The sequence below is a fragment of the Cupressus sempervirens genome, chromosome 8 (assembly GCF_028749045.1).
Source record: "Cupressus sempervirens isolate cs-2001-9-10 chromosome 8, ASM2874904v1, whole genome shotgun sequence".
NCBI classification, from domain to species: Eukaryota; Viridiplantae; Streptophyta; class Pinopsida; order Cupressales; family Cupressaceae; genus Cupressus; species Cupressus sempervirens.
In genome coordinates, this window is record NC_143125.1 from 638,217,797 (window position 1) to 638,289,885 (window position 72,089).

Here is a 72,089-nt window from a genome sequence, read left to right on the forward strand (position 1 = left end):
GATTATCTATGAATCCTAATCATGGTGGTCAGGTGCAGACCTTAAGCCTTACATACCCCATGATAGGGATCCCCTCAATCTCCATGGTGTCAGTCCGATGAATTCACACAAATAATTCATAATCAAGCAATCTTCACATAAAGAATTATGTTGATTATCTCAAAAACTAAATTATCATTATTCATTATAAATACAATTTCCCTCATTTAAATATATATAAGAATAACATAACATGTGATACCTTTACATATAATATAAGACTTGGAATATTAATTATCATTTCCTATAAATGACATTCAATAATATTTCCATATATTAATGAATACTTAAATAATCACATTATAATTATAATATTTATCCATCATTTATAGTATCATATATTACACAATTACAACATCTATTATTCATATTATGTTTACCAAAATCAATATATCATATTAGGAAGGAATATTGAAAATAAGTATACCTTATATTCCTATAATTATTTATCTACCATCATATTTATTTTATATTCATTATATATTAAAGTAATTATATATAATGTGTGTAATGAAAAAATGATAATTTAAATTAATTATAAAGCATACCTTTTCTTTTCCTTACCTCTTATGCCAACTCATGTGACTCCCTCTTAGTACTTTTCTAGAAGGTACTTTTCTTTCTCATATTCCAAACATAATATTGTGTCTTCCTTTTTTAATTTCTAATGCTTACATGAAAGCTTGGTCCATGTCACCATTAAGAATGTCTTTTTGTTCTTTCCCTTTTACTCCTAATTACTATACATTCCATGGTAGATTTTTTTATTACTATTTATGCCCTTTATTGCAACTTGTTCGATTGGTGGGTAGTATTCGTAATAATTGTTGGATTTAGTCTTCCACCTATTGTGTTGATGAGTTGTATTAGAAAGGGTCGAGCCCATTGAAAAGGTGGAAATAAACTAGCACTTGCACTTCAAACAAGTGCAATGGTTATGTCGATAATAGGATATTCTCTCAAGATTCAAGGGGAAAAAATTAATATATTTTCCTTCTCCTTTTCCCTTCTTTCTTTGTCCCCCTCCTCCTTTCTCCTTTTTCCTTCTTTTCTTTATCCCCCTTATCCTTTTCCTTATTTATGTTCTTCTATTATTGCTCCTCCTTCTGTTACTTCATTTTCTTCTCTTTCTTCCTCTCCTCCTCCTCCTCCTTCAAGTTTCCCTTCTTCCATCTTCTCCTTCTCTTTATCCTCCCTACTACTCTCTCTTTCCCTTTATTCAATTTCTTCTTTTTCTCCCTCTCTTTTTTCCTCCTCCTCCAACTATTCCTTCTCCTCCACCTAATCATTCTCCTTGTTTAGTCTCCTCTTCCTCCTTATTTTTTAAGGATTCATATGTTCTTCTCTTGTTGCTCCTTCTCCTTCTTCTACTTCATTTTCTTCACTTTCTTCCTCTCTTCCTCCTCCTCCTTTCTCTTCTTCCATCTTCTCCTTCTCTTTCTCCTACCTACTACTCTATCTTTCCCTTTATTCCGTTTCTACTTTTTCTTTCTCTCCTTTTTCCTCCTCAAACTTTTCCTTCTCCTCCTCATCATTTTCCTTGTTTAGTCTCCTCGCCCTCATCCTTGTTCACTTACTTTTAATATTGTTTGTGTAAGAGGTTTAATTTTCTTTAGCTTGTCCCAAACATTTAAGAATGTGGAAGTAATTCACTAACCACTAAATTTGTGTTACTTATACTCACTTGCCTAAAAATGAACATCTCCAAAATTCTTTTGCACTTTTGTTTCTAAGAACATTTATTTGACTTTGTCTCCATTTATTCAATTTTATCTTTTCCCTTGAAAGTGAATCTCTCTTTTACATTATTTTTATTCAAGTGTACTCTACCCTAAGGCCGCCATCGAGGTTGCAGTTCTTCTACTGACATGTGTCGCACTCACAGGCTCCTTGCCACTGCTTTCCTAGTGGTAGTGATGATGGTTGGTGGCATCGCTCGGCTTCTCCACCTCGTTGCAGCTCTAGTTGGTCCTTGGTTCCTGTGGTTGCCCCTCATGTTGCTCCTCCTGGTATTATTAGCTACAAATAACCTTTCTTCTTGAATCTAACTATTTCTTTGCTACAGGCAGAGGAAAAGAAAAAGAACAAGCTAGCGATGAAGTTGTTGATGGCTGGAGTATTCCTAGTATGCCTACCAATCCCAAGGATGCTTGTAGTTTCAATGATTATGATGAACCACCTCTCTCGGTTGGCACCGCTCTGGCGGCCTGAAGGAGTTGCTTAATTGTTTTTTTTTGGATGAATAATTGTTGATTTTGGCTTTGGTCGTGTGAACTCTCACGAGGTGATCTTGTATCCCCTGACCCCTTTTTTGTGAATTTGTAACTAGTATATTAATTTATTAATAGAAAGGGACTATTCATCAAAAAAAAACTTGCAATATTTAATCTCCATCATTTTCTACTTCGTAATCTTTTATTTTCAGATTCTCTATGTGATGTGTATTTGCTTTCATATGTATATTTATCTATATGAACATAAATAAATGTAAAAAATAAATATTATTTTAAGAAAATTATTTGACTTCTATTATAATGAATTAATATTTTAATTTTTAAATAAATTAAACATTAAAATTGAATCCAATTCCCAATGTCTTAAAGATATATCATATATACCTAGAAAATTTTCCTAGAATATAGGGCATGTATATGGTTGACAGTAAACATGGCATGAGCATCCTAGAGTAAAGTTCTAATCCAAGTCTGGAATTCGATGGTCACCCCTGCCTGTAATATGATTTTTTTTTATGACAGTTGGGTCATTTTAGTGCCTTTAATTTTACGTCTTAAGAAAAATATTGATTGCCAACTTTTTTTATATAAATATTTTTAACAAAAAAATTAAATTTAAATAATTTGTCAATATAATTTGTAATATATATATATATATATATATATATATATATATATATATATATATATATATATATATATATATATATATAAGCAATTGTCTGATAAGAATTTTTTTAGTGACATAATTGTTTTACATAGATAGAAATTGAAATAAGTATAAATTAGTGACAAATGAAAAAAATCATATTTACAACAAGTTTCTAATTTTAAAATATTTTATTTGAAAGTAATTCTAAATATAATAATTAATAATAGGTACAAATTTGTCATATATTAAAAAATCATAGATGTTTCTAAATTAATACTAATATACATAAACATATATTAATATTAATAAAATAGAAACATATATGTTAAAATATGTTATATTTTTTATGGGTATTAAAATATCATATATTTTATCATATATATATCACATACATTTTATATAATGATACAAATAGTACTAAGTAAAGTATTATATTATCTCTGTAAGAAACTTTGATGGTTTATTAAAAAAATATTGTCAAACTTATGATTTAAAGAAAAATAGCCTCTACAAGTGAAATTCAAGCTTATCCATGTAGATCGGTAGATAGTTGATCTTCTAGTTTCTGTGGTGCCTCCCAATTTGTTACACAAGCTTGGTATTTACTCATCTTGCCCATGGTGGAAAGATTGGAAGTGGTATCCTACCACTCCTATGATTAGTGACAAGCCCAAGCTAGGGTATTGGTGGATGGTGCCCCATCTTCTGATGGTTGATAATCTAAATTAGTGTTGGCATTTGCATTCTTCATATAAGACTTGGAGTCTTAGATTTGCTACTGTCTGGCATACCATTACGGAGCCAAAGATTACTCACTCTACATGATGCCTCATCTTCTAGGGCTTGCTTTTGGGCAAATCAAATCTAGCATCTAGGAGTCTCGAATCCTAAATGCCCTTTTTATGGTCAGCCTGAAAGCTTCTTGCACATTTTTTGGTTCTACAGGAAAGCCTAGAACTAGTGGCTCTGGATCCATGACTTTTTCAAGCTTTTCCATCCAAAAGATTTCACTTGGCATATGGTTGTGCTGGGAGATCCGCCTAGGCTTTTTTTTAGATATGCCCAGATTTGGCATGCTTTCAAAATGGAGATTTTGTTTGCTATTTGGAAAGACCGCAATGTTGTTTTATTCTCTCACAACTTTCTTGATATACACGTTGCTATGTACTCTAAAGCACGTATTTGTAATAATATCATGATGTAGGTACAAACTAACAAAGTCATGTTGGAGGTGACTCACCTGTAGGAGTTATTAGCTCATTGGGAAAATGCACCTTGTACAGTTGCCCGCATGCCTCTGGATGCTTTACTTGGTGGCTACATTCCTCCTCGTGGTTGCCAACGAGGTTGGAGAAAATCTACATGTCACTCGCACACTCCTCGATCACAGACTCATCGTCACTCTCCCAATGGTGGTTTTGGTGGTCAACATCACTGAACCTCACCTCCACAAAGATTGGGCTTGAGCTAGTCCCCAATGGCTCCTCCTACTACCCCTAATGCAGGTTACTCATCTACGCAACAAGACCCCAAATGGGTTTTCCCTCAGTTGGACTTAGCCATTTCTGCCCAAGCTAGAGGGAGATAAAGATGTTGATGTTGTTGCTAATGATGGTTGGGCTCCCCTGAGCCAACCACCAACCCCAAGGACTTCTGGGGTTCTGATGATAAAGACCCATCTTCGGCCAACACTACTTTGGAAAACCTAAGGGTTTTCTACTTTTTGCTTATATATATATATATATATATATATATATGTATATATATATATATATATATATATATATATATATATATATATATATATATATTGATGAATAGTTGTTAATCTGGGCTTGTGCCATTTGAACTCACAGGGTGATCTTGTATCCCCGGCCCCTTTTTTTGTGAATCTGTATATTTAAATTATAATTAATGAAAAAGGTCTATTCATCTAAATAAAAATAAAAATAAATTAGCCTGTTATATAAAGTTAAAAAATAGGAAAATAGAAAAACAACCAATACGGCCATCAATTTGCAGGCTTATTTTAACCTAAAAGTAAGTTTTCTATCAGTTAAGAAGATAAAATTTAATCAGTCATCAATATTTGTGCAAAAAACTAATGTTCGAGACAAATGAATTTGACAGTGGGATAATCCATGTTGTGAAGAAAACTGCTAGGTCAACAATAAAATCAAATCATTTATTAACTTGCTTACTTCTGTGAAAACTGCCAACACAAAGATAGTAATTGCACTCAATAGTGACACTCACAAGTGGAGGGGCCAAATGACATTAATGCTTTTTCATTTGTCTTTTCGGGAGACAATTCTAACTTACAAAATCGTAGATATTTTGGTTTTTCTATCACCGTTTTCTTTTACTTGCATCCAACACTGAAATTCGGCAGGCATTCACGTACAAGATAGCCTATTGGCTAATTATTTTGTTTAAGTGAATATTATTAATTCGAGTATATTATTATTTTAATAATATTTTTTTTTTTTAAGTGAATAGTATTAATGTGAATAATTTTTTTAATTAATATATTTAGTAGTATGTAGTTAGTTATTTATAAAAAAATTATTATAAATTAGTTATCTAATTAAATTATCTAATTATTTGACATTAGTTATTTACTTCAATTTATATCCAATATAATCATTGATTTATTGATATCAATTTGGTAAAGTCTAATTTTTCTTAGAAAATAACTCTCTCTCTCTCTCTCTCTCTCTCTCTCTCTCTCTCTCTCTCTCTCTCTCTCTCTCTCTCTCTCTCTCTCTCTCCCCCCTTTTAAATGGTTTCTGATTAGGTGACACCTAATCAACATTTGTAGTAGTAGAATGTTGTTTAGTTCTTTTTATACAATCTCAAACATAATGGCAATTCTTGTCACATCTAAAACATTGAATGAAAGGGAGGTCATTTTTCTTTGGTTCAAGAACCAAATCAGAATTTATATCACCTCCTGAATGTTTGAGGAGCGAGAACATGATTTTATTCATTTTGAAAGCTTCATATATTTTCTCTTGCTTTCGATCTAGATTCCTCTTGAATTCAATCATCTCTAAGATGACCAAACTTGGGAATTTTACATCTTCCACCAATGCTTCGGATAAAGTGCTTTAAAGATTGAGGAAGACCATTCATTGCCATCATCATTAGGTCTCTATCTTCAATTGAATCTCCAATGAAATATAGCTAATCTTTTAACTCAATGATATTCATGAAGAAGGATATGGCTAACTGTCTTTCAGCCATTTTTATATGATGGAGTTGATATCTTAAGGAAAGAGATTTGTAGGTAGTATTGATCTCAAACAAATCTTGAAGAGTCTTCAACATGACTCTGGCTAACTTCATCTTGGATGTGACTGGCACAAGATGGTCCTTTATAGAATCTATTGAAAACTTCCTAGCCTTAATATTGTTTTTCTTCCATTGAATTTTCTCACTCTCATTGGATGGCTAGATTATTTTCTTCCAACGTGATAAGAACTCTAAATTTCTAAGAGGTGAAACTTGATGCATCGTAAAGGTTATCATCAACCTTTAGTCTAGTCATCATCTTTGATGTTAAGATGGGCTTACTCAAGTGAAAAAAAATGAAAAAGACTTGTTCCTTGAATGCATCAATCCCTAGATTTGCTTAAACTTGGCTCTAATACTATATTAGTTTTATAAAAATAGAGTACAAAACACCGAGTAATTACCTTAGAAAACCCTCCCACTTGAAGGAGAAAAACTCACCGACAAAAAAATATCACTTTTATGATGAATAAGAAGAAGTCTAATTTTTACAATGCCCACAAAACTTAATCAAGTGATGTAATGTGATAGCAACACCTCTCTTTATGCTTATTCGCAAACCATAACAATCTTGGGGCAATAAACATAGAATTTTAAGAGATCCAACACTTAAATAAAAGAAATATGAAGAACATAACCTCCAAGAATTTGAGTGTCATCTACAATTAAGGGCATATCTAAGCAGGACTCGTCATTGTCTTGAAAATTGAGAGACTACTGACCACTGAAGCAATGTCTTTACAAAGCGTTTGTTCGAATAAAGACAATCACTGATATTAAAAAAGAGAGACGAAATTACTATTACTAAGTCTGAGATTATTTCTACAATTTTGTAAACAATAAAAGAGAACTCCTACAACTATATAACCAACATAAAAATTATACAAAATGCAGAAAAAGTTTGAAGTAAATGAAGTAAAAAATAAAAACAACAATTTGTCAAAATATTGTGGATGGACAATTTAATGCAGCGACTGATTGTTAAAGCAATGAAAGAGATTGATAAAAATAAAGTTTGTTGAATACAACACTTTAACGAAAGAAAAATTCAATTGATAAAGACAAGTGACAATAATGATTTTATCAATAGTGAGGGAATGAGTCGAGGAGGACTTGTGTAGGACCCACAAAATTTTACTTTTCAAGTGCCAAGACAAAATTAGTATAGAATGCAAATTGGTGAAGAATGTTATGTGTTGCAATATTGGATTGTTTCTAATATTGGATTGATTCTTTCCTAAACTAATTCTTTCCTAAACTATTCTTTCCTTAATTGATTCTTTCCTTTCCTGTAGTTGTTTCCTTTCCTATAGCTTTATGCATATGGCACACAACTATATATGTACCTGTACAGTTTTATGTGAATACAAGAATGGAAAATATTCTTCTTGATTTCTGATTTTCAAGTTGGTATCAAAGCTTTGAGTCTTGAATCATTTGTATCCCTTCATTGAACCATGGACAATTTAGATTCGAAAGTATTTGAGAGCAAATCTGCTCCCATTATTATTCAATCTGAAGGTTCATCGTTTAGGGCAGGGATTACACTCGATGAAAAAAATTATGATTTGTGGTCTCAAATCATGGAGATGCATATTGCTAAGAAGGAGAAACTCTCTTTCATTCGTGGTAACTCATAGCCACCTATCGAGAAGGATGATGGATATGAGAAGTGGTATGCAAACAATCAAAAGGTCAAAAGATGGTTGTTTATATCTATGTCCCCAAAAATTATAAAGCGATACATTCGCTTACCCACCACTCGAGATATTTGGAAAGCACTTTCTAAGGCTTTTTATGATGGAGCAGATGAATTGCAGGTGTTTGTCTTGAATCAAAGGGCTTTCTTTGCCAAACACAATGGTAGAACACTCTTTGTGTATAATGGAGAATTAACCGAGATTTTTGGTGAGTTGGATCATCATGATCAAGTGATCATGGAAAGTTCGAACGATGTTGAATCTTACCAAAAATCAATTCAGCGACAAAGGGTGCATATTTTTCTAGTTGGATTAGATGGTGACTTTGAACAAGTTTGTGGTGAAATTTTGAGAAAGGATCATGTTCCCAAATTAGAAGCATGTTATGCATTGGTTCGTTGTGAATATATTCAACGCACAACAATGATTGGTGAACCAAAAAAGTCTAAACCTTCAGCCATGGTCATTCGAAACCAATCTAATCAAAATGGGCCTCCTCAAAACCTGCCTAAGATCACTAATGGTGCTGATAAATCCACCTACAAATGCACCCATCGGAATCAAACTGGTCATACCAAAAGTCACGCTTTGAAGTTGTTGGGTATCTAGAATGGTGGGATCATAGCTACGATTCATAGAAGAAGAATTCCAAGAAGACCTCCAATGCAACATTTGTTCAAACAAAGACAAAGGATAATGTTGCTGGACAAATCTAGGCATTAGCAAAAGTGGTAGGTAATGGTGGTAAGTCTTTAAATATGTCTATACTTGTTTTTAATAGTGCATGGATAATTGATTCTAGTGCTATGGATCATATGATGTTTGATTCTAGATAGGTCTCATCCCTTAAACTATCCTCACAAAAATTTGTTTCCACTGCCAATGGCTCTCTGGCCTTAGTTATTGGAGAAGGATCCTTACCTCTCACTGATACTTTGAATCTAGATTATGTTTTAGTGGTCTCATCTTTGGATTACAATTTGTTGTTAGTTTCCCATATCACCACTACTTTACTTTGTGTTGTAATTTTTTGGCTTGATTTATGTGTGTTTAAGGATATCCAAACAAGGCGAACGATTGGTTGTGGTGTTAGGTGGGGGAAGCGGTATTACTTGGACTTGGTGTCAAAGAGTTTGGACAAGCTGCATCAAGCTCTAGCGATGGATGGCTCTGAGGGGGACAAGTAGAAATCTAAAATCTGGTTATGGCATTGACGTTTGGGACATGCTTCCTTTGGTTACCTGAAGAAATTATTTCCTAGTTTATTTGCAAAATTTGATGTTTCTAGCTTCTGGTGTGAAGTTTGTGAACTTGCAAAAAGCCATCGTGCTTCTTTTCCATTAACTTTGTATAAAAGTCCAGTTCCATTTATGATCATACATTCTGATGTTTGGGGTTCGTCCAAAGTCACTACCTTAGGTGGATCACGTTGGTTTGTTACTTTTATTGATGATTGTACTAGGATGACTTGGGTATGCTTAATGAAGTCTAAAAGTGATGTGAACTTGTTATTTCAAAAAATTTATAACATGATTCGTACATAGTACAATGCACAAGTTCAAGTTCTTCATAGTGACAATGGAGGTGAATATTTGAGTTCTGAACTTTAGCAGTATCTAGAAGCACACAGAACTATTCATCAAACTACTTGTTCCAATACACCTCAATAGAATGGGCTAGCCGAGAGAAAAAATCATCACTTGTTGGAGGTTGTCTATGCTTCTCTGATAGAAGCTCATATGCCATTATCCTATTGGGGCGAAGCACTTACCTCTATAGCATATTTGATCAACCGGGTACCCTCCAGCACTATTGATTTCTAGACACCATCTGAGGCTCTCACTGAGGCGGTTGTTGCTCCAACTATCCCAAATTTACCTCCTCAAATCGTTGGTTGTGTAAATTTCATACACCTCCATAAGCATCAGCACAACAAGTTATCTCCTCGAGCACTGCGATGTGTCTTTCTAGGATATGTTGCTTATCAAAAGGGGTACCAATGCTATCATCCTCCAACCCAACAAATGTTTATTACATTGGATGTAGCTTTTCATGAAGACTCGATGTATTTTTCCTCTGAGCTAGAACTTTAGGGGGAGTACCAGAAGGAAATTCAAACTCTAGACTATGATGATCACATCTCTAAAGAGGTGGATGTTCACATCTTTGAAGATGTAGGTAGTTTGGACATCTCTAAAGATGTGGATAACACCTTTGAAGATGTGGATGTTCACATCCCTGAAGATGTGGGTAGCTTGGACATCTCTAAAGAAAGGGAGCTCTCTGAAACTGTTAATCAAGAAGTATGTGAAACTTTGGATCAAAGTAGTGATGAACACCCAGAAACTGAAGTTGTGGGTCCACCTCCATCCGAGTCCCTACACCATACCAATCGCTTACCAAGGATGTTCCTCAACCATCTAGAAAATAGCTACCTCGGTTCCTCACCAGAGGTATCCCTAAATCCACATATGAACCTAAACTTTCTAGTAAAGTTAAATATTCTATGAGTCATTATGTGTCTAACTATTGTTTGTTGAAATCAAATCAGTCATTTGTAAATCAATTATCTACTGTATCTATTCCTAACAATGTGTAGAAAGCCTTAGCTAATCCAAGGTGGAAAGCCGCCATGAATGAAGAGATGAAATCATTACAAGAAAATAATACTTGGGAACTTGTTGACCATCCACCAGGAAAGAAACCAGTTGGATGTCAGTGGGTTTATACTATTAAGTAAAAAGCAGATGGTACAATTGCACACTTTAAGGTGAGACTAGAGGAAAAAGGGTACACCCAAACCTATGGGATCAATTATACAGAGAAATTTGCACTTGTAGCTAAAGTCGATATAGTGCGAGTCTTGTTGTCTCTAGCTACGAACTTGGGTTGGCCATTACAACAGTTTGATGTGAAGAATGCCTTTGTACATGGAGAGTTGTTCAAAGAAGTCTACATGGAACTCCCACCTGGCTGCATGATACTAGAAATACATAGTCTAAAGGTATGCAGATTCAAGAAGTCACTATATGGGTTGAAACAATCTTGCAGGGCATGGTTTGGAAGATTCACAAAGTCAATGAAAGCCTTTGGTTATCGTCCAAGCAATCCAGACCATACTTTATTCATAAAGAATCAGCAAGGTAAGATCACTGCACTTATTGTGCATGTGGATGACATGATAGTTACAGGAAATAATCCTGAAGAAAGGAGGGCTCTACAGGATTACTTGTTCAGAGAATTCGAAATGAAAGTCCTTGGTCCCTTGAAATATTTCATTGGGATCAAAGTGTTTCGACCTAATAAAGGGATCTTTTTGTCTCAAAGAAAGTATGCCTTAGACTTGTTATGGGAAACTGGCATGTCAGCATGTCAACCCACTGATACACTAGTGGAAGAAGGATTGAAGTTAATCAGGTACCAGTTGATAAAGGGAGATACCAGAGACTCGTAGGAAGATTGATGTACTTAGCACACACAAGGCCAGACCTTGCCTATGTATTAAGTATTGTTAGCCAATTTATGCATAATCCTCGAGAGCAACATATGAATGCAGTTATGCGCATTTTGAGGTATCTAAAGTCTGCTCCTAGAAAAGGAATTTTACTCACTAAAAATGAGGATTATCAAAGTGTGGATGCATATACTAATGTTGACTAGGTTGGAGTAGTAGATGGCAAGCATTCTACTTCAGGTTATTCCACCTTCGTAGGAGGTAATCTCATTACATTGAGAAGCCAGAAACATAATGTTGTTGCACGATCAAGTGCAGAGGCAGAATTTAGAGGTATGGCACTTGGAGTATATGAAGCATTGTGGTTAAGACTTCTCCTGAGAGATTTGGCTTGTTCGCCTAGGTGGCCAATTCAACTACATTGTGACAATAAAGTAGCATGTGATATTGCTCATAATCCAATTCAACATAATCATACAAAGCATGTGGAGGTAGACAGATTCTTTATTAAGGAGAAGTTGGATGAGAAGATTGTGGAGCTGCCTAAGATTTAATCAGAAGATCAACTAGCCGATATTCTTACCAAAGCAATTTCAAGTCGAGTGTTCTCGAAGATTTTGGGCAAATTGGGCATGTGGGATATCTATGCACCAACTTGAGGGGGAGTGTTACAATATTGGATTGATTCTTTCCTAAACTATTCTTTCCTAAATTGATTCTTTCCTTTTCTGTAGTTGTTTACTTTCCTGTAGCTTTATGTATATGACACACAACTATATATGTACCTATACAGTTTTATGTGAATACAAGAATGGAAAATATTCTTCTTGATTTTTTATTTTCAAGTTTATGGACCATTTTGAATCAGGGGTTTGAGAATTAATTTACTATTGTCGACTCATTATGTTGGGAAGACAGTGATAAGGTTTATCATTTTATTAAGACAAGTCAAAAAAATACTAAGCCACTACACAGTGATGGCTAGTACATGGTAAAGTGGAAGTCTTTCGGTTTATATTCTGAAGGTGTGATTTATGAAGGGAGAGATATGATCCTTTTCAAAAGGATGCATGTCTAAATAAAAATGTAAAGAAATAAAAGATGATTGTGAGTTGAGGATAGAGTGTAGTAGACGGAGTAAGTGTGAGGAATAAAAAGAAGGATACTCTTCTATGTAGAAATAGGTGTGACATGAATAAGAGATAAAGTATAATTTGTTAGTAAAGGATATAACCATTCTAATGGTTGCATTTATTTTGAAGAGTTATGTTCTTTTATAAAGATATCAACATAAAAAGGAGATAAAGATTTTAAAAGGACAATGTGGTGAATAAGGAAAAGAATCAAGCGCACACAACGTTTGATGATGCTCTATTAGCAAAGGTAAAATGTGGATTTATAAAGGCTTGTACGGATGGATTTACGAATGGAGATTTATGAAGGCTTGTATGGATGGATTTATGAGGGGTATATAGAATACCATTATAGATTTAAGAAGTAACTAATTTGAAAATAGTATTAAGAGAATGTTGTATGACAGCTTTGGAAAGAGACTTGTATTAATTTTGTGGTAAATCTATCATCACCATAATAGCAGTTCGAGAAAGAGGGTTTATGAAGGAAATATTATCCATCATCAATTGAAGAAGTAACATTGAAGTTGGAACCATAATTTGGAAGTTCGTGTACTTCCTAAAGCAGAGAATGGTGCCTCTCGTTAATTTCGTGCTTAGTAGTGTGAGTTGGTGGTTCTAATAGGTTGAATTCAGAAGTGGGAGTTGGTGCTTCTAGAGTTCGGTGCTCACAAACTTAGAGGTTGGTGCCAAACAAGTTGTAGTTTTATCTTATTAGGGTTTCCAAGGAAACTTTTTAGTTATGATATTTTTATGTGCATGATTGTTCGAATTTAGTGAATAATGCTATTATGGTTAATAAAGTTCAAATTGGTTGAATTTATTGTTATACAGATTCTCTTCCCCCTCGCCTCCTCTCGGTACAACAATTTGCTCTTCATTGCACTTATTTTTTATTGCATATGCACATGGTAATTATTTATCTCGATAGATGTGGTGATTTCTAGAGCTTGGGCATTTTCTTTGGTTTCCTATAACATTCAACTTCTATGTTACCCTAGAGTTTTAAACATTGTTGCTTTTCCTCATTCTTCCTATACTAGGAGTGGGGTAGACACTAGGTCGTGCATCCATTACATGACAGATTGACACCTGAAGGAAATATTGTCACTATTAAGGGGATACTCCTCCAACAAAGACTTTTCTTGGTCAATGTTGGCGTATAATCTAGTAGGGTTAGGGATCCTGGGATACCCAATGAACTTGGAACTACTAAATATTCAACTATTGCATTTTCTATCTTTTCAATGGAAACTCTTATTCACTATGAAAGTGTTACCCTAAACCAATTTGTAGTTGTGTTTGGAATAGTTTTCATTGGCTTGACCACAAGAGTGACCATTTTATGGAATATTTTACTCCATAAAAAGCAAGGGTTCCTACCTTCACTAGGCATGATCTTGTTTGTATATGGCATATCTAAAAAGTTGTGAATGTTAGATTTTCTCCTAGTAAGGTTTTGGATTTCCATGTATAAGATTATGGAGGGTGGTGTAGCTGATGATAAATTCATGAAAGGTTAGGTAGTCTAGCACTCGAAACTAGATATATCTATTTCCTCTGAGCACTGTTAAATACAGTGATAAAATCAAAAGAAACAACTCATTCCATGCAATAATTGATTAATATATGAATAGCTCCATTCCTCCATTCAAGACATTGATGTGTATGCACTAAAACACATCTTTGAGTGTGACTGCATAGTTTCCTGCAATGTTTCCAAGGAAAATCTTTGAAGGAGCATGAAGCTTGCTGAATTTTATAAAGCACACAACAACATGAATGATTCCAATAGAATGTTTATTTCAGAACCAACGGTAATGGTCAATATATACTGATAACTTTTAATGGTTCAACAAAGTAGAGAATCCACATGGTGAACAAGATTTCAAATGTATCAAAATCTTCATAAGAACATATAATATGTCAAATAGAAAACTCGTACCAAGATTGTGATGATAAATTAGAAATTTCGTCAACAGTATGGATTGAAATTGTATGCAGTTCTCATGTCTCATTAATTTTATTGTAGTTGAAATGTGAATGGTATTATTAAAAGAAGCCAATGTTTTGAGGCATCATTACATTCTAAGTTGAAAGTTCTTCTATTGCTTAATCACTAAGAACTTTCAAGGCGCATTGAACGAGTTGCTCAACAAAACATCAAAATGATCCATGATAAGATCGGAATAAGAAATCTCCATGAGCATTTCATCTGTTACAACCTTGAATGTACATTGAGTGTCTTTGAAAAGAAAAAGAATGTCTCTAAAAGTTTACCCTTCACAAGCACAGTTAATGGCATGAGACCAAATCTCATAGAAATAATTTTTGGGATGATAAAGCCTCTATAATTCGAATGCTTCTTGTTCTGCATAGATCCTGCCTACTAGATTTAGCAGGGGCTCTCTTGTTAGTGGCTTTGACAAATGGAAGTCCATTCCTGCTTGAATACATCTCCTCACCTCCTCGACCATTGCATGAGCAGTCAGGGCAATAATTGGTACATGAAAGCCATGCCGCTTCTCTTCTTCACGAATCCTACGAGTTGCTTCATACCCATCCATTATGGGCATCTGCAATTGCATCAGACAATCAAACAAATGCAGAAAAATCTCTAAAACATGGAAAGGAACAAGAAAAAGAATAAGGGATATGGCAGAGCTGTAAAACAAACTATTTTAGAGACATGGGTACTTTTAGAAGACTTAATCTTTTCACTCTTCTGCATGCAATCATCAAAGCATTAGCCATGTCAAAAGTGCATTGCAATGAGTGATCAACTAGTTGGGATGTAGTATTATGACAGAGAAAGTAGTGCACGTGAATGTAGAAAACTTCGCTTAACAGTTCCCATCATGGTGCAGCAAATTTGACTTGCAAAGGAAAGAAAGACAGGCCTCTACCATGATTATGCCTGTAAGAAATTAAATATGACAGTACTGCTTAATGTTGATCGGAGCATATGGATGAAAATCTCAAATAAGAATGGTATATCGAAGTTTCATGTACCAGATAATGACGATTGACATTGAAGATTAAGGATTCAAGTTGCAATCTCATCCCATTGTATTAGAAACATATTATTCAATCTGGATAAATAATGACCTTTACGACATAGGCCAAAAGAGCATCTGTATGAATCTGCTGCTAAATTGTCTCTTGACGAGCTTTTTCAAATTAGGAAGAACCCTAAAGAAAATAAATTATCATTCAATTGTTTCTTTAGATGCAGCATCCTACAATACTGTCAACTTGTCAAGTAAAGATTTAGGACACTTTCAATTGAAAGAGGACAAAATGAGTACTTAGTGGTAATGAAAGTTATTTCTGGCTCCAGGTATTTTCACATCCAAAATCAAGGGCTTTTCCATATTCAAATATTTCCTTACAGTATATTAATTTAGAGAATCGTATCTGGTTTTTATATTCTAAGTTACCGATTCGGATGTGGATTCCAAAGCGGATGTGGGAAGTGGATACGAGGTGCAGGATTTTTCTTTTTTGGGGGATACAGATGCGTATGGATGTGTGTGTGTGTGTGTGTGTGTGTATAAATGAGATAAGTAATTTCAGTCTTGTATTCTTACCTTCAAGATCGAAAGATGATCTATATTGTTTCTTTCAAGTATTTTGTTTAAATACAAAACCCCTAGAAAGTTATCTGTACAAGGTACATAATCTACAATCTGTTTACTTGTTTCAGATTTTAGGCATAGATTAATTTTAAAAAATTCATGGCCTATAATTTGAAGAGAGAATTTCCTCTCGCTATTTATCACAAAAATGGCAACTTAAAATGCTCTCAAAATTGAAAAGGTTTGCAAAATGCATTTCCATATAAGCTCAACTAGACAGCAGCCCAAAAGAAAACCTTGCAAAGAAACCTATTGCAATTCAAAAGGAGCTGTGGAATCAGTTTTGTAAGCCATGTTTAAGCACTCACCATGTAGTATTATTTGGTTGAAGTTTTCACCCACAACGAGTTTCTCTGAGGCATCAATGTCTCATTATTGTTCAAATCTATTGTATCACTCTCATCTTTCATTACATCTGTCTAATTATTTCACTCATTTCACTCATGATTTAAGCCTAGAAAAACTATGCCACATGTTAAAAAATATTAAAAAATGTCTGCCTTTCTTTTCTGACCAAGGAAGCCTGTGGATTATCCTGGGTGCCCTGTGGGTGCCATCCGGATGCCATTCACAGGCACCCGGATGCATTTGGATTCCTGAAACGAGCATCTGTCCGCATACAGGTGCCTGTGAGTGGCATCCGAGTGGCACCCACAGCACACCCATCCGTATCCGCTTCCGCATCCAGCCTCCAGGAGGCCAAATCAGTAACTTAGTTTATATTGCTTGTTCATGATGAAATTCTGTCTGATTATATGTCTTTCTTTATAGTTCCTATAATTTTTGGCCTGCAAGGCTCCTAGGATTTTCAGCTGCAAATATATGATCACAAGTATATGATAAATGGATTTCAGCTTAGATAACCACTTCATCTTTTGCAACACCGTGACAACCAATTGCATCACTTCTGTAAAATTGGTCTTATATTGTACATAATTCTGATGGCTTCAGGATGTGCAATCTTCCTCCAGGTGACTACTAATTCATTTTGTTCTATCCAATCCTTTATCAGATCTACTTAGCAGTTGGCAGAATTAGGAATTTTTTTATAAAATTGATAATGAGATAAAGGATTCCCTCTACAAAGAACCATATCCTTAATCAGATAAGAAAAAAAACAGTTGGCATGAAGCATCAGCATAGAAATCTGTTACAAAACTATATCAAACTCATTATGCAGTGAGATAAAGAACAAATGCATATATGCAAAGTTGGAAATAGAGAGAACATTCCAGATAGCAAAGTTTTTTCTTTAAACTAGTTATCAAAGTTAGAAAAGGAAATAGAATCTTCAGCTTAATGCTCGAGCAGTGGGTTTGTTCAGAGTGTCAGAATCCATTATGTGATTGCCCTCATTGTCGGTGATTTCTTACCACACAAAGTTGGTGGTTCTATGATATGTTTTGAAGATGTTTTCAGAACAGTTGCTCTTAAATAATTGCTATTCCAATGCTGAGATTTAAAGGATCACACTTGCTATTTCCTTTTATAAATACAGGTGCAATATGATTTTCTTTGAGACACAAATTTGAAAAGAATGTAAGAAAATTTTTAAAAAAGAAGCTTGCAAAGGAGTTAAAAAGCACCTCACAATCCATTAGAAGAAAATCAAAGACACAAGGTTGTCCAGGATGATCAGATGAATTGAGCTGACACCATTTTGATGACAAAAAATCTTTGCTATTCTTGATTCTGTTAAGAAACATTTCAGAAACTATTTGGACTGCCTGTTCTCCATTATCAACACATTTAACAATGGCGCCCAACTGGGTAAGTGTGGCTCGTGCAAGTCGTTGTAAAACAGCATTATCTTCTGCAACAAGTATATGCATGCCTTCCAATAAATTCTGAGGTCCCAATTTGTTATTCGTTTGTGTCAGCTCAGACCACATTTGTTTTTTATCCTTAAAATTTACCAAACTAGATGTAGGCTGATCAAAAGATTTCCTTTCAAAATGTTCATCAGTAGATTCCATCTGTGGCAAAATATTTGATGCCTCAATTTCCAAAGCTCGCTGTGTTCCTTTTCCAGTAAGATCCTGCACAAGGTCCCAAATTGCATGCAAACGAGAGCCATGAACGGGCTTATGTAAAATCAAGTCACAAGGAACCAATCCTCTCTTCAAGTACTCCAATTCTACACTGGGAGTGTTTGCATTGGCTAGCCATACAACCTTACAGATAGGCATCTGTCCAACTCCAGAAAAATCACTTATAATCAGTGATATTTGTTCAGGAGGTCCTACAATCATGTTGATATCTAGAACAACCAGTACACGCAAACTTACTCTATTTACCTTTCTCTGTTTAGATTCCTCAGTATCTGGACCATAATGATCTAGAGAGAGTTGCTTTACACCATAATCAAGGAATGTGTCACCTTGATGTCCTCCTAAGTCCGTATCATCCATGCAAGGATCACTCAACAGGCTCTTTGGAAAAACGAAGTCAGAAGTATCAGAAGCCCTCAAACTCTGGACAAGAACCTCTTGTTTGAGGTTTTCAAGTGTTGGGATGAAATCCCACCATTCGTTTACCATCAAAACCTGTACACATCTGCGCTCCAGCCAATTCTTTATAATCAATTTGCTTGCCTCTCCATTCAATGCAAGAACTGCATAGACAGTTTCCTCAAGAGCAGGCCTTTGCAAATGGACGTCAGAAGTGCTATAACTCATTGGAGATTTCCATCCTAGTTGCCAATCTTGAATTTCAGGTTTTTCACTTAAATCACTTCTAGCACAACAAAGAAACTCCACCAAGAACATGTGTACCTGATGACCGGTTTGCTCCATTCTTGCTCTGATCTATAGTAACCTTGGCATTTCTGAAAAAGAGATTAAACCTAAAGCAAGTTCCTTTTTCCCCAGGTTCACCTTTGTCAACAATCTTGATATTTCCACCCATCAGATGCACCTACCACACACAACAACATTAGAAATCAGCACTTTTCAGAACCACTGAAATTGTCATAAAATATTTGAGGTTTGCTTGCCTACAAAATGAAATTGTAAAGAGTTCAACAAAACATGAAATTCAACTACATCAAAAACTTATCCTGTACATCTATGAAATTTCTTTTGAAAATAAAAGAAAATGATCCAATCACACAGGATAGAAAATTTCAATTAAGTGACGAAATAATAGCATGCATTACTTACCAAAGATTGAACAATGCCAAGACCCAGACCAATGCCACCGTGATTTGCATAAGTTAATCCATCAATTTGGACAAAGTTCTCAAAAATAGACTTGTGTTTGTCCTTTGGGATACCCTTTCCTGTATCCTCTACCTCAAACTCAAACTCCATATAATTTGAGTCAGTTTGAACCTCAGAAGAGGCATGTAATTGTTTGTAAGCATTACTGGCCTGAATGACCCATTTGGGCATGCAACTCCAACATGCCCTGCAATATTCAGCACTATGGCCCCCATTAACTGAGGGATTCCTATGGGTACCTTGCTTAACCCAAGCACGTAATATCACATGGCCTTCAGATGTAAACTTTACACTGTTGCTTAGTAAATTACATAGTATGTGCTTCAGTCGACATGCATCACCTTTGACCCATGATACTTTCTCTGCAGACTCATCACACAAATCCAATACAACTTCTACACCTTTATCTAATGCCACAACAGAGAACATATCTACAACTTCTTCAAGGACCTGAACTATATTGAAGTCTGTCTCGTCAAGTTGCAATTTCTCAGCCTCAATTTTAGTCACATCCAAGATAGTGTTTAATAAACCTGAAAAATAAGTATATACACAAAAAATAGTTTATTATATATGAAGCATAAATCAATTCTAGTTTTTAAAAAAGGCTACTTCCACAGCTTAAAACTTTCCAGCAAAATCCACAGAACTCTCAATAACTTTGCAAATAAAATATATGGAAACTAAGTTGAAACAATTTCAATTTAGACCCTTCCAAGATTCTTGCGATAACTCCACATAAAACATATGGAACACCCAAAGCAAAGGAACTGTAAAAATCATGCCTTAAGACATTACTCACACATATTTGACTTGTATTTATAATCTTTTAACTGATAGTTCTAGTGCAGTCACTGAGACAGACTTACTCTAATGCCCCCTTCTCACTAGCACTCGGATTTAATGGAGTTTGGACTCGTGTGGGCAAGTTCTTACTATTGTCACAGGCTTCCTGCAGCCATAGACTTCCTATAGCCTATGATATTATTTGCACTTTATATTAATTATATTTTATTATTACTTTAAAGTGCAATTAAAAATTATTGGGAGAAAAGGTGAATTTTCTAGAAAGTGATATTAAATATTATTTTTATTTCTTCTAGGAGGCCTACTTTGAAATATCCCGAATGGATATTTGCTCTGCTGCTACTATTTGTTTAATTATATAAATTATATTTTCTTGTAGATTTTTCTTTGATCTTATAGAGCTAGACAGAAGTTGCAAAAGAAGATTGATTCTTTTTGTATTTTTCAGAATATATGTATTACAATAAATAAATAACAGTAACTGATAAAATAGAAGTGATAGAAATCATATGCAGCAATACATACTATTCTGGAAATGATTCTAAAACCGTACCAGTAGAGTCTAATTTATTTCATAATAGTACCAATACAGATGTACTTCAAACAAGGTTGACACCAGCTGAAGATGGGAACTAGCTACAGCCAAAAAAGTTCAAATGATAGAGCCTAAGCTGCTGCAATAAAACAACTCCATTCTACTGCAAAACAAACACTCAAGAATTCCTCCTGCGAGCTGCTATAAGGAAAAGCCAAGCTGAACCAAAGCAGCCGCCTTCCCAATAAATCCACTGCCTGCAAAGTGTGACTGCAATACTAGAAATTGATCCTCTGTCGTGATCAAACTGTATGTATAAGAACCTTCAAATCTGATCTTGTTGAGGGCCACGTCCCAACAAATATGCTCTCAGCACTAGGGTTTGCATTCTAAGTGAGGAATGCTCTTCCAGAGCAATGGTGTCCAAAATAGGTTGACAAAATGATAACGATACTCATCTTTAGGTTGCCTTCTCCTTATATCCCCTCTCCAAGGCAATTTGAACCCTAAAAGAACCCTAAAGTGGATTTCATTTGAACTTTATAATATAACATTATTTTCCCAATAAAGGCATCCAAATAGAAGGAAATCATTACTTTATTAATGACAAATAGCTCCAAGCATCAAATAAGTCTCGACAAGTGATAATCAAATATTAGAAACTAAGCTCTTTCCAACGAGCTATCACACATAGGAAAATAGATCCAAATGGAGCTAGAAAACTCCTTATTACACCAAAATGGCTAAACATAGCCTTATTTAAATTATCAAAATACTAACGTAGGAGAATATTTAAATATATTAAAATATTTTCCAAGTGGCCAAGGAACAACCCAAACACCTCTAAAACATGAAACTGAGTTTGTCACCTACCTGTGACTGATGTCAAACAACCTGGGCCAACTGGTAGTCACACCCTCAAATCTAGGGATACTCCTAAAATATAGGGAACACACCCAAATCTCCTGAAATTGAGACAAGGGGGTGATCTCATAGAACCTCAACTCTAGAAACGTCACCACCTCCTAAAAGGTAAGAATCTCCTCCTACAATTAAGGAACTGCCCCCCAAAATCAAGGAACTCCTCTCAACTGATCTACTATTGCTTGTAATACCAAATCCAGACACTGAAAACCCTGATTGAGTCCTTGATCACCATTTCCAGCCTACAAGACTCCATAATAGGCTAACTCTCATGTCACTGCTAGACAGAGCTAAAAGGGGGACATGATAAATCCTCCCCTCTCAGAGATACTTGCTCCCAAGCGACTGCAAAGCTGGATGCTGTAAAATAGTCTCACCCTCTCAAGTGGCGTCCTCTATATAAAGACCTCTCTAGTGAATCAAATACTCTCGAATCACCCTGCTTCTCAGTTGGTGTTCCCTCTCTTCCAACATCTGGAGATGGTATAATATGTTGTCCCAGTGCCTTTTTGAAACATGACACGTGGAACAAATTATAAATCCTACTGCTAGATGGTAACTCAATCTCATACACAACCTCTCCAACACACCTGATAATCCTGTATGGTCCATAAAAACAAAGTTTGAGCTTCTCAGCTCCACCCCTTTTAAGGGTGCTCTGTTGGTAAGGCTGCAATTATAGGTACACCATATCCCCACCTCAAATATCCTCTCAATCCTGTGTCAATCAGCGTAGACCTTCTCCAATTCTGTGCCTGCTGAAGATTCTCTTTAAGAAACCTCATGATGTCCTGATTCTCTCGTACCCAATCCTGAGCCAAAGGAACCCTGTTGTCACTAATCACCAAATCAACAAAAGATAGAGCATCATAATCGTAGAGGGTTCTAAATGGAGTCATAGCAATCGACATATGATACATAGTCCTGAAAACCCTAAGTCCTTGATCACCACTGCCAGCCTACAAGACTCCATAATAGGCTAACTCTCATGTCACTGCTAGACAGAGCTAAAAGGGGGACATGATAAATCCTCCCCTCTCGGAGATACTTGCCCACAAGCGACTGCAAAGCTAGATGCTGTAAAATAGTCTCACCCTCCCAAGTGGTGTCCTCTATATAAAGACCTCTCTAGTGAATTAGATGCTCTCGAATCACCTTGCTTCTCAGTTGGTATTCCCTCTCTTCCAAGATCTGGAGATGGTATAATATGTTGTCCCAGTGCCTTTCTGAAACATGACACGTGGAACAAATTATAAATCCTAATACCAGATAGTAACTCAATCTCATACACAACCTCTCCAACACACCTAATAATCTTGTATGGTCCATAAAAACAAGGTTTGAGCTTCTCAGCTCCACCCCTTTTAAGGGTGCTTTGTTGGTAAGGCTGCAATTATAGGTACACCATATCCCCACCTCAAATATCCTCTCAATCCTGTGTCAATCAGCGTAGACCTTCTCCAATTCTGTGCCTGCTGAAGATTCTCTCTAAGAAACCTCATGATGTCCTGATTCTCCCGTACCCAATCCTGAGCCAAAGGAACCCTGTTGTCACTAATCACCAAATCAACAAAAGATAGAGCATCATAATCGTAGAGGGTTCTAAATGGAGTCATAGCAATCGACATATGATACATAGTATTATAACAATACTCACCCAAGTGCAATTAACACACCCATGTCCTCCATTGCGCTACTCTAATATAAACATCAAGATCTTCAAAGTGTAGCATCAATCCACTGGAGGAATGTACTATACATGTCTATTCCTGGATTCCAAACCAGTTTCAAAAAAAAATGCAACATATTCATATTGCACCTATTTGAATAGATGTGCAAACCCATATTGCCAATGCCTCTCTGTGAGGTCCCTACTAACAATCCTTGAACCTGATGCAATCCGGGGAAACTAACAAAATAACATGCTCAACTACAACATGCAACCCTCCATATCTCTCAAACATACAGCTAGCTGTTCCATTTTAACAAAAATGCCCAAACACTCTAAACCATGAAGCAATATATGGAAGTCTATGTAAAGTGATGTATCTAGCGAATCAATACCTGGGTCCCATAAAAAAACACATGTCGTACTATGTGTGATTCAGAAGAACTTCAAGTAACCCTCTGTGTATGCAGGACACCATAACTATGGGTGAGTAATATCTTGCATACTCAAAAACTATAAAAAATGGCCACCCTATCTCACTGTCATAACTCTGACCAGCAACACAAGTGATATCAAACATACTATCAAACCAATTCTAATCAACAACAAACACTCCCCACTCCATCGCTAACCTATAAGGGCACCTCCCAACACTCCTATACTGTTGAAAACCTAATGTAGACAGTGAAAAACTCAGATGAGTCATAAGATCCCCACTAGGATAGTCACTAATCCTAAATGGATTGAAGAGTACAAAGTCACCAATCAGCAAGGTTATTTCTTCCCTATTAAGGAAACCATGAAGCCACCTTTTAACAGAAGTATATGTGTCATCCATGCCCATAAGGGACAACCCTTGAGTGGTCGGCCCACCAAGTGTATGCTCAATTTCACAATCATACTCCAAGATTGAGCTCCTCATATCATTTGTGTCATCAAAATCAAGAGCCTCCTCATCATCCAATTCAAAGAGTGGGTTATCTAAAATTAAATCAGCACTCATCTCGAAAAAGGGGTTATCAGCAATGACTGAATGTATGTCATCAACTTTTTCAAGACTATAGGCAACAAACTCATGAGAATGGGAAGTAAAATTATTGCTATCCAAACTCAGAATTTTGGAATCCTCCTCTATACTTTCTTTTGAATCATCTTGTATATTCTCAATATTAATGGAACTACTGGTGTCACTGGATAATGTATCACCAAGTGGTTCCTCTTCCTCATTCACCTCATAAATATGTTGTCTATCTGAACGAGCTGTTGCAAGAGGAAATTTTTTTGATTGAGATGAAGATAGAATGTAGTAGACTCAACTCCACACAATGTTCCTGCCACTGATTTTCTAACTTTTTGTAGGTAAAGCATGCATTAAACTCAACTCCCTACTCAGTTCTTCAATCTGATTTTCTGCCATGAGGTGAGCTACTTGAGAATTTCCCAAAGTTTCTCTAACCTTCAAAAGTTCTGAAATAAGTTGATCAATCTCTTCTTCTTTCCCCCTCAAAGCAGTACAGTAAATAACACCAAGGTCAAGAAGATGATCTCTATCTAAAAGGAGGTTTAAGTAATTATTCTTCATTGCCTCCATGGCTGTCTTAAGCACATGCAAATCAAAGATTGATGAAGCCTCTTCTTTACATTTATGTCTTCAAGTTGGACCTTCCAAATGCAGCTCTCTACTAATTTGTGGACACTGTCAAAATGTGACAAGGCTGCAATGACCTTTTTTTCACCAACCTTCAGGTTGGCTCTCCAAAATAAGCTTATGGACATGTGTAAATCCATAAGCAAAGGATGTGGACTATCATTGAAGAGCAGGGCTCTCTTCAATATCCTCTTTTGATACCCCCTCAAGATCTTCATCTGGTAATTCCTCTTGCTGGTTATTGTTGGTCCGTGTTCTCTTTGTTATCTTCTCTCCCAATACTTTCTTTTCTATCCTTTGATTCTTCTTTCCTTCCTTGCTATTGATATGAACTTTTGGATACCAAATCATCCTTGGCATCTGGTATACCCATAAATTGTGTGAATGCAAGCATGTCTTGTATCTCCTTAGGAAGAGAACAATACTGATGGTAGCTGCTTATTATTGCATCATTGAAAGCCTTAGCAGGAGGCCTCTTACTTGTACTTGTTGAAAGAGATGAAACCTTATAGCACCCATTTCTCATTCTAGCCATGGTATTGACCTGCACCAAACCCAACAGGTTAGCAGGAACTCTGATACCACTAAAATATCCCAAATGGATATTTGCTTTGCTGCTACTATTTGTTTAATTATATAAATTATATTTTCCTCTAGATTTTTCTTTGATCTTATAGAGCTAGACAAAAGTTGCAGAAGAAGGTTGTTTCCTTTTGTATTTTTCAGAATATATGTATTACAATGAATAAATAACAGTAACTGATAAAATAGAAGTGATAGAAATGATATGCAGTAATACATACTATTATGGAAATGATTCTAAAACTGTACCAGCTGAATCTGATTTATTTCAGAATAGTACCAATACAAATGTACTTCAAACAAGGTTGATGCTAGTTGAAGACGGCAACCACCTACAACCAAACAAGTTCAAATGATAAGGCCCAAGCTGCTGCAATAAAACAACTCCATTTTGCTGCAAATAAACACTTTAGAATTCCTCCTGCGCACTGCTATAAGGAAAAGCCAGGCTGAACCAAAGTGGCCGCCTTCTCAATAAATCCATTGCTTGCAAAGTGTGCCTACAATACTAAAAATTGATCCTCTTCCGTGATCAAACTGTATGCATAAGAACCTTCAAATCTGATCTTGTTGAGGGCTACGTCCCAATAAATCTGCTCTCAACACTAAAGTTTTCGTCCTAAGTGAGGAATGCTCTTCCAGAACAATGGCGTCCAAAATAGGTTGAAAAAATAATAAAGATACTCATATTTAGGTTGCCTTCTCCTTATACCCCCTCTCCAAGGCAATTCGAACCCTAAGAGAACCCTAAAGTGAATTTCATTTGAACTTTATAATATAACATTATTTTTCCAATAAAGGTGTCCAAATAGAAGGAAATCGTTACTTTATTAATGACAAATAGCTCCAAGCATCAAATAAGTCCCGGCAAGTGATAATCAAATATTAGAGACTGAGCTCTTTTTAACGAGCTATCACACAGAGAAATAGATCCAAATAGAGCTAGAAAACTCCTTATTACTCCAAAATGGCTAAACACTGCCTTATTTAAATTATTAAAATGCTAACTTAGGAGAATATTAAAATATTTCCCAAGTAGCCAAGGAACAACCCAAACACCTCTAAAACATGAAACTGAGTTTGTCACCTGCCTGTGACTGATGCTGGACAACCTGGGCCAACTGGCAGTCACACCGTCAAATCTGGGGATACTCCTAAAATATAGAGAACACACCCAAATCTCCTGAAAATGAGACCAGGGGGTGATCTCATAGAACCTCAACTCTAAAAATGTCACCACCTCCTAAAAGGTAGGAATCTCCTACAATCAAGGAAATGCCCCCTACGATTAAGGAACTACCCTCAACTAATCTACTACTACCTGTAATACCAAATCCGGATGCTAAAAACCCTGATTGAGTCCCTGATCACCACTGCCAGCCTACGAGACTTCATAATAGGCTAACTCTCATGTTATTTCTAGATAGAGCTAAAAAGGGGACATGACATGCTTCTTGAAGGAAAAGAACAAATAGGAAGGGAAGCCTTGTCATTCGATATTGAATATGTTGCCATCTACTTTGCTTGATAAATTGAGGAGTCAAGGGTTTCTGCAATTTTCTATATTGGTCATTGGGAGAAAACACTCCCATTGATCCACATAATGGAGTTACTGAAAGATCCTCTTAAGGGTTGTAGATATTGGAGAAGACAAATCAGTCTTCTCATTGAGCCAATTTGTGGCCTATGGCCAAATTTGCAAAGTAAAATTGAAGAAGTAAGTTTGATTTTTGTTTCAGATATATTGCAATAGGGGTGGGATATTTGGACAATGATTCTAAAAAAGTTCCTTTAGATGAATGAGAACGGTTGTTGCTACAGTAACATTTGGATATTTTGCATTATTTTGAGGCTAGATCTTAATCGTTTTAGAGCATTTCTAGGGATTTAATGATTAGTTGCGGAAGCATTGTGATCTGATTTATATCATAATTTCATATCAGAAAGTTTGTCTTCTTAAATTGATTAGAATATCATTGATGATGTATGGAAAGCATTTTCCCTAATATCATATTGCTGTAGATGCATATTTTCTCATCTTTAACCAATGCTTATACCATTTCAAAGAATACAAAAAAAAATTGTATCTTCATTATTTGATATTTTTTAGTTTTCTTGCAAGCGTATCTATCAAACTTTGGCACTCAAAAATAATTAGAATTTAGATTAATAATACATTCCTTGCGAGCAAAGTGTGACAAAATTCTCAAGTCAAAAAATCAGAAAATTAAAATCAAAATTGCAAGGGATACTACAGTAGTATTAGAGCATTGATCCTGCCATCCTGAAGGGTTGATGTTTATATGCAGCCACAACAGTGAGTCACCATAGGTATTACACCTATAGGAGAACAGAATAAGACAAAATTTAGTTTGAGAATATAGAGAGGAGGAGGAGAACTGCCAAGAAACAAAGGAAGATATGGTGGAGATAGTGAAGTAAGAGAAGCACAAGAGTTCTTTAAACATTTGGCAGCAGGGCAGCAATAGATAGTTGAAGCTCTATGAGCACTTACTACAACAATACAACAATTGCACTCTCAAGATAGACAAAACAAAGTGCTAAATGATGACAAGAGTATAGCACAAAGAGATCCCACCCGTACCATTGATAGGCCTACACGTCGACCTTTCTGAGGGAATAAAATTGAAGATGATAATGTTGAAGAAGGAGAGGCAACATTTGCAGACCATCTTATAGTAGCAAATGTTGAATGGGAATTGTTGACACCATACGTTAGGGAACACCTCAGTGTTGACAAATTTCTAAGTCAAAGGAGAGAGCATTACAAGACAAAGAAAGATAGAATTGATGAGTAAATATATGCGTCACATGGTGCCCAAAAAATTTCAAAGATTGTTTTGAGGTTTGAGTACCCACCAAATACTTGTCAAGAAGCATGATGTTGAGAAGACAACCTTCTATTGTCATTCTGGGCATTTTGAGCTTTAGGTTAAGCTATTTGGGAAGACTAATGCACCTACTACATTTTAGTCCACAATGAACAAAGTATTTCATTCACAGTTGAGGCAATTTGTGCTAGTTTTCTTTCATTACATTTTGGTGTACAACAAATCATGGAGGGGCATATTGCACATCTTAATACAATTTTGGGTATTCTTGGCAAAGAATCCTTATATGCCAAGGAATCCAAGTGTGAATTAGGCTTGACAGAACTACTGTACTTAGGCCACATCATCAGTGCACAAGGAGTACGTAAGGATCCCAACAACATTAAGGCAATCCTTGAGTGGCCTAAACCTGATAATCTTACACAGCTTAGAGGATTTTGGGCCTTATGTTGTGTTTAATGCAGTCTATTAATGGATATTCATGCCATGCAACCCCACTTATAGATCTAACCAAGATGGGAGCTTTTTTTTGGACTTGAGAAGCTGAAGAATATTTTGAGATGTTCAAACATCTCATGACTACTTATCCAGTACTTGCATTACCAGATTTCTCCAACCCCTTTAAACTTCAATGTAATACGTCAAGTGAGGGAATCATAGCAATCCTTATGCAAGACAAACATCCGATGGCATTTGAGAGTAGGAAGGTAAGATGTCTTGAAAGGAGATACAATATGTATAACAAAGAGATGTTGGCCATTATGCATGCATTGACCAAGTTGAGACAGTACTTAGTTGGCAGTAAGTTCATTGTAAAAATGGACCATAACAGTTAGAGATATTTCCTAGGGCAGAAAAATCTTAATGAACATTAACAAAAATGGATGAACAAGTTGCAATCTTATGACTTTGACATTGTTTTTGTCAAAGAAACACAAAACATGGTTGCAGATGCTTTATCTTGTCCTCCCAATTTAAGCTCCATGGCTAAGATTGCAGAGGATTGGAGACATGTGATTGTGGCAAAGTATACCAAGGACTCTTGGGCTATCATTGAGGAAGCTTAGCACCATGCTGCGAAAGTATACTGTTGTTTCATAGACTTTCGTAAGGCTTTCGACTTCATTCCTCGGGGGGCCCTTTTCCAAAGACTCAAAGACATTGGTATTTATGATATTCTTCTGACAACGATTATGAGACTTTATGAGACAGTGGTTGGAAAATTAAGTACTACTAAGGGTTTCTCCGGTCCGATTCAGAGCACCATTGGGGTGAAGCAGGGCTGCCCTCTCTCCCCCACTTTATTCGATATCTATATTGATGACCTTGAGGCCTTCCTCAGCGAGGCTTCTGTTCCCAAGGATTGTTGCTACTTACACCAAGTTCTGATCTCCATTCTCCTCTTTGCAGATGATGTGGTTCTTTTAGCCTCCTCTCTGGAGGGGATCCAGAGGCTTATTGATGGGTTGGCCTCTTTCTGCAATAGGTGTCAGCTTATTGTAAACCTGAGAAAGACCTTGAATCTGCACTTTAGCTTTGAGGGTCAGGCGATCGAGATTGTCTCTTCTTACACCTATTAGGCTCAGTGCCATCTTTGATTTGATCTAATCCATTCACCACCTCAAGGGCTTTGCAGACTCCATGGACTGTCGCCAAAGATACTCCTACCTCGCATATTGTTCCTCCTTTGATATTTCCATCTTTGATTTGGTGACCAGGGCTCATTGTTGGTATACCCAAGCCACTACCTTATTGAGCTCAATCAGGATTGACATTGATTCTCTTGCCTTACTAGTTCTCACTGGATGCCCTCGCCCATCTCCTCCTCTCACAATAGGAGTTGAATGGACATGTGAGACTTCACATTTATAGATATTACATCACCACAACCTGGATTAACCCTTCGAGGGGTCTACACCTGAAGATGGCCTTCTACTCTGAGCACATTTTAGAGACCCATGACAGGATCATTGTGTGACCCTTCTAGTTGAGCAGGCGATGGAGTCATGCCCTTCACAATTCTTTGGTGTCTTTCAAAGTTAGTTTTCACTGGCTTCAGTGCCAAATGGATCAGCACTTGACCAGAAATGATCAAACTTGACTCTGTTGGACTTTGTCAGACTGAGATCTATTTCATCTTTCGGTGCCCTATATACTATGAGATCAAAGGAAAGTTCCACTGTTTATTCAGAGACTGCAGATCCCTTTTGGCCTTTTTCATTTATTCTAACTAGAGATGTTAAGCACTTTACCTCTAGAAAACTTCACACCTCTGTGACTATAGTTTATAGTTCATATTTCCTTAGAGTCAGGCCTCGGATCAGCTCATCATCACCTTTTTCCCACCCATGTCCCACTCCAAGGGCATGAAGCGGTCGCTTGCTATTCTCATCTTTGGATATACCAAATTTGTCAGACCTCAACATGGATTCCCTAGACAGCACCACCCTATCTCTAGTATTACACGGAGACGAACCCAGACCCCTGATCGCCTTAGGCCTTACAAGTGTATTGGATTTCTTTTTACCAAGAACAGATGTCTAGTCCTTCTCTCATTAGCTGTCGTTCCCTTTATTTTCTTTCTTAGCTCTTTTTTGGACATCGTTTGGTACTCCTATTGGGTTGTTTTTCTTCCCTATTGTAATCTTCCAGTCCGTTGAACCCTTTGCTAGTCTCTTGTTGGACATTAATATCATTATCTTATCTTATCATTTAAAAAGCAAGGATCTTCTAGACACCCGGATCAGATGTCAAAAACATAGTGTTGAGGAATTCTCATGACACACCTATGGATGGGCACTCAAGGTACATCAAAACTTATAGACAAATATAGAAGAGGTTCACTTGGAAAGGGCTGAAATCAGATGTTCTTCACTATGCCAAAGAATGTCCAAATTGCTAGCCAAATAAACAAGATCACTGTAATGACCCCATCTTTTAGCCTTCACGTTCTCCAAAGTCTAAGTAGAGCATAAGAGAAAATTAAATTAATTTCTTATAAAGTCATTAAATAAATTTAAATCAAAAATTAAAAAGTGTCTTTATATTTAATTAATTATTGTATTGCAAGGGAGGAGTTTCTAGAGAGTGCATTAATTATTGGAAGGGGGAAGCTTCTAGCACTTGCAATTAATTAATGTTTTAGTTCCTTCTAGAAGGGTGAAGGAAAAGGATAAATAGAGGTGAAAGTCTCATTGTTGAGCATCGGATTTTTGTGAATGACATTTGATAAGAGCTTGGATGTGTGAATCACAGATCTCTCTTGTAACATTCTAGACGTCATTCCTTTGGGGTTTGGCCTTTGGAATACATTGCTTGTACTTGATTTTATCATCTTGAGAACTAATAATATTTTAGCATCGGTTCATCTTCAGTTTGCATAAAAAATCTATTTTGGCAATTGGTTCAATTTTTGGGCATTCCAGGGTGCCCATTATAGTGGTATCAGAGCTATAAGTCCTACTATCCTGTGGAGATCTTCAGCATCTATGTTTGAGCATGCGACAGGGGCTTTACAATTTTCGCAATACTAGAGCAAGACAAAGTAGGAGTTTAGACTTGCAGAACGAATAGGGTAGTTCATCCGTGGAGAGGGACATACGATCCAGTTATACAGACAGAGAGGAGACATTCTTTGAACAAGACAGCAGTATGGGTGACCGAGATGATAGGAATACCGGTCCAGATAAAAAAAATGTAATGTTCAGGTTACTAGGTACATTAGAGGAGCAGAATAAACATATGGATATGATGCAACAAGATCAAAATAGGCGAATGGATATGATGTTGCAGCTAATGGCTAGATAGATGGGCATCAATATTAATCTAGGTGATGCCAACAATGGAAACAACAATGATAGGGGCAATGATAATGGAGGCCGAGACAACATTAATGGTAACAATGGATATGACAACAATGGAAATGAGGCTGATAACTTTAGACATGTTGCACGCCCAACTCGAACAACCAACTTGAGACCTCTTCTACCCACCTTCCCACCCAAAGATCCAATTCAGCCAATTAATGAACCACAGATTGCGGAGTTAGAAGATTAGATCAAGAGGGATTGGGAGGCTAGTGGACCAGAGTTTCAGGCAGACATTTCTCTCAGAGATTACTTGGACTTGAGGATGAGACACATGCCCAGATCAGGAGGACGAAGTCAAAACCTTGAGCTGAGAAAGAAAGTTGAAAAAATTTCTTTACTTTATTATGATGCTTCAAGGAAGATGACAACATGAGCTTGGGTGCAGAAGATGGATACATATTTGCAGCTGAATCTTATGCCTGAAGATGAGGCTATTAAGTATGCAGCTATTCACTTAGATGGACCGGCACATGAGTGGTGGCACCATGGCATGGTAACCTTGGGACATAATCAGATCAAATCTTACGAGGAGTTCACTGAGAAGCTCATAGAGAGATTTGATACTAGGGATCCCAAATTAAAATTTAAGGAGTTGGCACAACTCAAGCAATGGGGATTAGTTGAGACGTATATTAGTGAGTTTCAGAGGTTAGCTTTGTTGGTCACAAATATTTCAGAGAGGAGGTTAGTGGTGTTGTTTATGGATGGACTCTCAGAACCCTTGCTAGGATGGGTCAAGGGGCATGACCCAGCTACGTTGTAGGAGGCCACTAAAAAGGCTCGTGACTTAGCACCTTCTTCATTTAGGAGCAAATTTCAGCACAAAGATAATTATACGAAAAGGGACAAAGAGAAGGACAAAAAACCTTTTCACAAGGATGCTCAACCCAAAAGAGATAAGTTGGATAATGACACCTTGAATGATTTAAGAAAGCAGAAGCTATGTTTTCATTGCAGAGAACCTTGGGATCTATCTCATAAGTGTCCTCTCAAGGCTAAGGCAAATCAAATGGAGTATATATGGTAGAAGAGTCATAGTCAAAGAGGGAGGATCAGCACTCCGATTCAGATGAGGATAGCACTACAAAGGAGAGCAGCATTCCTGAGGATGAGAAGTCATTAGCAAGATTAACAGGGGCTCAGAAGGCAATCACATTTAAGGTTAGAGGTACTATCCAAGGGCAGAAAGTGATCTCACTCATTGACACTGGGGCTACACATAATTTTATAGATGCACAATTGGTCGCCAAGAGAGGTCTACGAACTGAGGAGCACGCCAGATTTAGAGTTATGTTAGCTAATGGTGACAAACTATTATGCACTCGGAAGATATCTAATCTTTACATCAGGTTTGGAGATGGCTATGAGTTGCAAGATGAGTTCTATGTGGTAGAGATGGGAGACTATGATGTCATCCTTGGCATGGTATGGATGGCCTCGCTAGTAGAATTCACACTTAACCTAACAAAATTGGAGATGAAGTTTCAGCATGAGGGAAGAACTATTGTACTTAGAGGACTTTCAGATGGGAGTTGCAGAGTAGTTTCCCTGAGGAGAATGCAAAAAAATTTTCAGCATAATAACATAGAGTGGGCAGCAAAATGTTTCACTATGCCAACTTCACAAGAGCCACAGGTGAAGAGTCATCCACCAGATATCCAAGAGATATTTGACAGGCACACTAAGGTATTTGGCGAGATTCTACATGGGGTTCCTCTTGACATGGGGATAGAGCATGTTATTGATCTTGAGGAGGGAACCAAACCAGTCATGATTACTCCCTATCGTCATCCTAAGAAACATAAGGATGAGATAGAAAGGGCAATCAAGGAGTTGTTGGAAATAGGGCATATCAGGCCTAGTAAGAGCCCCTTTGCTTCAGCAGTAGTGTTGGTAAAGAAGAAGGATGGGATGATGCACATGTGCATCAATTATAGGGCATTAAACAAGAAGACCATCAAGAACAGATATCCCATCCCATGAATAGATGAGTTGATTGATGAGTTACATGGTGCATGCTTTTTTACAAAGATTGATCTACAGTCAGGGTATCATTAGATCAAGATGAGGGAGGAGGACATTCAAAAGATAGCTTTTCGGTGTCACTATGGCCACTTCGAGTTTTTGGTTATGCCATTTGGGCTAACTAATGCCCTTGCTACATTCCAAAGTTGCATGAATCAGGTATTTAGGGAGCAGCTTAGGAGATTTGTCTTGATTTTCTTTGATGACATTTTAGTTTTTAGTAAGACTTGGGAGGAGCATTTACAACATCTTGAGATGGTGTTGTCCACTTTAGGGAAAAGTCACTGTATGCCAAAGTATCTAAGTGCGAGTTTGGGATGACTGAGCTACTATACCTTGGGCATATCATCAGTGCAAATGGAGTTCGAGTAGATCCTGAAAAGATTAGGGCTATTGTTGATTGGCCTACTCCTACGAATCTTACACAGCTTAAGGGATTCCTTGGTCTCTGTCGATTTTACAGGAGATTTGTTAAAAGATTTTCATAGATCGTTGCACCATTGACAGACCTTACCAGGAAAGGGGCCTTCACCTGGACAGAGGCAGCTCAAAGAAGCTTTGATCATTTCAAGAAGGTGATGTCATCATGTCCAGTACTAGCTCTACCAGATTTCACAAAGCCATTTGAGCCTCATTATGATGTGTCAGGAGATGGGATTGGGGCGGTCTTGATGCAGGAGAAGCATCCCATTGTTTTTGAGAGTAGGAAGCTCCGTGGAGTGGAGAGGAGCTATTTCATCTATGATCGGGAGATGTTAGATATAATGCATGCATTGGCTAAGTTTCGGTTCTACCTAGTTAGGGGAAAGTTTTTTATCAAAACCAATCACAACAACATCAAATGCTTCATGAGTCAACATGATTTGAATGATAGACAGCAAAAGTGGATTACAAAGTTACAGGCTTATGACTTTTACATTGAGTTTGTCAAAGGTAAGAAGAATGTGGTGGCAGATGCTTTATCTAGGAGACCCCATATTTATGCTCTAGCTGAGATTACAGGAGATTCAAGAAATAAGATCGTAGAAGAGTATGCAAGGGACGCTTGGGCTTCTGGAGTAATTGCAGGCACCATACATGATGATCATTATGTGGTGACGGACGAATTGACAAAATTTCAGGGTAGGATATATTTGATTCCTTCATCACAGTTTAGGAAGGTAATACTGAAGGCATTTCACGATGCCCCTACCACTGGACATCTAGGGGTCTTTAAGACCTATAGGCAGATCTGTGAGTGGTTTACATGGAAAGGGCTTAAGGAAGATGTTCAGAAGCATGTAAGGGAGTGTGCAATTTGCTAGCAGAATAAGGGAGAACACACATATTGTGCAGAGTGGTTACAGCCTTTGCCCATTCCGGATAGGAAATGGGAAAGTATTTCTATGGACTTCATCACTGGGTTACCACGAGTACAAGAGAAAGATTGCATCTATGTGATAGTTGACCGGTTGATGAAATTTGCTCACTTCTTTGCTATTCCATCCACTTACACAGCAGCACAAGTGGCTGATCTTTTCTTTAGAGAGATATTTAGGTTACATGGGTTACCTAGTTTCATTGTCAGTGATCGGGACAGTAAATTCATGAGTACTTTTTGGTAGGAACTGTTTAGGTTGTGTGGCACAGATCTTACACCTAGCACTAGTTATCATCCACAAACAGATGAGCAGACAAAAATTGTGAATAAATGGGTCGAAGGATATCTGAGGAACTATGTGACTGCACAACAGAGGGCTTGGGTCAAATGGCTACATATGGGAGAGTACTATTATAACACCACTTATCATATGTCCATCAAGATGACTCCATTCATGGCACTATACGGTTATGAAGCACCTAGTTTCATGGATCTAGTTTTGGGGGATAGTCGAGTGCCCAAAGCCAAACACTACTTGCAGGATAGTCAAGATATTTTGAAGGTGCTCAAGAAGAATATACAGCAAGCCCAAAATCAGCAGAAATTGTATGCAGACCAGCACCAGATCGAGCAGAGTTTTGAGGTTGGAGATATGGTTTACCTACGGCTACAACCATACAGACAATCATCACTCAAGAAAATCGGAGTAGAGGAGTTGAAGCCTAGGTTTTATGGTCCCTACAGAGTGATTCACAAGGTGGGTGAGGTAGCTTACGAGATTAAGCTTCCAGAGGGTAGTCGGGTACATAATGTGTTTCATGTGTCAAGGCTTAAGAAAGCCATCGATCAGAGAGCTGTGCCTTAAACAGAATTACCACCATTAGATGAGGAGGGAAAGCTTGTATTAATTCCTGAAGCTATTTTGGATACTAGGGAAAGGACTCTACGAAGTAGGTTGATTAAAGAATATTTAGTCAAATGGAGATATCTGCCACAGTAAGATGCTACCTGGGAGAGTGAGCAGGTGCTACAACAAACAGGATTAAGATTGCTTGAGGACAACAAATTTCAAGGAAGGCAGCCTGTAATGACCCCATTTTTTAGCCTTCACGTTCTCCAAAGTCTAAGTGGAGCATAAGAGGAAATTAAATTAATTTCTTATAAAGTCATTAAATAAATTAAAATTAAAAATTAAAAGGTGACTTTATATTTAATTAATTTAATTAATTATTGTATTGCAAGGGAGGAGTTTCTAAAGAGTGCATTAATTATTGGAAGGGGGAAGCTTCTAGCACTTGCAATTAATTAATGTTTTAGTTCCTTCTAGAAGGGTGAAGGAAAAGGATAAATAGGGGTGAAAGTCTCATTGTTGAGCATCGGATTTTTGTGAATGACATTTGATAAGAGCTTGGATGTGTGAATCACATATCTTTTTTGGCAATAGGGGACATTCATTCTCTCTTGTAACATTCTAGACATCATTCCCTTGGGGTTTGGCCTTTGGAATACATTGCTTGTACTTGATTTTATCATCTTGAGAACTAATAATATTTCAGCATCAGTTCATCTTCAGTTTGCATAAAAAATCTATTTCGGCAATTGGTTTAGTTTTTGGGCATTCCAGGGTGCCCATTACAATCACACAAACCCTAATGGCTTATTGCAACCACTTTCAATTCCTAAGACAAAGTGGGAATATATATCTATGGATTTCATTACACAAATACTAAAATTCCAAGGCAAAGATTGTATTTATGTGGTGAACAGTCATTTATCTAAATATGCTCATTTCATGATATTGCTATTAGGATTTAACTGTGTAGTTTTTTACCCAAGCTCATTGACCCATGTATCATGAGTAGTGATTAAAACATGAATCCATCTCTTATGAGAATAAATGGATCACTTAGCACTCATTGGATATAGGTGATGCTCATAGAGGTGAAGCAACAGGACATCCCGAGAGGTCACCCATCCCAGTACTGCTCCAACTCAAGCACGCTTGACTACGAAGTTTCCTCCATGGTTAAACCAACTCTGCTTGCAACCCCATTTGCAAAACCTTTACCAACTGTTGTGCCTTATCAACCATTCATTGGTAATCCGCTTAAGCTCATCAATCGATAAGAGGTATTTCCACAGCAAGTCAAATTGTGACATTGCTATCAAGATTTAACTACGCAATTTTTGAGTCAAACTCATTGAACCATGTATCATTATTGATTCAAACATGAGAATAAATGGAACACTTAGCATTCGTTGGATCTAGGAGATGCTCACAAAGGTGAAGCACTGGGACTTACTAGGAGGACACTCATCCAAGTACTACTCTAGCTCGAGGACACCTAACTAAAGAGTTTCCTCCAAGGTCAAACCCACTCTACTTGTAATCCCATTTGCAAAACCTTCACCAATTATTATGCCTTATAAACCACTCATTAGAAAGCCCCTTAAGCTCATCAATTGATAAGTAGGAGGTATTTTCGACAACAAGTCAAATTGTGATATTGCTATCAGGATTAAAATAGGTAGATTTTCAGCCAAACTCATTGACCCATGTATCATGAGAAGTGATTCAAACATGAATCAATCTCTCATGACAATAAATGGAACACTTAGCACTCATTAGATCTAGGTGATCCTCACAGAGGTGAAGCATCCAGACTTCAGGAGAGGTCACCCATCCCAACACTACTTCTCGAGCAAGCTTAACTACAAAGTTTCCTCTAGGAGGACACCCATCCAAGTACTACTCTAGCTCGAGGACACCTAACTACAGAGTTTCCTCCAAGGTCAAACCCACTCTACTTGTAATCCCATTTGCAAAACCTTCACCAATTATTATGCCTTATAAACCACTCATTAGAAAGCCCCTTAAGCTCATCAATTGATAAGTAGGAGGTATTTTCGACAACAAGTCAAATTGTGATATTGCTATCAGGATTAAACTAGGTAGATTTTCAGCCAAACTCATTGACCCATGTATCATGAGAAGTGATTCAAACATGAATCAATCTCTCATGACAATAAATGGAACACTTAGCACTCATTAGATCTAGGTGATCCTCACAGAGGTGAAGCATCCAGACTTCAGGAGAGGTCACCCATCCCAACACTACTTCTCGAGCAAGCTTAACTACAAAGTTTCCTCCATGGCTAAACAAATTCTGCTTGCAACCCCAGTTGCAAAATCCACTCTGCTAGCAACCACATGGCTTACTAATGAATGGTTCATAAAGCACAAAACTTGGTGAAGGTTTTGCAAATGGGTTTGCAAGGAGAATGGGTTTAACAATCGAGGAAACTTCGTAGGTAAGTGTCTTGGTACTGGAGTAGTACTGGGATGTGTGACCTCTCGGGAAATCTCGATGCTTCACCTCTATGAGCATGACCCTAGATCCAATGAGTGCTAAGTGTTCCATTTATTCTCATAAGATATAGATTCATGTCTGAATAACTACTCATGATACATGGGTCAATGACTTTGACTCAAAAACTACACAGCTAAATCCTGATAGCAACAACACAATCTGACTTTTTTTTGGAAAATACCTCCTACTTATCAATTGATGAGCATAAGGGGCTTACTAATGAATGGTTCATAAGGCACAACACTTGGTGAAGGTTTTGCAAATGGGGTTCTAAATAGAGTGGGTTTAACCATGGAGAAAAATTTGTAGTTAAGCGCACTCGAGTTGTAGTAGTATTAGGATGGGTGACCTCACGAGAAGTCTCGGTGCTTCACCTCTATGAGAATCACCTAGATCCAATGATTGCGAAGTGTTCCATTTATTCTCATGAGAGATGGATTCATGTTTGAATCACTACTCCTGATATATGTGTCAATGAGTTGACTCAAAAACTATACAGTTAAATCTTGATATCACTATTACAATATAACTTGTTGTGGAAAATACCTCCTACTTATCAATTGATGAGCTTAAGGGGCTTACTAATGAATGGCTCATAAAGCACAACATTTGGTGAAGGTTTTGCAAATGTGGTCGCAAGCAAAGTGGGTTTAACGATGGAGGAAACTCCATAGTTAAGCATGCTCGAGCAGGAGTAGTACTGCAATGGGTGACCTCTCGAGAAGTCCCAATGCTTCACCTCTATGAGCATCACCTAGATCCAATGAGTGCTAAGTGTTCCATTTATTCTCATGAGAGATAGATTCATGTTTGAATCACTACTCACGAAACATGGGTCAATGAGTTTGACTCAAAAACTACACACTTAAATTCCGATAGCAATATCACAATTTGACTTGTTGTGGAAAATACGTCCTTATTAATTGATGAGCTTAAAAGGCTTACTAATGAATGGTTCATAAGGAACAACACTTCATGAAGGTTTTGCAAATTGGGTTACAAGAAGAGTGGGTTTAACCATGGAGGAAACTCAGTAGCTAAGTGCACTTGAGATGGAGCAGTACTGGGATCGGTGACCTCCTGAGAAGTCCCAATGCTTCACCTCTATGAGCATCACCTAGAGCCAATGAGTGCTAACTATTCTATTTATTCTCATGAGAAATGGATTCATGTTTGAATACTAATTGTTTGAATACTACTCATGATACATGCTTCAATGCGTTTGACTCAAAAACTACACAATTAAATCTTGATAGCAATATCACAATTTGACTTGCTATGGAAAATACCTCCTACTTATCAATTGATGAGTTAAGGGGCTTACTAATGAATGGTTCATAAGGCACAACATGATGCAGAAGCATCTTGAGTTGACGTTTTATCCTGCTTATTTGTGTTCATTCTATCAGTCGTTGCCAAGTTGCAACAATTGTCGAGTGCCAGTAATTTTGTAGTATCTGCCAAGTTGAAGTTATCCAACATCATGTTAACACTCGGGTTGGCATGTTATCCCATTTCACTCTGCAATGTGTGTCAAGTTCCACAGTGTGTGTTGAGCTATCATTCATGTGCCAAGTGTTCCTGTTGATGCTGAGTGTCAACATTTTGGACAAGTTTTCTACGTTTTTGATGGAAGCCGACTTGCAGGATTAATTCCAATCACGACATTTATAATAAGATCTTGTCTTGGGATGTGTGCAGATCATTTTAAGGTCGGTCTTTATGTTTTGTAATGTTCTAGAATCTTCTGTAAGTCATTTTCGCAAGCATAAATAGGGTGTTTAGGCTTAGAGTTGGGCAAGGTTTTGGGAGTAGAACTTAAAGATTTTGAAGGACTGAGAAAGTCTGTAGCATGTGTCTGGAAGTGCAAATTTGGAGCTGGATCTTGGATCTAGAATTTAGTTTATCTGATCGTAACCCAAAAGGCCTTACAGCTGGGCATGTATGCTGACCATTTGATGATCCAATAAAAGAATATTATTCTCTCTGTGGTGTTGTTCTCTTTGTGTGTTTGCTTCTGTTATGTTAACTCTACAAGGTTGGTTTTGATTGCTGGGTGTGCCTTTGGCCCTAGTCCTTATTGCCCTCCTTGCGTCAGGTGGTATCAAAGCTTGAAGTTCATCCTTGTGGAGATTGGATCGTGTAGAACCCTGATTCGGATTTGCTTGTAGGGTTGCAGATCTGCGGATTTAACCTATAACTTGCAGAGGGTTACGATCTTGCAAGAACCTGATTTGTAAAGATGGTTCTTAGCAGAGGAAATGTCGATAACGCCATATTGGATACATTGAGACAAATTACAACCATATTAGATGTTGTGGAGATAGCCTAGAGGAGAGTAGTGCATCTTGAGGATGTGAGTGATCGTGAAGTGGTAGCACCAAACCCTAATCCAAAACCTAAAGAAGATCAAGATGAGGAAATATTGTTGAAAGTATTGTCTAGGGCACATTCGAAGCCTGTTGTAGAAATTGTTCCTTATGATGGGAAATTAGACACCAATGTTGTGTTGGATTAGATCTCTGATATGGAGAAGTTCTCTAAGTATGAAAACACTCCTAATAATAGGAAGGTGAAACTTGCATTTACTAGGTTAAAAGGACATGCTTCACTATGGTGGGAGAATTTGCAAACTGATAGACAAAGGAGAGGAAAGGAAAGGATTAAGAATTGGCCGAAGATGGTGAACAATGTAAAGAACAAATTCCTGCCTGCTGATTACCAAGTTAGCTTGTTGAGAAAGATGCAAAATTTGAGACAAAGAGACATGACTATGAAGGAGTATAGTGAGGAATTCTATAGATTGGACATCAGATCTGGACATGTGGATGATGATGTTGAGAAAATTGCAAGATATCTAAATGGATTGAGATCTGGAATTCAAGATGAGATAAGTTTTGTGAAATTGGAAAGTGTGGAAGAAGCATATCAATATGCCTTGAAAGCTAAGGAGATCTTGACAAAGAAGCATGAACAAAGACAAAGATGTAGATGTGGTAGATTCCAGAGAGGCAGAGGTAGATCTTATGGTGGAAGTGGCATATTTGACAATTCTATGCAAGATAAAGGCAAATTTGAATGGAAGAATGATGACAAAGACAAGACCGAGTGGAAAGGTGGTAGTTCATACCGAGGAGGTACTAGTTCTTACCAACGAAGAGGTAATTCTTATTCTAGAGGTGGTTTTCGTGGTAATTGTTTCAAATGTGGTAAACAAGGGCATAGATCTTTTGAATGTAAATCCTCTAAAAGTGGGCATGGTAATAGAAATGTTGTGATTCAAGAGGACATTCAGAGTTCACCGAGTGGACCTGAGGTTGGAGAAAATTTGATGGTAAGAAGAACCTTATGTAATAAGGGATGTAATGAGGAACCTGTCCTTAGAAGAAGTCTTTTCAAGATCAAATGTAAGATTGCTGGAAAATGCTACAAGGTGATCATTGATAGTGGAAGTTCTACAAATTTGGCATCAGAAGAGTTAATACAAAGTTGCAGTTATAGAGGCTGAAGCATCCCAAACCCTATGATGTTTCATGGATCAAAGATGAGCATAAGATATTGGTAAGTGAGCAATGCATTGTGAAGTTCAAGATTGGACATTACTTTGATAAAGTGTTGTGTGATATTATGCCTATGGATTGTTGTCATATTTTGTTGGGTAGACCTTGGCAATATGATAGATATGTTGTACATAATGGAAGATTGAATCAATATACTCTATGGGTGAATGGGAAGAAGCAAATATTGTTGCTTTTGATTGAAAGTCCAGATGAGGTTAAGTGTACTACTATGAGAGTTTGCATGGTTAATCGGAAACAATTTGAAAAAGAAGTGAAGAGGAATCAAGTATTTTTTGCTATAGTTCCTAGAGGGCCAGTACTGGTAGTAATGATCAAGCAGCAAAAGTTGGTAATGATCGAGTGATAGCAGACACTGGTGATATTGACCGAGTATCAGTAGAAATTACAGAGTTATTGAACAAGTATAAGGATATTGTTGCTGAGGATATTCCTAATGGTTTACCACCAGTAAGAAGTATAAGTCATTATATGGATCTGATTTTCTAGAGCTAGTTTGCCGAACAAAGCACCGTATAGATTGACACCTACAGAGAATGAAGAACTTAACAGATAAGTGCATGAATTGTTGCAAAAGAGATTAATCAATGAAAGTTTGAGTCCATGTGTTGTATCTACTATATTAGCACCTAAGAAGAATGGAGAATGGAGGATGTATACTGATTCCAAAGCTATTAACAAGATTAGAGAAAAATATAGGTTTCCTATGCCGAGGATGGATAACATAATGGATTGTTTGAGTGGAGCAAAGTATTTTACCAAAATTCATTTGAAGAGTGGCTATCATCAAATCAGAATTAGAGAAGGCGATGAATGGAAGACTGTTTTCAAGACAAGATGGTTTGTATGAATGGTTGGTTATGGCTTTTGGTTTGACTAATGCACCTAGTACTTTCATGAGGTTGATGAATGAAGTTCTGAAGAGGTTTTTGGGTAAGTTTGTGATTGTTTATTTGGATGATATTCTGATAGTCAGTAAGAGTAAGGAAGAACATCTTGAGCATGTTAGACAAGTATTGCAGAGAATGAAAAAGTATTGCAGAGAAGTTGATGATTAATCTGAAAAAGTATTAGACAAGTATTGCAAAGAAGTTGTTGATTAATCTAAAAAAGTGTTCTTTTATGCAAGAAGAGATTGTGCATTTGGGATTTGTGATGGTTTGAGAATGGATCCTAAGAAGGTTAGAGCAATTTTGGAGTGGCCTACACTTGAGAATGTGGGTGAGGTGAGATCATTTCATGGTTTGGCTAGTTTTTACAAGAAGTTTATAAAGAATTTCAATGGTAATTGTAATGCTATGAATGAGAGAATGAGAGATAAAAAAAGAACTCAAGTGCACACATGGAGCTAATAAGAGTTTTGTGACTTTGAAAAAAAAGGTTGTTGAGTTACTTGTATTGGCTTTGTCTGATTTCAATAAAGTATTTCAAGTTGAATGTGATGCAAGTGGTAGTGCAATCAGAGTTGTATTGAGTCAAGAAGGCAAACATGTTGTTTTCTTTAGCGAGAAGTTAAAAAAGCTAAAAGGAAGTATTCTGTGTATGATCAAGAGTTTTATGCTATTGTTCAAGCTTTGAGGAAGTGGAGACATTATTTGATTCCTATGGAGTTTGTGTTGTATACTGATCATAAAGATTTACAGTACTTGGGAAGTCAACATAAATTAAATTAGAGAGATATGAAGTGGGTTGAGTATTTGCAGAGTTTTACATTTGTGATTAAGCATAAAAGTGCAGTTAGTAATAAAGTTGTTGATGCATTGAGTACAAGACGTTCTTTGTTGACTAAGATGAAGATTGAAGTTCTTGGTTTTGATGAGATGAAAGAGTTATATGATACTGATCCTAATTTTTCTGAGGCGTGGAGAGAGTGCAGAGCACCAAATCTAACAGATCATATAAGTAAGTATGATGAATATTTTATTCAAGAAGGTATGTTGTTCAAAGGAATTCAGTTGTGTATCCCTAGAAGTTCTATGAGAGTTAATCTGATTAAGGAAAAGCATATTGGTAGATTGGCTGACATTGAGTTTACTGAAGGAAATGTATTATTGGCCACAGATGTATAAGGATGTTTAGAAATTTGTGAAGAGTTGTGGAGTTTGTCAAGTTGCAAAAGGAGTAAGTCAGAATACTGGATTGTATACACTTATTTTTATTCCTGAGAAACCTTGGAGTGACATTGGTATGGATTTGTTCTTGGATTGCCTAAAACAGAAAAGGGGTATGATTCTATATTTTTTGTTGTGGATAGATTCTCTAAAATGGCTCATTTTATATCATGTAAGAAGACATCAGATGATGAGCATGCTATTGAACTTTACTTCAAAAAAATTGTTAGATTGCATGGATTACCAAGAAGTATTATTTCTGACAGAGATAGTAAGTTTGTTGGTTATCTTTGGAGACTTTTGTGGAAGAAGATGGGTACTGAGTTGAAATTTAGTTCTACATTCCATCTGCAGACTGATGGACAGACAGAGTTTGTGAATAGAAGCTTGGGTAATTTGCTGAGATGCTTAGTTGGAGATGAACCACATAATTGGGAGATGGTATTAGCACAAGCTGAGTTTGCATATAATAATTATGTGAATAGAAGTACAGAGAAGACACCTTTTGAGATTGTTACTAGAATGAAGCCTAGAGGAGTATCAAATTTAAGGGATGTTGCTGGTTAAGAGAAGAGAAGTGTTGCACGAGAAGAATTTTCTGATTTTATGGAGTCTTTGCAAAAGGAAGTAAAGCTGAAGTTGGAACAAAGTAATCAGAAGTACAAAGAGAATGCTGAAGACATCATGTTTTTGAAGTTGGTGATGAGGTGATGGTTCATTTGAAAAAAGATAGATTTCTTGTTGGCACATACAACAAGCTGAAGATGAAAAAGTTTGGACCTTGTAATATCTTGTGGAAGTTTGACAATAGAAATGCTTATGAAGTTGAGTTACCTTATGACATGGATATATCTCCTCTATTCAATGTTGTTAATCTATATAAGTATCATGAGTCGGATGATGAAGTTGTTGTACCTGATGATTATCCTAAGAAGCAGATTGAAGAGGTTGAACAAATATTGGATCAAAGAGTTGGTAAAAGCACAAGAGGAAAAGAGTACTATGAATATTTGTTAAAGTGGAAAAACAGACCAGTTGAAGATGCTACATAGATTTCTCAATCTGAATTGGATTCAGCTCAGGTTGTGACATCTCAATGGTTCAGGAGAATCATTTCTTTCTAACCAAGTTGTCCGATGCAGGAGCATCCTGAGTTGACGTGTTATCTTGCTCTTTTATGTTCATTCTGCCAATTGTTGCTGAGTTGCAGCAATTGTTGAGTGCTAGTAATTTTGCAATATCTGTCGAGTTCATGTTATCCCACGTCATGTTAACACTCGAGTTAGCATGTTATCCCATCTCACACTGCAATGTATGTTGAGTTCCACAATGTGTGCCGAGCTATCCTTCATGTGCTGAGTGATCCTTCATGTGCCAATGTTCTTGTTGATGCTGAGTGTTAGCATTTTGGATGAATTTTTTGTGTTATTGATGGGAGCCAACTTGCGGGATTAATTCTGATCACGACGTTTATGATAAGATCTTGTCTTGGGATGTGTGCAGATCGTTTTAAGGTCGACCTTTATGTTTTGTAATGTTTTAGAATCTTCTATAAGTCATTTTGGCAAGCATAAATAGGGTGTTTAGTTTTGAGAGTAGAACTTAGAGATTTCGGGGCATTGAGAAAGTGTATTGCATATGTCTAGAAGTGCAAATTTGATTTTGGATCTTTAATCTGGAATGTATTTTATCTAGCTGTAACCCAGAAGGCCTTATAGTTGGGCATGTATGCTGATCATTTGAAGATTCAATAAAAGAATATTGTTTTTTGTCTCTCTATGGTGTTATTCTCTATGTTTGCTTCCATTGTGTTAACTCTGCAAAGTTTGTTTGGATTGTTGGGTGTGCCTTTGACCCTAGTTCTTCTCGCCCTCCTTGCATCACAAAACTTGGTGAAGAATTTGCAAATGGGGTTGCAAGCAGAGTGGGTTTAACTTTCCATAGTTAAGCGCACTCGAGCTGGGGTAGTACTAGGTCGGGAGACCTCTCGGGAAGTCACAATGCTTCACCTCGGTGCTCATCACCTAGATTCAATGAGTGATAGCTGATCCATTTATTCTCATGAGAGATGGATTCATGTTTGAATCACTACTTATGATACATGGGTCAATGAGTTTGACTCAAAAACTACACAGTTAAATACTAATAGCAATATCACAATATGACTTGCTGTGGAATAGACCTCCTACTTATCAATTGATGAGCTTAAGGGGCTTACTAATGAATGATTCATATGGCACAACACTTGGTGAAGATTTTGCAAATGGGGTTGCAAAGAGAGTGAGTTTAACGATGGAGGAAACTACGTAATTAAGCATGCTTGAGAAGGAGTAGTACTATGAAGGGTGACCTCCCACAAAGTCTTGATGCATCACCTCTGTGAGCATCAACTAGATCCAATGAGTGTTAAGTGTTCTATTTATTCTCATGAGAGATGGATTCACGTTTGAGTCACTACTCGTGATACATGGGTCAATGAGTTTGACTCAAAAAACTACACACTTAAACCCTGATAACAATATCACAATTTGACTTATTGCGGAAAATACCTCCTACTTATCAATTCATGAGCCTAAGGGGCTTGCTAATTAATGCTTCATAAGGCACAACACTTGGTAACAGTTTTGCAAATGCAGTTACAACTAGAGTTGGTTTAACCATTGATGAAACTCTATAGTTAAGCATGCTCGAGCTAGAGTAGTAATGGGATGGGAGACCTCCCAGAAAGTCTCGGTGCTTCGCCTATGTGAGCATCACCTAGATCCAATGAGTGTTAAGTGTTCCATTTATACTCATGGAAGATGGATTTGTGTTTGAATCACTACTCATGATACATGGGTCAATGACTTTGACTCAAAAACTACACAGTTAAATCCTGATACTAAAATCACAATTTGACTTACTGTGGAAAATACCTCCTACTTATCAATTGATGATCTTAAGGGGCTTAGTAATGAATGGTTCATAAGGCACAACACTCGGTGAATGTTTTGCAAATGGGGTTCTAAGCAGAGTGGGTTTAACCATGGCTGAAAATTTGTAGTTAAGCGCTCTCGAGCTGTAGTACTAGGATGGGCGACCTCACGAGAAGTCTCGGCGCTTCACCTCTATGAGCATTACCTAGATCCAATGATTGCTAAGTGTTCCATTTATTCTCATGAGAGATGGATTCATGTTTGAATCACTACTCATGATACATGTGTCATTGAGTTTGACTCAAAAACTACACCGTTAAACCTTGATATCAATATCACAATATAACTTGCTGTGGAAAATACCTCCTTATCAATTGATGAGCTTAAGTGGCTTACTAATGAATGGCTCATAAGGCACAACACTTGGTGAAGGTTTTGCAAATGGGCTTGCAAGAAAAGTGGGTTTAGCAATGGAGGAAACTTCGTAGTTAAGCATGCTCGAGTAGGAGTAGTATTGCAATGGGTGACCTCCCAAGAAGTCCCGATGCTTCAGCTCTGTAAGCATCACCTAGATCCAATGAGTGCTAACTGTTCCATTTATTCTCATGAGATATAGACTCATGTTTGAATCACTACTCATGAAACTTGGGTCAATGAGTTTGACTCAAAAACTACACACTTAAATCCTGATAGCAATAAAAAAATTTGGCTTCTTGTGGAAAATACCTCCTACTTATTAATTGATGAGCGTAAAAGGTTTAGCGATGAATGGTTCATAAGGAACAACACTTGGTGAAGGTTTTGCAAATGGGGTTACAAGAAGAGTGGGTTTAACCATGGAGTAAACTTAGTAGTTAAGCATGCTTGAGATGGAGTAGTACTAGGATGGGTGACCTCCAAAGAAGTCCCAGTGCTTCACCTCTCTGAGCATCACCTATATCCAATCATTGCTAACTATTCCATTTATTCTCATGAGAGATGGATTCATGTTTGAATCACTACTCATGATACATGGTTCAATAAGTTTGACTCAAAAGCTACATAGTTAAATCCTTATAGCAATATCACAATTTGACTTGCTATAGAAAATACCTCCTACTTATCAATTGATGAGCTTAAGGGGCTTATTAATGAATGGTTCATAAGGCACAACACTTCGTGGAGAATTTTCAAATGGGGTTGCAAGCAGAATGAGTTTAACTTTCCATAGTTAATCGCACTCGAGTTGGGGTAGTACTGGGATGGGTGACCTCTCAGGAAGTCTCGATGCTTCACCTCTACAAGCATTACCTAGATCCAATGAGTGCTAATTGTTCCATTTATTCTCATGAAAGATAAATTCATGTTTGCATTACTACTTGTTGTGGGCTTTTCACACCATCGCCCCATTGCAAATTTGGGGGCACCCTTTTGTCTCTTGGTCTTGTCCTTTTGGCTTTAATTCTTGGTAGTATTGGGCTCAATCTTCTAAAGTTCCCTCTTTCAAATGAGAATTGGTAAAATTGGCCAAATGTGGAAAGTGTTGTCCATGTGGCTCTGAGAATGGAAATTATTTGCTTGTTTGAGAATTAAATGTCTTGGCTTACTATTTTTAGAAAGACTATTTTTAGTAAGTCTATTTTACTAAATTTCACTGCCTCTCAGATTGGCCTTATTTTGACTTTGGGACAACTTACTATTTTTAGAAAATCTATTTTTAGTAAATTTTACTGCCTCTTAGATTGGCCTTATTTTGACTTTGGGACAACTTACTATTTTTAGAATGTCTATTTTTGGCAGGTCTATTTCTACAACAAGTGAGCTATGGTTGATAAAGAGCCAAAAGGGTACATGTGTCTATATCCAAAAGAATGAGCAAGCACGACAATCAATCAAGAAAAAAATGGTTGTCTGGAATCACCCTGAAATATCCAAAAGTAGAAAGGCATGAAAATAATAGGAAAAATGGCTGTCACAGAATTCTTCCATCATGGACAAAATCCACGATCTCTCAAAAAATCTAGCCTTGGAGAAAAATGGTTGTTGCGGAATTCTTCCATCATGGACAAAATCCACAATCTCTCAAAAAATTCAGCTTTGGAAAAAAATGGTTGTTGCGGAATTCTTCCATCATGGACAAAATCCACGATCTCTCAAAAAATCCAGCCTTGAAGAAAAATGGTAGTTGCGGGATTCTTCCATCATGGACAAAATCCATGACCACTCAAAATTTCCACGAGCAAGAGAATTAGAAATCATGGAACCAAAAATGGCTAAGTGTTGGAAATTTCTCCTTCATGGAAGCAAAAAAAGGCTAAGTGTTGGAGATTTGCCCTTCATACAAGCAAAAACTGGCTAAGTGTTGCAATTCCTCCTTCATGGAAGAATAAATGGCTAAGTGTTGGAAACTTTCTCCTTCATGGAAAAATGAAAAAGGATTAAGTGCTGGAAATTTCTCCTCCAGATCTTGAATTTCACCCTCTTCAAGTGTGTACCCAAGACTGGAAAAATGATTGATGATGATTAAAACAAGGGGAATTCTTCAAAATGTAAGAAAAGGCATAACAGTGAATTGAAAGCATTTGAAGAAAAAGGAGGAGAAAGCTCTAGTTCTAGAAATTCAAGAAAGACGCTCAAATCCAAAATTCTAGTACCAAAATCAAAGTACTAAGTGATCCGGTCCTAGACATTCAAGGTTCAAAGATCAAAGTTCAAATCCAAAAATCCAAGAACATGGCGAAGGAAGTTCAATATGAAGAAATTCTAGAGTGATGTAATCATCAGCAAGGGATTCCAATCCATTTTAGGGAGATAAATTTCCAAGCAAGTACATGGAAGACGAGAATGTTTGAAGAGAGATTTTCAAAAAAGTTAGTCAAAGTTGGATCTTAGTTAAAATGATGCAGTTGGAAAAGACTCGAGCTTACATGGCCTCCATCATCATTTCACGACATCCAATTATCTTTGATGAAGAACTGAGGTCTCCAAGTCAAACTTCTATGCATTCAGAGAATGGAATCAAGAATAATTTATTCAAGGAAGACTGAGCATTTATTGAGTAATGGACATGCATGGTGGATATTTATTGTACCCCACTCCTTCCTAAACGAGCATGCATAGTGGGCATTTATTACCCACTACAGTAATGGATTCTTTGTTGCATTAATGTAGATTCCATTCCTTTGCCCTAACCCTAATTAGGGCTGATGTGGCACAATCTTGGCCATCGGTTATTGTGATCATCTGAGCCACCTATTGTAATTGAGGACCTATATAAAGGCCTCATTTCTCATTTGTAAAGGAGAGATTTTTTATGAGATTGTTGGTATGAGTTACTGAGATAATAAAGTTTTCACTGGAGTTTGGTGAATACTTGACGTGTCTTAGTGCTTGCTTGTTCTCCTAAATTTCTTCAACTAGATTAATTTTAGCCTAGTTAATGTGTGGTGATTACAATGAAGAATATGATGGTGTATTGATGAATTCCTCTGGTTCATACTTTTGACGTTTTAGTGATTCTAACTCGTCATGCAAAGTTAGCCTGAACCCCTTTCATGCATATTCTTAACTTCTATCATTCGTATACATTGTTCTTTATGATGTCGTATGCGGTGATATGAAAATCTTTAGCATAACCCTTGAAGATTGCACCAGTTCACGTGTAGTTGTAGTATAACTTAGCGAAGCGAAATTCGGTAAATTGAGGAATTTTCCCACTAGAGTACTATTTGTTGTTATCACTACTCTTAGGATTAGAATAGAATTCTTGAACCCTATCTTATTGAATTTCTGCATATTTTGTGAAAACTCCAAAAAGTACTTCATTGCAAAACCTAAGATAGCTCCCACATCTAGTATGGCTTGAAATGAATCTGTATAAACATGTAAGGCCCCTCGTGATCATCAACAAATCACATCAACCACCAATCTTATCCACAGTCAAGACCTGGCATTAAAGGAACCTTGAAGTCATTGTATGATCTTCTAGCAATCTTAGCATACACAAGACTTTATTCAAGAGAGGATAAGATATTTCGGTATTTTGTTCTACTATTTGGTGAGTCATAAAACACACATCAACACTACTCATGATACGTGGGTCAATGGGTTTGACTCAAAAACTACACAGTTAAATCCTGATAGCAATATCACAATATGACTTGCTGTGGAATAGACCTCCTACTTATCAATTGATGAGCTTAAGGGGCTTACTAATGAATGGTTCATATGGCACAACACTTGGTGAAGGTTTTGCAAATGGGTTTTCAAGAAGAGTGAGTTTAACGATGGAGAAAACTACGTAGTTTTGTGCGGTTGAGTAAGATTGCAAAGGGTGACCTCCCACAAAGTCCCGATGCATCACCTCTATGAGCATCACCTAAATCCAATGAGTGCTAAGTTTTCCATTTATTCTCATGAGAGATGGTTTCATGTTTGAATCACTACTCATGATACATGGGTCAATGAGTTTGACTCAAAAACTACACCGTTAAACCTTGATAACAATATCACAATTTGACTTGGTGTGGAAATTACCTCCTACTTATCAATTCATGAGCTTAAGGGGCTTGCTAATGAAAGGATCATAAGGCACAATACTTGGCAACGGTTTTTCAAATGTAGTTACAAGCAAAGTTAGGTTTAACCATGGATGAAACTTTGTAGTTAGGAGTGCTTGTGTTGGAGTAGTATTGGGATGGGTGACCTCTCAGAAAGTCCTGGTGCTTCACCTCTGTAAGCATCACCTAGATCCAATGAGTGATAAGTGTTCCATTTTTTCTCATGAGAGATGGGTTCATGTTTGAATGACTACTCGTGATACATGGGTCAATGAGTTTGACTCAAAAACTACATAGTTAAATCCTGATACCAATATCACAATTTGACTTAATATGGAAAATACCTCCTACTTATCAATTGATGAGCTTAAGGGGCTTTCCAATGAATGGTTCATAAGGCACAACACTTGTTGAAGGTTTTGAAAATGGGGTTGCAAGTAGAGTGGGTTTAACCATGGAGGAAACTCTATAGTTAAGCGCACTTGTGCTGAAGTAGTACTAGGATGGGTGACCTTGCGAGAAGTCCCAGTGCTTCACCTCTTTGAGCATCACCTAGATTCAATGACTACTAAGTATTCCATTTATTCTCATGAGAGATGGATTCATGCTTAGATCCCTACTCGTGATATATGGGTCAATGCGTTTGACTCAAAAAACAACACAGTTAAATCTTGATAGTAATATCACAATTTGACTTGCTGTAAGAATACCTCCTACTTATGAATTGATGAGCTTAAGGGGGTTTACTAATGAATGGTTCATAAGGCACAACACTTGGTGAAGGTTTTGCAAATGGGGTTGCAAGCAGAGTGGGTTTAACCATGGAGGAAACTCAGTAGTTAAGCGCGCTCGAGCTAGTGTAGTACTGGGATGGGTGACCTCCCAAGAAGTCCCAGTGCTTCACCTCTATGAGCATCACCTAGATCCAATGAGTGCTAAGTGTTCCATTTACTCTCATGAGAGATGGATTCATGTTTGAATCACTACTCATGATACATGGGTCAATGAGTTTGACTCAAAAACTACATAGTTAAATCCTGATAGCAATATCAAGATTTGACTTGCTATGGAATACCTCCTACTTATCAATATGCTCATTTCTTTAAAATCACTTAGACATTTTTAGCTTCACAAGTTGGAAGATGTTTTTTCCGTTATATATTCTGATTGCATGGGTTGCCACAAAACATTGTCAGTGATAGAGAAAATTGGTTTATGATTCACTTTTGGTAGGAGATTTTCAAATTATGTGGGACTAAGATCACTCCGAGTACTATTTACTATCCACAAAGTAACATTCAAACATAAATAGTCAATAAATTAGTAGAGGGATATCGCAGGAACTGCATTGCAGGACAACAAAAAGGGTGGGTTAAATGGAAAGATCTCTAAGTACTACTATAATACTACCTACCATCTTTCTTTTCAGATGACACCATTTATGGTCTTGTATGGTTATGAGGCACATAGCTTTCTTGATTATTGATGAGTGATAGTAGAGTACCTAGTGCTAGAGTTTTTCTACAGAAAAATCAAGATATCGTGAGGGCTCTAAGGGAAAATATTCATAGAGCGCAAAACCAGTAGAAGCAATGTGCAAAGCTCAATAGTTGAAAAGTTGAATATTGCAGCCTTATAGATAGTCTACACTCAAGAAGAATGGTGCAGAGAAGCTCAAGCCACAACACTGCGGACCTTTCTTAATCATTAGGTGTATGAGTGAGGTGGCTTATGAATTGGAGTTACCAGCTGATAGTAAGGTTCATAATTTTTTTCATGTGTCAAACCTCAAGAAGGCATTAGGACATCATGTGGTACCTTCCATATCTATATCGCCCTCAGATGACGAGGGTAAGTTGATTCTGGCATCTAAGGCTATATTGGATGTCAGCGAGAAACAGTTGAGGAGACGAGTTATCAAGGAATAGTTGATCAAATGGAAGGACTTTCCGATTGAGGATGCTTCTTATGAAGGTGAGAAGATTTTGCAGCATCCAAAGTTGAAATTACTTGAGGACAAGCAATTTCAGGGAAAGCAAACATTAATGTCCCTTTCTCACTAGCACTCAGATTTAATGGAGTTTCGCCTATAATTGAACCCTCGTAGGCCAAAGTGTTGAGGAGAGGGTCGTGTGGGCAGTTTCTTGTCATTGTCATAGTTTTCCTACAGCCATAGACTTCTGGCGACTTTGGCTTCTTGCAGCCATGGATTATGTAACCTATGATGTTATTTGCACTTATTATTAATTATATTTTAATATTACTTCAAAGTGCAATTAAAAATTATTGTGAGAAAAGGTGAATGTTCTAGAAAGTGAAATTAAATATTATTTTTATTTCTTCTAGAAGGAAGCCTCTTGGAGGAAAAGAATAAATAGGGAGGAAAGCCTCATTGTTAGATATTGAATGTGTTGCCATTTACTTTGCTTGATAACTTGTGGAGCCAATAGTATCTGCAATTTGCTACATTGGTCATTGGAAGCGAACAGTCGCATTGGTTCGCATAATTGAGGTTGTGAAAGATCCTCCTAAGTGTTGCAGCTGTTGAGATTACAAATCAGTTTTTTCATCGGGCCAAAATTTTCGCCAAGGGTTAGATTTCTAAAGTAAGATTGAAGAAATAAGTCTAATATTAATTTTAGATATATTGCAGTAGGGCTGGAACATTTGGACAATGATTTTGGAAGAGTTTGGAAGACTTTCCTTTAGATGAAGGTGAACAGTGTTTTTGCTACAGTACCAATGCTACAATAATATCGAGATATTTTGGGCAATTTCCACGTTAGCATCCATTTATATTTTGCATTGTTTCAAGGCCAGTTTGCAGGGATTTAGTAATCAGTTGTGGAAACATTGTAATATGATTTATATGATAGTTTTATATAAGAAAGTTATCACTTTAAAGGGATTAGAATATAATTAATGTTGCATGGGAGGCATTTTCCCTAATGTCATATTGTTGTAGATGCATATTTTTTCTCATCTTTAACCAATGCATATACATGTCAAAAAATACAAAAAAATATTTGTATCTTCATAATTAGATATTTTCGAGTTTTCTATAAGCGTATCTATTAAAGTTTGGCATTTAGAAGGAATCAGAATTTATATCAACAATATAATCCTTGCGTGCAAAGTGTTTGACAAAATTCTCAGGTCAAAAAATCAGAAAATTAAATTCAGAATTGCAAGGGATACTACACTTACCAAGTAAGTTACTTGCACAAGAATTCATCTGCAAAAGGTTCATCTCCAATTCTGAACCTTCAACAGCATCATAATGGCAAAGATCTATTAAGCCAATGATAGCTGCAAGAGACATTCGCAGGTCATGACTCACTCTAGCAAAAGTAATGTTTTTTTGGTTATTTTTTCTCTCTGCTCGTTTTGTTGCCTCAAGTTGTTGAATTAATGCTGCACATAGGTGCATTTCTCTGTTCACAGCTTGAGTAAGCAAAAAAATGAAAGCACAGCTTACAAAGAACATGCAGGCTGCCAAGATTATTAGCAAAATTAACGTTGTGTGGCCTTGTTTCTCCAGATGACGCCAAATACTTTTGCAGGGAATGATGACAACGCATACCTAGACAAGTAAATTGCCTTATAAGTCAGAAATAATTAAAAGCATGAGATGATACAAAACAAATCCACTGTTTCAGTATCCTCATAAGGTAAAAATAAACATCATGGAATGGAAAATGAACTCATATTTGTAAATAATACAAGAAGTTTTCTCCATGATCTTTATTAGTAGATTTCATGGATTGAATCAAGGAATAATATTTCTCACAGTTATTTCGAAAAAAAACATAGCTTCCCTTTTTTATCATGCAAATGTTAAATTCAGAATATTTGCAGCGAATAGAAAAGTTGTATACCACAGTTATTCCAGGAAGATGGATAGGTGCACTGTCCACTATGTATGATGCACCTTGAATTCTTGCATCCGAGGAACTGAAAGTTTCATCACCCAATCTTGATAGATTCCTTAATTTATTTATTAGATGCAATGCTGCTCCCGCTACAACAGGATTGCCTGATTTCGTAGCTTCTAACAATATGGGTTTGTCTAGTTCTCCTCCAACATGGAAAGCAGCTCCTGTTTGTGCCAGAAAATATCCATCCAGTGTGGCTAAATACATATCACCACCAAGAAGATTTAGATGTGTAATGAAATCCATTAAAATTCTCAGGGGGACTCCTAAAGCTAATACTCCAGAAGGATCTGCAGAAGACAAATCTCTAATAGAAGCCAATGAAAGGAATAATAGTTCCTTAGGTTGACCAAATGCCAGGACCCAAGTACCAAATCCATTATTACTGTTAAGAGTATCTCTGAACCACTCTGTGTGCCAAAGAGGATATGTGCCTGTTGGAATTGCTTCCCCTAATGGTAGGCCTGTTGTAGCACTAGCTTTCTGACAATACCATTGATACTGTTGCCTATAAGAAGCCATATCTCCTGCATGTGTCGTACTCTTGTCTCTATAGGTTGTGTTTGCATATAAGATCAATGTCTCATTAAAATCTGTGTAGTAAGAGACAAACAATCCATTTTCTCCCATGTAGAAAACTTGTGCTGTGTATGGAATAGTTGAATATTCCTGAAAGAGAGCTGGTTTTATCTACAATAACCAGTAAATGCCATTAATATTGGCTACTGACAATCATGAGAAATCATAACATATTCCAGAATCCAAATTAACATTACCCAACTCAAAGTACCAACCTGGTTCTCCAATGTTGAAAATGAAGTCAGGTTGCCTTTTATCAAAGATGATACCATCAAATGAGCTAAATGGGTCGTAGATTCACAATTTCCTTTGAAAACTGATGTAGTATATGCTTTAGCATGTGCAAGCAACTCAGCACGAAGAGCATCAGAAACAATAGAAACTGAATGTTCAGCATGTTTTGATGCAAAGAACCATATTATAATTGTCATTGCTGTGCCAACCATAACAAATAATACCTGCAGTGCTCCAAAGTAGAAGACAATATAATGTTGTTTTGAAGTAAATGTCAGTATAAATACATTTATCCGCTGATACATTCATGCAAGGGTATCACATTTCATGGTTTTTCTAGTAGTTCAAAAGTAGCAATCAGAGTACCATATATTCCTGCAATAACATCCATTAGACTTGTAAGGCCAATCTAACATAGTAGGATTTACAGATTCTCAAGTGGAAATGTTTGTTGGCTGTACTCAACAGATTAGCATTCAAATTTCAAACAAATAAACTTATGGAGCTAAAGGGTCTTGATACAAGACTTTAAACACGCACCTAAAAGTGGTATCTATGGATTTACAATTGAAGGAGACTCAAAGGTAACCATCCAAACAATCAACAGGCTTGGTTACCTAAGTCCAATCTCCAACAATAAATAAGCGCACCCATGACATATCATCGGCATTTAGATAGCAGAGGTATCAATAACTAACCAATCTATACTTGATGAACAAGGTACATCTCCACCAAAGAAGACAAGCTAAAATTCTATTCTTCATGCATATGTGATTGTACTCATCATAACTATAAAGACACTCTTTTTCTATTTAGAAACATTTCCATATGTCAATATATTTTCCAAAATTCGGGGGTATTAATGCTACAGCAAGGGAATGACTAATATATATCATCAAACATTCTAAATATATACATATTAAACAACAGTAACATCTATCACTATGACATCAACGTTGATGCAGACAAGATTGAAGGGTCCTATCAAACTGCCCAATCTTCCAGCCTTAGCATACCATTCAATTCACTATATGAAAACAAAATATGAGTAACTTCCATTTATACATTTGCGCAACAAAATAACACAAGAAAAATAACATCTATGAAGCATTTAATTTTAAACAATAAACATAATTCAGATATTCTACAAACACTTTCCAGACACATCCTACCTGCAAATCTTAGATACTCGTCTCTTCACGCTTTCATGGCTCCACTCATCTTTTGAAGTCTGAATTTTTTCTCCATTCTAAAGAAATCATGTCTGCCTTGAATGCCTACAACACGCCTCTAAAACTCTTTTTCTCTTCTTCTATTTCTCTCCACTTCGTAAAATGATTTCCTAATCTCTTCCTTATGCAATCCCCTAGAGCAATCTGCAAGTTCTTTCTCCAACTTTGCTGTTTCTTATAGTTGCTTCTTAACGTCAGTAAAGGTTGTATTTTATAGAGATTAAGACCTTTCCGAGGCATCAAAAGAAGAATCCAAATTTTTTCTTTCATTTCCCTCCAATTGTCTTTTGAAATTCCTTTGTATAGGCTTGAAATCCTTTATCAAAAGCTTCCAAATATGAAACACAAGCTTTCTGTGCCATATCTAAGACCTTGCTGCTGTACATGGCTTTGAAAAATAAATAAAAACATAAGTCAAGTTGTGCTCATTTGGAATTTAAGAGTCATTAATAATTTATCAAAATTCACTAATTTTTTCCCTTCATTTAGGTGCCTGAATTGGAAAAACAAGATATGAATGAAATGCCAAACGTTTCTCTTTAAAAAAAAATTCCATAGCCATCTATATGAGTAAATTGATTGGTTCTCAGTTCAAAGTATGCCGATAAATCGCTTCAACCCTTGAAATCATGAAATCGTGCAATATCATACTTTCAAAATCACATAATTGCCACTGGTTTTTGAAATGAAAGCCTAGTATTGATAGGAAAAAATATTTAATCCTTCATCTCTCTGAAATATGCTCTTGATGCTCCAACCTTCACAAAAAATACAAAAATTAAACAATATAAAAAGATTGGTGATGCAAGGCTGCTTGTGAGCCTTCATTAGACGTCAACTATTGACCATTAAAAAATTAAATTGAGAAATGAGTCTGAATTGTACGCGAGAATGTTGATGTTTTGGTAGCTTTAGTAGGATAAACCTTTGAGATCAAAGAGAAATCAATTTTATATATATATGTAATTAAGTTTTTAATTATATTTATTATTATTTATATTGTTGAATAGACATGTCCCATTAAGGGACATGTCTCTTCTCTTGGTTTATTCCTCATATAAATATAAGGACTCTGTCATTTGGAAAACATATACTGAATATCATGGTGGTGCTAAGTACATTTGCAGTGATCCTCGTGGAATTTAACATGGTATCAAAGCCAACTGCAAATGTAGATGATAATATAGTTATCTTGACACATAACACAGAGAATAATTATTTTTAGTCCTGTCCAATAAAGAACTCATGTGAACAGAATTAAAGCTTCGGACAAGTTAGACTTCACGGGCACCAACTCCCTAGTATGGAAGATCGGGAAATCTTGCACTAGTTTGTGTCATTGGGGTAAATGTTGGCGATGGACAAGGTCTTAAAGAAGGGCTTTGAAGCTACGGAAATTAATTTTTGAGTGCCCTATTTGGAATGTTTTGCATATTTTCCGAACTAACTGTGGTAGATTTGGTGAAACCCGTAGTGGCAATAGCTTTGGTGGATTTTTCTTGATCCCTCCACCATCTTTATACAAGGCTGGTTGCCACTCTTCTATGTGCCTTATTTTGTTATTTTGCCGCTTGCTGCAAAGGGTGTTCTTGCTACTTCTGCCGCTAAGATTGGTGGTATCATCGATCTCTGATATATTGACCTTATTGAGTATAATGGGTAGCTGCGAGATTTCATGAAACTAGACAGGATATGGGGGGATATGAAGAAATACACATCAACATTGATGACCTGATAAACACAACCACCCATATTTGTAACGCGGGAAAGAGAATTCTAAAACCGTCGGGAGGGATACCCATACTCAGCAGCAGATTCAGAGAGGAGACGATGATATGCATGTATATTAATGGTTCCTAATTGCTGTCATAGCTATGGTTGTCGTTGTATGTGCTAATGCAATATCTATATCTGTGTTCTCTACTATTGCAGAGTGATCAACACAAACAAATAGGATTGAGGAATTAAATGTCATGACAGTCTTTGCCACATCAATCCACTTAAATCCAAGGGTGAGAACGAACACAAGCATCGAGGAGGGTTCACATTAGTCACATCAGGAACTTTTCTTATATAAGGGTGATCGAAAATTGGTAAGGAGAATGACTACGTGGAAAAGGAACCACCATATGTTGAGTTAGGGTCCTATGTCACCACGATCAGCAGAAAGATGCATTAAGTGAATTTGTTGGTCAAACTTACTATTGCAGAGGGGAATGCATAAATCGTGGAAGGATTATGTACCTCAAATCCTCCAACTCCTTGGGGCAAGTGCAGGTTATAAATGCAAAGGTCCCACCATCAATGGGAAGAGGTATGATGATTTATATATTAGTAATATAATATATGTTATAAGATATAATTAGAGATGATAATAGGAACAAATATATGTAAGGAAGGGATATATAATTCACTAACTCTTAGTTGTAAAATGTAGTTGGTATTATAATTATGGAGTTGGCAACAATAACTTATAATGTTGCTATGAAATATAATTATAAGGATAAAATTCAGTCCAACTATATAGTTGTGTGCTCCTTTCGCAGTTGCAGGTGATTGCAAACTAACTTTCTCAGCCTCATCATATGCTTGAATCAAACTTGTAGGAGCCAAATGAGTTTTTTGAATAAATATAGACGTGAAACAATCCAAGGCTGCATAGTAGATAGGTCATGTTGCATCATCTCCTATGCAATATGGGTCACACAATCTTAAATAAGCCCTTTGAAATCGATTATTGAAAGCACCAATCGTCACACACTCTTGTCTCCTTGTCTCGATGAATTGCCTATACAATTCAGCAAGTGTTATAAGCAATCTGAATTTCCCGAGGAATGCATCCTTCAACTGTCGCCGAGTTTGTATTGAATTCGAAGGTAGATTGATATATTAGTAGAATGCCTCCTCTCCATATGAATAGGTAAATAGTCTACAAGCAACATCGTCAAAAATCTTAATGTTCTCATCAGCAGTGCAGTTCACATCATTCACAAAGAATTTAGAACAAAAGTGTTCAAGATTCTTCGGCATATTGTTGTAGGCGGCAAATGTTGCAAGGGGTGATGCATTCTTCGGACACCATTGCTGGATAGCTGTGGTTGTGATGACTTGTATAGGTGTTTGGACAAATAACTATTGAATTTGAGTAGCTCCTAGTGGAACTCCTCCTTGGATTGATCCTTGTGCTTGATGTTGAGGTGGTGGAGTTTGGAATATCCTTGTGAGATCAGCTACACTTGGTGAATTCTGACTTGTAGATGCTTCTTTATTTCCTTGCCTAGGCTTTGGATCAAAATTCAACTCTTGCAGTTTGTGCGCTTCCAGAGTGAATCTCAAGTATCGTCAATGTACCTCAAGCAGGGATGAATTAATGTGCTCCAATATGTAAACTTTTGTTAAATATTTCAGTTAAGGCCCTCTTTCTAGCGCCAATTTATGTTGATGCATGTTTTATGACCCACCAAATAGTAGAACAAAATACTGAAATATCTTATTCTCTCTTGAACAAAGTCTCATATATGCTAAGATTGCTAGAAGATCATATGATAACTCCAAGGTTCCTTCAATGTCAAGGCTTGACTTTGGATAAGCTCAGTGGTTGATGTGATTTGCTGAAGATTACAAGGGGCTTTACGTATGTTTACTCAAATTTATTTCAAGCCACTCTGGATGTGGGACCTATCTAAAGGTTTTGCAATGAAGTACTTTTTAAGAAAATATGCAAAAATGAAAATGGATAGGGTTCAAGAATTCTATTCTAATCCTAAAGATAGTGATGACATTAAATGGTACTCTGGTGGACAAATTCCGCAATTTACCAAACTCCGCTTCACTAAGTTATACTACAACTACGCATGAACTGGTGCAATCTTCAAGGATTATGCCAAAGATTTTCAGACCACCATAAAGAAAAATGTATGTGAGTGATAGAAGTTAAACATATGCATGAAAGAAGTTTAGGCTAACTTTGCACAATGATTTAGAATCACTAAAACGTCAAAAGTATGAACCAAAGGAATTCATCAAAACACCATTGCATTCTCTAGTACAATCACAATACGTGATATTGCTATCAAGATTTAATTGTGTGATTTTGAGTCAAACTCATTGACCCATCTTTCATGAGCTGTGGAAATCATCTCCTACTTATCAATTGATGAGCTTAAGGGGCTTTCTAATGAATGGTTCATAAGGCACAACACTTGGTGAAGGTTTTGCAAATGGGGTTGCAAGCTTCGGGTTTAACAATGGAGGAAACTCTGTAGTTAAGCGCGCTCAGGCTAGAGTAATACTGGGATGGGTCACCTCTCGAGAAGTCCAAGTGCTTCACCCTTGTGAGCATCACCTAAATCCAATGAGTGCTAAGTGTTCCATTTATTTTCATGAGAGATGGATTCATGTTGAATCACTACTCATGAAACATGGGTCAATGAGTTTTACTCAAAATCACACAGTTAAATCCTGATAGCAATATCACAATTTGACTTGCTGTGGAAATCATCTCCTACTTAACAATCACAATACTTTAACTAACTAAACTTAATCAAAGTGAGGGAATTTAAGAGAACAAGCAAGCACTAAGACACATCAAGTATTCACCAAGCTTCGATGAAAACTTTATTATCTAACGAGCTCATAGGAACAATCTCAAAAAATCCTCCTCTTTACAAATGAAGAGTTAGGCCCTTATATAGGTCATCGATTACAACGATTGGACCGAATGATTCAAATAACTAATGGCAAAAATCGTACGACTGTTAAGTTTCAGGATTTGCACCCTTTACTGAACATGGAAAATGTTCAGTAACCCTTACTTAACATGGGATTCACTTCACTATATGGGACTGGACAGTGAGATGAAACCTCCGGATTCTAGGCTGGCTCCTATTGAATCTCTCAGTGATAACCTCTTAAAACTTAAAGAAAACTTGAGGGAAAAGGGGAAGAAGTTGTTGAAAACCAAACCTAAACCTTAAGTCTAAACTAAGGAAGTGATACACCAAAGAGGGATATGGAAATGTAACCCACATATAACAGAGAGGATTATATAGCTTTATGAAACACAGATAAAGCACAACTTCCTGTAAAGGCTTGCAAAATGATTTATAATAAGGTTTTCCACTGAAACCACAAAGAGAAAGATAAACTAATACCTCCCTTTGATTGAATTTCACCTAAAAACACATGTTACAACCTGCAAACAAACTTACTGCTCTACACAAAGGTGCTAAAATGAGACAGAAAAACAAGGAATAATGAAACATTCACAAGTTAACCTATCCAATCATTTAAAATGCACACAGAAATTGTAGAAAGGAAAAGGGCTCACTGATGACTTCACCAAGCATAATCACACTACTGCAACCTGTATTATATCTCCAGAAATGAATTACAGACTCTGTAGAATGAAGTCCAAGACTCAGAGAATAGCCACAAAACCTCCATCCACACAAATCAGAACCCCCACAAATGAGCCTTCAACTCATACTTATGCACCAAAATACCCAACTGCATTTAGAAAGTCATAAATGTTGGGTCGGATTCAACCCCAAACGCCAACTTGAGTCCCTGACAAGACTTCAAAAAGGTGTACATAATAGCCCAAAGGGCATGGTCTGATAATATCACCAACTGCCCCTCATAAATGTAGCCCCAAAACTCCTGCAAGACTCCAAAAGTCCCCTAAAAGCAATAATTTCCTGCCCTCAAATCTTATCATACATGACTCAACACTTAATCATAATGATCTGCAAAATATATCTCTCAACCCTCTTAAAAGGAAAATAAATATTTATTTCCTGTTATGATACTTATTAAATGATTTATATTTTAAATAAATATAAAGCATCTAATATCTATTATTTAATAACTTTTATAATATAATTTATCCTTTCTTATTTTAATAAATATTAGTTGTCCTTTTATTTATATAAAATATTAAGTAATAAAATCAATTACTTAATATTTCAATAGAATAACTAATATTTACTAAAATAACAAAATGAATAAATTATATTATAAAAGGAAACCAATGAAGGAAATATATTTAAATTTAAAACCTTTAAAAGAGTTAAACCAAACAAAACTTTGCAAAAGAAATACGATAAGTGTTGATCTAGGGGGAAGAAAGACTTGGGCGACAGCTTGTGGCCATTGAGGAATTAAAAAAAGGCAAAAACTCCTCCCTAATCCCGGACTTCAAATTTTTCTAAAATATGAGAAATGGCAAAATACTTATTTGAATACCCTAATCATCTTTGTCATTTTTATTTTTTTTGCATTTACACATTGCATGAAGAAGTCATGGCCAAGGAGAGTGAGGGTTTGTTGGGTTCCTTGCGACAGTTGATGAAGAACTTACTAGTTTTTTTGTGTGTGTGCTGAAGGCGGGATCTGCCCCCTCGTGATTCTCTTTGCCTCTTGGGCTCGGTTAGCTTTGAACACCATCTCTTCTTCCTCACTTGGCCACAAGTTCAGCAGCAGGCTACGTTTTGGAAAACATTCACTGTCGCGTTTTCCTGGAGGATTTCCACTGAAATTGTATGGTTCCTTCATGGCGTGAGTCTTTGGTGATTTCACTCCAGGTTTCTCTCAATTCGTGGGCATGAAATATATATCATAGTAAGCTCTATCTTTCCTTTTGAACACAATTATTGTCATGAAATACAGATCTCAAATCCCTTCCATGTTGTTATATAGTTGATCTAGCATCTAGAGATTGCGATTTTATGCTGAAGGTTATCATAAATTAAACGCCATCTCTTCTTCCTCACTTTAGCCGAACTTGGCTCTTTGCTATGTCTGAATCCGTCATAAAGCATAAAATGAGACATTCATGTTCGCTGTTGGGAAGAAATGACATGGGTTTTGTTTAGAGGTGTTGCTGGAAACTATTATTTTTGCAACATATCGAAAAGGGATTTCTTGCTCATAATTTCATGCTGAACTTCTTGTTTGGATGCTATTATCATATTTGCTGGAGCTTAGAATTTTGCTGTTCTGGTTTTGGCACCTTCATTTGTGCATTTCTTCATGGCCACTAACAGATGTGCTGAGATTTCTCAATTTGAGCTTGCTGTCACGAGTTATTGGTAGTCGAACTGATCTCTTGCTTTTATTATTAAGGCCTTTTAGAACTTTACGGCCCCTGTTGTGGAAAATTTTCTGCATCTCTTGGCTGTTACTAAGCGTGGATCTTGGTTGAGAATTACCTCAATCCTTTTGGGAGTTCACACGGTTAATTCCTGAGCATTTCTAACACCACCTTGGAGTCTTCTCCTTCTTATAGCTGTAGCGTTCCATTTTGTCATTACAGTTCATATATTCATGATGGAAAATTTGTAATTTATCACTGACTGTAGCTTCATAGTTACCATGCTCTGCTCTTGTTCCAGCTATACAAATCTAAGGGGTCTTTCCATCTGCTTATCCAATTTTGGATGCTGAAGTTCTTGACTTTCATACTGGAGTGCATGGTTATAATGGTGATAAGCTTCATTTTTTTCTTTTTTGTGATAATGTATTCACAATTCCCATGCCGCTGCTTCTCACATCCCCATGATGACTATCAAGAGTACTATTATCATTAACCATGCTAGACAAACCACTTCTGAGAGCTTCACTAATGACTGAATTATTTAAGCTTGGTTCATCTTGTTTTGCTTGCTGATGGACATTGATCTTTGATGCAAATTTGAAGCTTGCTCTTTTGCATTGATGTGTTCTCTTGCTTAACCCAAGCACAACTTCCTATCACATAGCCTCTAGATGTAAAATTTGCACTATTGCTTACAAGTATCTGTTCAGTTGACATTAAATCATTTGCTGGTTATATCTGCTGTATTCACTGGTATCTTTATTACTGTATTGCTGTAGCCATTCCTTTTCTAAATAACAGCACTGTGACTTCTTCAAATGTCTATAAGGAACACTCCTCTTACTGTGCATGAGTAGTTCCTTTATAATTACTGAAGGTGAAGCCATCATTGTTGCCTTTTAAATGCAGCCGTAGATCTAAACTTGCTGGAGCTTTATATGCTGTTTGGAACTTTTTGAAATGATTGATTTGCTAGGAACTCTTACCAAGTTACAGTACCTCTGTTATTTACCACACTTTTGTCCTTCTAACTTAGAGCTATAGTTACATAACCAAGCCGCATATCAACGCTATGTTTTGATTGATATTTTCCCTCCATATTTCTTTTGTTGAATTAAAATCTGGAACTTGAATTCCCATTTGCATGTTGAACATATTCATTAATAAGTTCATAATACAGATTTGTTAGTCTGTTCATCTTTTCTATTCTGTTGCATATCTTATGAGGTTCGAGCACGGGCTCGTGACACTCACAAATGGTTTTATTTCTTTCAGCACTAAATGTTAATATCACTGCTTGTTTTCTTTCATGACGGGATGCATTGACAGATAGAATATGTAGTCGTAGAGGTAGGTAGTCATTGCTTAGATCCCTCGGGATCTAACATCAGTTGCTTTATGTTTTTTTTGCAGCTACTGGAGAGCATGGAGCTCGGAGCTGGACGAGTGCGGCAGGGATCTTGGGAACACATATCCAGTTTATAACCAATCAAAGCAACAAGCAATGACTGGTTATCTCTATCACTATTTCTTTTGTGCATATGTATTTTTGTTTATGCATTTCTTTATGAAAGAAACGTAGCTAATTAGACTCACGGCTTGTGTGAGATCTTTTCTAATCAGCATATTAATTCATTTCATACTTTGTAAACAATAAAAATTGTACATATCAAATGATGATCTATACAATGAACATTGTATTTCTTTTGCTCACGATTTCATAAATGATAGCAAAAAGATGGAATAGTAATGAATAGAAAATGTATGCTTCTTTTTGCAATGTTCTTTCAGTGATGTTACTTAAAGTAAAATTCGGCATGTGTGAAATTTTGGTAACAGGGACATCAGCCCTAATTAGGGTTAGGGAAAAGAAAAGAAATCTACATTAATGCAATAAGGAATCCACTACTATAGTGGATAATAAATGCCCACTATGCATGCTCGTTTAGGGAGTGGAGTGCAATAAATGACCACTAAGAACGCCCACTATGCATTAAATGCTATATCCTTGATTCAATCCAACATTGTCTCCAAATCTTCTATACTGATGCTTGGTGTCAATTTTTGCTTGAACTCTAGAACTACAATTGCTCTTTCTGCTTTTCCCAAGCTTTCCTCCCAATCTGGTAGTGAGTCCTGAGTGTTGTGCCTTGTATTCGAGAAGATGGAAAAGTTCTCAAAATCATCTCTTTCATACACATTGAGCCAAAAGAATTCATCTAACTTGACTTTCAAATTATCAGTTGTCATTTCATCTTCAACCAATCTTTGTGATAATAAGGATGTAGTTGTATCAGATAACCCTTGTTTGATGTTGTCAAGCACCTTTTCCATCAAGTGGACTCCTTGGTGAAGCCCTCAAACATTTCCTTAGTTGTGATCACTACATTGTATTGTCGAAAAAAATCATAGATATCCCCCTTGTTGATAACTTGACCATTGGTCAATGCTTGCTTTGGGGTCTATCAGATTTTGAATATCAGAAATTATTTCATCTTCGTAAATATGTTTATCCTCCCATAATTCCTCCATACAAAGGATCTTGGAGAGTGTAGCTAATGCCCTACTGTGTACTTGCACTAATTCTTCTCCATGTTTGAAGGCTTCTTCATGAATTCCTTCAACCAAAACCTTTGCACCTTGAGCAGTCCGCTTGATCCTGACAATATCATCTACCACTTTAGCGGAAACACTAGTCGAAGGGATGAATGATGGACCTTCCTCTCTTACTGGACGAGGCAAGTCATTGATGTACTGACATAAGGCTCTAATTTCTCTTTTTTGTTTCTCGTACCCTTCTTCCACCTTCTTCAGTCTATCTTTCAAAGCTTGAGTATAGTCATCAAATTATTCTAATATTTGCTCCTGAGAGGCATGACCAAGATTTATTTCTATAACATGGTATTCTTCTAGAGTAATCTGATTTTTACTCTTGTCAAACGTAGGAGTTGCAATCGGCAAGATTTTGGACCAAGATTCTCCTCTAACAACCTTGGTATATCATTTTGCTTTCCCTTGCTCTTCTAATCAGTTTGCTCAGTCCAAAATTTCTTGTAATTCAATTGCCGGATCAACCTCCTTTTGTTCACTCATCTGAATTTGTTGCCTCGACCATTCTGGAATGGGTATACTTTGGTCCCCTAGAATCACCAATTGTTCTTTCCTTTGGACTACTTGAATGTCGATCTCCTCTTCACCTCCTGGCTATTCATCGCTACTTCAGGAGTTACGGCTTCAACATTTGGAATATGTATTGCCACTACAGGAGCCTCTTCCTCTAGTGGACCAACTTTAGCCTCCATCATTTCTTGTTGTAAGAGTGTAGCGAGACTTTCCTCTGTAGCTATATTTTGATCTCCCCCTCTCCCTTGCACGGATTTCACATAGGCATTTATACTTAGTCTATCATCCACTGGCCTATCCAAATTTTCTTCTTGCTAAAATCTCCTGATGCTTGTCTCTACTTCCTACCTTTCAAATGTTTCTATCTCTTGAACATTGGGAGAGTGACTCGGAGAAGAGGGAGCATTTCCATGTTTTTGCTTCTTCTATTGAGGCTCTTGGATGACTTTCTCACTCCTAGGATGCTTCTCTCGAGATACCTCTTTCCCTTTCTTGGTTTCTACATCCTCTAATGGAGTTCCTCTTTCTTCAACAGTCCCTTCAGATATTTGTCCTAATCTTTCATCCCTGAGTGGTCGATGAAAAATCAATCTATATGTTAATCCATTTGTTGGTGCAACTAGTTTTTCAAACTTACACTCAATCCACCACTTTGTAAAATCCAAGACTGCCTTTGAAAGAACATTCAAATCTATGACTTCTTTCCTTTTCCAATCATATGGCTGAACTATCATTTCTAGATTGAATCCTTTTTCCATCACATTTGGATCTTCCTCTATTTGATCAAGAACCTGAAATATGTTGCATGCTCTGATAATGTTCAATGGTAATCTAGAATGCATCCTCTTTCTAATCTCATTGCCATCTGCAGCATTTGCCCAGAAATCCTCAAGGTGAACTTTATGTAGGTAATTTGATCCCGCCACTGATGTGATCTTGTTGTAGGCTCAAAATCGGACCTTTTCAGATAAAGCGAAAGGCTGAAGAAGTAGAGCTCATTTGATGATCTCTTTGCAGCCTTCAAACATGGGCATACCTCAGTTTTTCCCTCCCCTATGGAAACTGGGAAGTACAATCCCAACTTTTTCTTCCCTTTCTGGATCTTGTCATAGGCTATAAGTTGTCGAGTAAGCTCTAACAAGACCATCTTATCTATTGGGTACTTGGGAAGTTTGTACGGCTCCAAGGAAAATCTGAACTCAGATGTACGAAAAGGTAGGAAATTCAATGAACTAAGCGTCATACTCTTCGACCAACTTCATCGCACCAACTAACAATCTCATATGTAGTCTCTTTTGCAACGTTCTCACAATGCGCATGACAAAGGCATCATTAACCCTTATGTAATCATCCTTAGAATATAAATGCAATTGCAGGTATTATTCATGAACTTTCAAGTGTTGGATTTCACTTTCAATCGGTCCTTTGCATCATAGTCCATCATAATTCATGCCTTGTGCCAGCATGTAGATGACATAACAATTCATGTAAAATTTCCTTGTGTGCTCTAGATTCATCAACTGTTCATTAAGATTGTCACTTATGAGCCTAGCCCAATCTATCATGTCGCCTTCTTCTGTCACTTGCTCAATGAAGTACCACATCCAAGATTCAAATCTATAAGAATGAGGCATGCCAAATATGCGACTCAACATCATGATCATGTCTTTATACTCCCTCTGCAAGTCAAGCCATACTATTTCCTTAGGAATCTTGGAATGATGCAATCTATTCTTTTTCAAACATCTAAGTTGATTATTTCTTCACAAAAATGGACTTCAGAGGTGTCGATTCTAAGTGCCTACTCCTGTGTTTTCGTGACCATCCTTGGGTGAGAAGGAATCCCGAAAACTTAAAAAATGGATGCCAAAGAAAAATCTACGAGAATATTTCATTCTGAATCCCTGATGGTTTTGTCCCTAGGACTATAGTGTTTGGTACATTCCACGATCAACTCCTAATGCTGAAAGGAAGAAGGGAAACCAACTATAGCAACAATTCTGATTTTCACAATTCTGGTAGCTAGGCTCATTGGATGATGGTCATTGTATCCAAACTTCCTCTAAATAAACTCTTTCAAATCAAGGTCGTCGAGTCCAATTTCCGTCCACTTTTACATGATTTTGCATTCGGGGTAGAATCGTCTCCTTTCATTTTTTATCAATTATCCGCATGTCTCTCCTGCTCCTCGAGGTCCTGCCATTCTTCCTTTGTGCAAAATAGAAAATGTCCATACATAAGAATATGTAGAAATTATAAAAAGTAGATACAATTTGTCCAAAAGACAGACTTTGGAACTTCGTCATGATTTTCAGATTCTTCTCCTCAGGATTCACTATTCAAGATTTTCTCAAGAAACATGCAATTTTCCAAAACTTATTGAAAAGGTTCCCTTTCTGATGAAATTTGGAATCTTGCTTCACCAATTCCAAGAAAACTCCTTTTTTTCTCTCCTTAACAATCTTAAAAATTTCTTCAAAAATAAACTTACTTCCAAACCCTTGAGATTTTGCTCTTTCTCTCAATTTGTTCTTCAAATTTCAGTGTGAGAAGGAATGAATGAACAGCTTTGATTATATAAATTTTCTTTGAAAAAGCTATCATTAAAGCTGTAGGCTAAAATTAGGCAACTGCTTTACTTAACCACCAAGATTCCCATTTCTATCCCACTTGTCACTTTTTTCCTCATTTTTCAAAAAGTTGCCATTTTCATGCTTTTAACTTCAGGATGAAGCTAAGTTCTTAGTTATCCAATTTTTTTATTTTTTGAGAATTAATTAATTAAATATTAATTAAAATCAATATCTAATTAATTTTCATGTTTTAATGCAAGTAAACCAAATTTCCTTTCAATTTCTCAATACTTTTACTTTTTGGATTATTTCTTCAAAAATAATTAAATTAATTATCAATAAAATTAATATTTGATTTATCTTATGTAAATCCAAAACTATTTGCATAAAAATACATTTTTGAAAAAAAAGTCATTTTTTAATTCCAATTTTTTCATCATTGAGGAATTTTCCAACTTCTTGCTTTTGCTGATTTCGATGGATTTCTTTTGCACAATCTCCAAACTTGATTTTCCATGGGATTATATTTTTTCAAAATTTCCAAATTTGGGATTTTTCCGAATTTCTCAAAATTTTTGACTTTCATCATATGGGCAAGCAATTTCTTGTATCTTTCAAAATTTTCAATTTTCCCAAATTTTTTTGAATTTCCCATTTCTTCAAATTTTTGAGTTTTCCAACTTTTCCAAACAATTTCTCATTTGGATTCGACAATTTTCACAACTTTTTTAGCTAATTGGTTGGCTAATTTGGGTACTAATGGGGTTTATATTAACTCTTTACTTTCCCCACTTAAACCTCCTTGATTTCCCCAACTTGGTCAATATTATGACAGAAGAATATGTTTAGAATAATGTTGAGCCCTTCTCCTATTTTATTTTGATAGTAAATCACTGCTTCTCTATGATTTCACATGTTTTTACTTTTATGGATCTCACTTGTTCTTTTCAGATATTGTATGCAATTCAGGGTCTTGGATTGCACTTGCATTAGATGGCTTTCTAATATCACGGACTCAATTGGAGTTTTGGATGTAGATCAATGATGGAATCTTTTAGGACAGTTTTTGGCTTGGCTCTTGGTTTTGTCTCTGACACCAAACAATGAATTGTACTCATATAAGTTTTGGGCTCTTTCTAATCACAATATTCTCGATTTGGGAATCACA

General features: G+C 36.7%; 1 protein-coding gene and 1 pseudogene across 2 annotated transcripts; one reads left to right on the plus strand and one right to left on the minus strand.

The window, feature by feature from the left end:
* Positions 1-7,937: 7,937 nt before the first annotated feature.
* Positions 7,938-8,528, plus strand: LOC149544055 (uncharacterized). The gene has a single exon (XM_089795882.1). The coding sequence runs from the start codon at positions 7,938-7,940 to the stop codon at positions 8,526-8,528; it is 591 nt and encodes a 196-aa protein (XP_089652008.1).
* A 6,159-nt stretch (positions 8,529-14,687) lies between these two features.
* Positions 14,688-57,202, minus strand: LOC149544056 (histidine kinase CKI1-like; annotated as a pseudogene). Its single transcript, XR_016355114.1, has 6 exons — positions 56,879-57,202; positions 56,028-56,774; positions 55,357-55,732; positions 19,306-19,898; positions 17,731-19,060; positions 14,688-15,082 (listed from the first exon to the last, which is right to left on the minus strand). The product of XR_016355114.1 is annotated as a histidine kinase CKI1-like (transcript).
* Between the last annotated feature and the right edge of the window lie 14,887 nt (positions 57,203-72,089).

What these genes read in the sequence shown, in the direction of transcription:
- LOC149544055 (XM_089795882.1), top strand. Translation starts at nt 7,938, where the DNA reads ATGTCCCCAAAAATTATAAAGCGATACATTCGCTTACCCACCACTCGA.